This window comes from Saccostrea cucullata, unplaced genomic scaffold (genome assembly GCF_032062105.1).
Source record: "Saccostrea cucullata isolate Sc308-1 unplaced genomic scaffold, CSIRO_AGI_Scuc_v1 ctg7362, whole genome shotgun sequence".
Lineage (NCBI taxonomy): Eukaryota > Metazoa > Mollusca > Bivalvia > Ostreida > Ostreidae > Saccostrea > Saccostrea cuccullata.
The window spans coordinates 1-55,636 of record NW_026933129.1 but is presented as its reverse complement, the minus strand read 5'-3'; the positions used below and the strand labels follow the sequence as shown (position 1 = coordinate 55,636).

At 33.0% G+C, this 55,636-nt stretch overlaps 4 protein-coding genes and 1 long non-coding RNA gene across 8 annotated transcripts; 3 read left to right on the top strand and 2 right to left on the bottom strand.

Annotated features, from left to right (window-relative positions):
- Positions 1-8,034: 8,034 nt before the first annotated feature.
- On the top strand, positions 8,035-9,537 carry LOC134237307 (uncharacterized). The gene is made up of 3 exons (XM_062719403.1): positions 8,035-8,152; positions 8,406-8,469; positions 9,148-9,537. Exons 1-3 carry the CDS (start codon positions 8,072-8,074, stop codon positions 9,456-9,458), a joined length of 456 nt encoding a protein of 151 aa, XP_062575387.1. The 5' UTR covers positions 8,035-8,071; the 3' UTR covers positions 9,459-9,537.
- Positions 9,538-17,093: 7,556 nt separating this feature from the next.
- On the top strand, positions 17,094-21,487 carry LOC134237303 (uncharacterized). Of its 2 annotated transcripts, none has more exons than XM_062719400.1 (3): positions 17,094-17,244; positions 17,773-17,842; positions 20,936-21,487. In XM_062719400.1, the coding sequence occupies exons 1-3, from the start codon at positions 17,161-17,163 to the stop codon at positions 21,256-21,258; spliced, it is 477 nt and encodes a 158-aa protein (XP_062575384.1). In that variant the 5' UTR covers positions 17,094-17,160; the 3' UTR covers positions 21,259-21,487. The 2 variants fall into 2 exon arrangements, with proteins under 2 accessions (XP_062575384.1, XP_062575383.1); XM_062719399.1 differs by having other exon boundaries at positions 20,933-21,487.
- Positions 21,488-28,046: 6,559 nt separating this feature from the next.
- Positions 28,047-37,522, top strand: LOC134237302 (uncharacterized). Of its 2 annotated transcripts, none has more exons than XM_062719397.1 (3): positions 28,047-28,221; positions 28,492-28,555; positions 36,930-37,522. In XM_062719397.1, the coding sequence occupies exons 1-3, from the start codon at positions 28,141-28,143 to the stop codon at positions 37,295-37,297; spliced, it is 513 nt and encodes a 170-aa protein (XP_062575381.1). In that variant the 5' UTR covers positions 28,047-28,140; the 3' UTR covers positions 37,298-37,522. The 2 variants fall into 2 exon arrangements, with proteins under 2 accessions (XP_062575381.1, XP_062575382.1); XM_062719398.1 differs by lacking the exon at positions 36,930-37,522 and adding an exon at positions 31,715-32,897 and having other exon boundaries at positions 28,077-28,221.
- A 5,523-nt stretch (positions 37,523-43,045) lies between these two features.
- LOC134237305 (E3 ubiquitin-protein ligase TRIM36-like) lies at positions 43,046-47,520 on the bottom strand. Its single transcript, XM_062719401.1, has 4 exons — positions 47,440-47,520; positions 46,590-47,111; positions 46,323-46,435; positions 43,046-43,120 (listed from the first exon to the last, which is right to left on the bottom strand). Exons 2-4 carry the CDS (start codon positions 47,077-47,079, stop codon positions 43,046-43,048), a joined length of 678 nt encoding a protein of 225 aa, XP_062575385.1. The 5' UTR covers positions 47,080-47,111; positions 47,440-47,520.
- Positions 47,521-50,125: 2,605 nt separating this feature from the next.
- Positions 50,126-52,128, bottom strand: LOC134237306 (uncharacterized). Of its 2 annotated transcripts, XR_009985802.1 has the most exons (4): positions 52,069-52,128; positions 51,759-51,840; positions 51,113-51,184; positions 50,126-50,661 (listed from the first exon to the last, which is right to left on the bottom strand). It is a non-coding gene; the product is annotated as an uncharacterized LOC134237306 (long non-coding RNA). The 2 variants fall into 2 exon arrangements; XR_009985801.1 differs by lacking the exon at positions 52,069-52,128 and having other exon boundaries at positions 50,127-50,661; positions 51,759-52,011.
- Between the last annotated feature and the right edge of the window lie 3,508 nt (positions 52,129-55,636).

Sequence of the window (55,636 nt, the reverse complement as noted above, 5' to 3'; positions counted from 1 at the left end):
ATATAAAAAAAAAACCGAAACACTAGATAAAAAAGTTGACTTACTGTCAAATTATTAAAACAAGAGGCCCAGGGGCCACATCTCACCTGAGCTCTGGCTATGTAAAACTAAAAGCAAAAACAGTTCAGTATTGAAAAATTTCAATATTAAAGTGGGTTCAAGGGGGATCATGATTTAAACAAACTTGAATCTACACCACATGAAGATGCTTCCATATAACTATGACCAATCATGGCTTTGCTGTTCTTGAGAAGAAGAATTAAAGATTTTCCCCATGCATTCCTATGTTAAACTTTGACCCCCCTATTGTGGCCCCATTCTACCCCGAGGTCATGATTTAAACAAATTTAAATCTACACTACCAGATGATGCTTCCACATGAGTTTCAACTTTCCTGATCCAGTGGTTCTGGAGAAGAAAATTTTTAAAGATTTTCACTATGCATTCCTATGTTAAACTTTGAGCCCCCCCCCCAACATCATGGCCCCACCATACTCCCTGGGGATCATGATTTGAACAAACTTGAATCGACACTATCTGAGGATGCTTCAACATAAGTTTCATCTTTCCTGGCCCAGTGGTTCTTGAGAAGAAGAGTTTTAAAGATTTTCCCTTTGTATTCCTATGTTAAACTTTGAACCCCCCCCCATCATGGCCCCACCATACCCCTGGGGGTCATGATTTGAACAAACTTAAATCTTCACTACCTCAGGATGCTTTCACATGAGTTTTAACTTTCCTGACCCAGTGTTTCTGGAGAAGAAGATTATTAAAGATATTCCCTGTGTATTCCTATGTTAAACTTTGACCCCCCATTGTGGCCCCATCCTATCCCCAGGAGTCATGATTTGAACAAACTTGAATCTACACTACCAGATGATGCTTCCACATGAGTTTCAACTTTCCTGATCTAGTGGTTCTGGAGAAGAAGTTTTTTTTTTTAAAGATTTTCACTATGTATTCCTATGTTAAACTTTGACCCCCCATTGTGGCCCTACCTTATCCCTGGAGGTCAGGATTTGAATAAACTTGAATTTGCACTACCTGAGGATGCTTCCACACGAGTTTCATCTTTCCCAGCCTAGTGGTTCTTGAGAAGAAAATTTTAAAGATTTTCCCCATGCATTCTTTGCATCAAACTTTGACCCCACCCACATCAAGGCCCCACCATACTCCCTGGGGATCATGATTTCAACCAAGGATATTTTATGGCAAGTTTGGTTGAAATTGGCCCAATGGTTCTTGAGAAGAAGATGAAAATGTGAAAAGTTTACAATGACGCCGACGACGCCGACAACGATAACAACAACAACAACGACGACGAGAGACAACGGACAAATTTTGATCAGAATAGCTCACTTGAGTCTTCGGCTCAGGTGAGCTACAAAGTTAAAGTAATCTAAAATTATGACTTAATTGTGTTCTTTGTTCATGGTCTCGATGCCTGTTCGCACTTAACCTTTCTTTTTCTGCTTGTGTGTTTTGCTGAAAAACATTAATATATTATGTGCGAATGACACGATATAACTATCAGATATTTAAGGTGATTCTGATGAAAGAGGTGCCGACATCTCTTGGACTTATTGCCTATCCATATGTAGAACCACAAATTCCCAATTATCTTATTTAGTAATACATATTTGTCCAAAGAAGTCAAAAATGAAATGTATGCAGATAACTAACAGTATTTGTAAATTACTGTAGATCAATTAATTTCGCGGAACCTTATTTTCGCGAGGTAGTCATTGACACTTTATTAGCGAGAAATAATTTTCCCCATTGTTGTTATTTCTATATATAATCTAAACGAATACTACTATATGAGAGAATGAAATTTTCGCGAGTTCATTATCTCGCGTAATTTCGCGGATATAAAGTTCTTTCGAATAAAAAGTGATTTACAGTATACCAAAAAGTGAATTATAATAAAAAGAAAAAGAAGAAAACACAAAAAAGAATTTATTTCTAAGAAATGTAATGCCTAGATCACATTTAAGTCGATGGACGACCAAATTTCATGATCGGCCGACAAGAGTATGTGGCGACACGGAGCAGTCACACTAATTCCTAGTATTATCGATGCCTTGGATAAAAAAAATATTCTTCAGAAATCAGCATTTTTTTTTCATAGATCTATATTTTAAATAGGTTGCCTGAGTAATGATTGCAAGGTAAAGATGGATAATTATGTAAGATAGGCTCACGATGTTAAAAATGTATTGTGTAGAATTTCATGCTGCAGAACTGTTTACCAATCTCTATATTTCATTCACCTCTCAACCGTTTATAGTCGTATCTACGAGTGATGCACTCATTTGATTTGAATCGTCTGTTTTGGCCGAGGAAAAAAAGAGATTAAAAGAGATTAAAATAGACAAGACAACTGCCGATTGTCACCCGAATAATAACATTTTTTGCTTCAAAAACTGTCGGCCGTTGGTTGTTTTTGGAATTTGCGACTGGGGTTTAACACACGCTTAGACAAATAAGGTAGTTTAAAGTACACATGTTATTGAGATGATTAAAAAGATAATAAATCTTGTTTAGACCTTTATCAACTTAACCTTGATGAAAGAATGTGATGCATAGCATAAATGATTATAAGAGTTATCAGAATAAGAATTTTAGAGTCAATGTATTGGGGGATATTACCATACTGTAAATCACTTTCTATTTGCGAGATCTTTAAAATATTTTAGCGTAATTACGCGAGAGAGTTTGCTCGTGAAAATTTCATTCTCGCGTATAATAACATTCTGTAAGATTATATAGAGCAAAAACAATTCGTGGAAAAATTTTCTATCTACTTAATTTAAGAGTTGATGCTAATCTCGTGAAAATAAGGTGTCGCGAATAGGTAGTGATCTACAGTATATAAGGTTTTGATTATGAAAGACTTTATAGCACTTAATTATGACATATCTTTAAAATTGACTCTCGTACCTCTGAGTATATGTCATTTAACATAAGACAGGGCAATATTGATAAAAATATAAGAAAAATCCTTTATAAAACTTTGAACATACATGTGTTGTGCATGTCGTGGTCAAAATGACTTTACATGATGTACCTAACATCTAATAAAGAAATCATTCTTTCCAAAGTGTTTATTAAATACCAAAATGTTTTTCAATTTGGATTATACATGATCACGTAAAATTCGATCCACTGTCTCTTTATCAATTAATTTCTAATCATAATTAATAATAGAAGAACATTTTTCTATGAAAGTGACTTTATATTTAACAAAATTTGTTAGTCAGATGAAAAACAGAGCACAAGCTAGCCAAAAACCACATCTATTTTGTCATGTACTTGTATCAAACTCTCAAATAGTCGAGCTTGTGTTGTATGTTTTCCGGTGTAAAAAGTGTCTCAAATTGGACAAACTTCAACCAACTTGAAAAAATTCTGAAACAAGAGGCCCCTGGGCCTTATAGGTCACCTGAGCATTATTCAACAACTTCCCAGTGACTGAATTTGATCCATGTTTTAAGCCAGATGCTATAGCATTTACAATTTGGTCATCATAAATATACACTTAGCAGTTCCTTAGTTTGGTTACTTTATACCCATAGGCAAGGTAGGGGAACAAAAAATGCATTTCAACTAATCAGTAATATTCAGCAATAATCAGTAGTGCCGCTACCACACATGAACCCTTGACTCTTAGGCCTAGATCCACACATTGCACTATTTTTGGAAAGGCATACTTGCTTTTCAAAAATATTTGATTAATACCAAGGAGCACATTTCAAACAATTCATTCATTTTCAGTACATAAGTACAGCCTCCCCCCACTATGGTACAACTGACCCTGGGGCCTTGAAATTTACAATTCTTGAAGATTAGAGATTGCTCATAACTATATAGGTAATTCATCTGCTTAAAACCTAGGAGAAAAGAAGAAAATATTCAAAGATTTAATGTTTTTTCACTATACATGTATAATCAATACAGCTCCGCCCTAACACCAGAATCCCTGACCCTGGGGTCATAAAATTCACAATTTTGGCAGAGGCACTTTTGCTGATCATAACTATGTACTTAGTTAGTTTATTTAATACCCAGGAGTAAAGAAGAAGATTTTCAAAGAATTCATGTATTTCCTCTATATAATCAATAGAGCCCCACCCTGACACCAGAACCCCTGACCCTGGGGCCATAAAATTCACAATTTTGGTAGTGCATGGCACTCTTGCTCATCATAACTATGTACTTAGTTAGTTTATTTAATACCCAGGAGTAAAGAAGAAGATTTTCAAAGAATTCATGTATTTCCTCTATATAATCAATAGAGCCCCGCCCTGACACCAGAACCCCTGACCCTGGGGCCATAAAATTCACAATTTTGGTAGAGGCACTCTTGCTCATCATAACTATGTACTTAGTTAGTTTATTTAATACCCAGGAGCAGAGAAGAAGATTTTCAAAGAAATAATGCATTTTCACTATATACTTATTTAGCCCCGCCCTAGTACATGAACTCCTGACCCCAGGGCCATGAATTTCACAATTTTGGTAAAGGACTCAATGCTGATTACAATCATGCAAACAGTTTGACTGCTTGATGTCCAGGAGTAAAGAAGAAGATTTTTGAAGATTGCATTAATTTTAGTGGTTTTTTGCCCCACCCCCAGGCCCCAGGGGGGCAGGGATCATGAAATTCACAATTTTTGTTCCCCTTCACCCATAGATGCTTTGTGCAAAATTTGGTTGAAATTGGTTCAGTGGTTGCAGAGAAGAAGCTGAAAATGTTCAAAAGTTTACGACCGATTGACGACGTACGACGACGGACAAAAACAGATAGCAATAGGTCACCTGAGTGACTCAGGTGACCTAAAAATGTGCAATTTTGGCACCATTTCTGACATCCCTCTAAATCAATTTTTTCTGATTGTTTTAAAACATACAACATTCATCAAATAAATTCCACTAAACGTGTAATGTGCTTTAAACGACGTGCCCCAGATTTTGATCCTTGAAAGGAGCTGGCTGCCGGAGAAATAAGGGGTTTTGGTGGCACCAAAGCCTATCGTAACATTGTAACTCAGATTTTAGAGTTTCATCATTCGAAAATTTCAAAGGGCCATGATTCACTGCATTTATTAAACAGTTTAGGTTTATTTTGCATCGGAAACTTATATTGAGGTAGAAATCTCCTAATCATGAGGCTAGTAATCTACCACTTTTCAGGCTTATACGGTTCCGTGTGGGTGATTTCAAGAAAAACGAAAAGGATTTTTCATTTTTCTCTATTGAATATGAACATGCTATTCCAAAATTAAAATCATGATTACGAACAAAAAACAATGCCTGACATTCAGCGAAAATGAATGACAGTGAAAGATTCACTTTCTTCCTTTCATAGACTTTTTTGGCGATGAAGAAATTTCGTACTTTGCCTCGATGGTTTAGAAAATTGATTTCAGCTGACAAATTTAGGTAACAAAAAATTACTATATTTTGATCATACACACTGAAAATAAACAAAAACGAAAAAAGTAAACTACATCTTTCCAAACTCGAAGATACTGTATTCAAATCGGTTAATAAATACCTAATATTATCCTCGCTTGAACACAAATGTTTCGTAAAGCTCGAAATTGTTTTTGATGATTACATCAGTTTTTATGAATATTGTGTAAGAAGGATATGGAGATAACGAACAGTATTCAATCTCAAAGTTCATAAAACAATACAAAATAAGAGCAGAGCAAATACGGAACTCCGAAACATTAGAGGTGGGATCAGGTGCCATGGAGGAGTAAGCATCCCCTGCTGACCGGTCACACATATGCTCCTTGTCATGATCAAGAAATAACAGAAAAAATATGTCGTCAATTCAGTGTATAAATAATGGACTAGCAATTAGTATGAAAAACGTCAGTCAGCATTTGACTCAATGATAAATTGTATTTTCTGACAAGGTCATTGTATCGACCATAGAACTTACGAAATGATGACTTTAAACAAGACGGCTGATATTCTTGTTTCATCAACTTGGTTGTCAATTATTTACCTCGTTTTAGAAATTGTTCATACGTAGAGCAAGCTTTTGCTTATTGAATCAACTGAGATATATACACTCCGTATGCAGGTGACGAAGTTATATTGCTGCATAAGTAAGGGAAGTTGACGATAGAAAAGTTAAAGTCATCACGTTTATCATAAAAGCTTGGTTGTTAGATTACCATTAATGTCTTTTTCGAGTAAAATATCCAAGTATGAAACAGATGTGTCAGACTCTGTGGTATCTTTTATCTCAAGCTCACCAGGATATATCGTATCGACGTAGGAATGGAAATCACCATTGTTAATTGACAATACGTCGTCGATAAATCTAAATGTCGAGTTGAAGGCCACAGCAAGTGTTTTCTTCTTTTCACGCATAAGATTTTGCACAAATTCTGCTTCATATGAATATAAAAATAGGTCCGCAATTGGTACCCATGGGAATTCCAATAGATTGTTGGAATACCTGATCTCTAAAAACCACATAGATATTGTCAATCAGAAACTCAAGCATTTCTTTGATGTCAACTTCAAAGTACTTGTGTGTGCAATCAGAATCTGTTTTAACAAAATAATTTTGCAAATGACCAATGACCAGGTAATTAAATTTACGAGTTCCATTTTTATTAAAAAAGCAGCTGTCAATGATATCAAAAAGCCTGTAGCCCTTTTCACAAAAAATCTTATGATTAATTTTTATCGTAAGAGAAAACTTACGATTTTGTCCTGTTTCACGAAAAATCTTAGGAGATTCTTACGTGTAAAATTTATCGTAACTTTACGAGAGCCCTAACCCTCTCTTAAGTATCTTAAAAATGATTTTATTGTAAAAATTTAAGCACCAAAACCCAAATAGATGAAAAATTAATAATTTTCAAGCAAAATACAATAATAATATATGCGTTTTGAACGTTTGTTGTTGAAAAATCAAATGAAATACACTACAAAATATTTACGATTTAAGTTTCACTTAAGATTTTCGTACGACCTACTCTTACGTCCTACTTGTAATTGTGACGTCACATTTCAAACGTCTTGCTTTCACTCGTTATTTCTTGTCAGTAACGCTTGTTTTTGTGGATAAATGATGAAAACTGAGCTATATTTTTATTACCATCTACTAATTTAAGGATTATAAAGCATATTGTGACTGTTGCTAAGGACGAAGTCTATCGTAAGTAAAATCTTAAGTTCAATCTACTACGAATGCGTTCGTGAAAAGCACTTAAGATTTGTCGTAAGAAATTCGTAAGTTAAAATCGTAAGCAAAAACTTAAGATTTTTTGTGAAAAGTGCTACTGGACTTTAATTTATCGCGGAGAATGGTTATATATAAAGTTGAAAAGTCGTAAGTTTTTAAGCTGTTGATTTTTGTAAAATCATGTGATTTCAAATTGTCCAAAAGTTCTTTTGAATTTTTGAGTATCCACATCTGATTCACACCACTTCTTGAATATATTGTTGCACAGTACTCCTGAAGTTATTCCTTCACTACTGTCAATATCTTAGTGAGGAGTAACGAACGAGGCTTGGTTGAACATTTACCGGAACCCGCAACGTATCTTTGTTTGTAAGGATTTTTATGAAGTTTCGGAATCCAATATATATAGGGTAGTTCAAATTCCTTTTGGATCTGTGGAATATTAAAAATATTTAAAACTGACATTTGATTTTGAAGAAATTCTTCCTTAGGAAGGGAAGTATGAGTGTAAGTAGGATTATTATTATAATTTTAGTGTTGATGTTGAAAAAAAAACTAGTAAATAGAAATGCTATAACCATTTTGTTGTGTGATCCAATTTTCAGCTTTCCTTTTAAAGTCACAAGCGATGCATTTAAATTTAATATCAAGTAAAATGTGATTCCAAAGGTTGTCACAACCCGTCGTAGCGATAAAAAGTGCACACATTATGAAACAGATTTCGTCTTGAAAACTAGGAAGGATAACAAATAACAAGCTAAAAATATCAATAGAGACAATCTCAAACAGATCCTATAACATCGACATCAGGGCTTTAACACGCTGTCTGCTGGTGAACATGTGCACTTGTACACCATGCTTCGTTCAGTAATACAACGTGCAAAACGGTTATATCAACCGTTTGGCTATTTGTCCTGGAATAAAGTTTCAAATTTGGTGAGTTTTATCAAGAATATCCCACTTATTGCTGATTTATGATCAATCGATACATATCAATAGAAAGCAGATATTATTAAAATCTTTAACCAGATAATTGATACAGTTTCTTAATATCTATTTGAACAAAAATTTGTCGTTGCCCATTTATAATGTTATACTAAATTTAACTCTATAATCACAAGTAGTCACAAAGCACATACGCTTGTACAATTTCATTTATCGTGTAAGATCGAGTTTGGTTTCATTGCAGCAATGTGTGAATGGAGTAGCATGGCAAAGACTGAAGAACCAACATGTAAAATTTTATTCTACAGGTAATTATGCCAAATTTTAACATAGAAAGTATTGAAAGACTTTTCTTAATCATAAATATGAAATTATCATACCTGATACAAGTTTTGTAGAAACATTGACAATTGATATATTATTCATAGACGATATGAAAAAAAAATAAAAAAAAAAATTTAAAAAAAGACAGCTTTTCCTTAATTTAAAAATTTTCAGAAAGGTGTCATCGCTCATTTAGTGGGTAAATTTGAAATAATAGAACATGTTCTTCTGTTATATATATATATATATATATATATATATATATATATATATATATATATATATATATATATATATATATATATATATATATATATATTTAAAATTAAGAAATCTGCAAATTCTTAAACCTGATGAAAGAGAATTTCAAAACTAGCACTAATGCAAATATAGAAATCCATTTTTTGGTATGTAAATATTGTTCTTTCTGAACGACGAAAACTAAATATCATAATTATCAATAATTCCAAACATCTGAACTTAGCATATATCATACAAAAGCTTCTTAAGAAGATAACCTTGAAAATTCAATGAGATTCACTATTACCATTACATAACTCATGTAATTATTCTCGGATGATTCATATAGGCATCATATGAATTGCATTATCTCAATTGCTTTTATGTAATGTCCATGTCAGCAATTGGCTTGTTTTGAACAGATGATCCTCACTGCGTAGAAATCGATTTCTCCAAGAAAATCTACGACGATGAATCTAGCGAAGAAAAGGACGTTAAAACTATCTCACCAGTCTTAGAGGATAACCCAGAGTTCGTCTACATAGAGCGGATCCAAGAAGAACACTACTGGGGTAGGATCCGCTCCCTGATGAGGCGGCTGGGATACACGGGGTACCTCGAGGATCTGAGGCACGGAAGGGGGAGAGGGGTGTTTATCAGAGACGATGTTCTTGAAGTAATAAGACCGTATTATGGGACCGTATACAGGTCCAGGCGACCTGATCCAATCTAAAACTTACAGAATGCTAGAACTTGTATAGGCTGAACCGGTGATAGAAATAAATAATTTTGTAGGATATATGTTGATATATATTTATGTTATTCCATTAAATATTCTACCAAGCCTTTTTATCTTACCTCTTACCAAGTATTTCAACAGCAGCGAAGGAGAAACTTCATGAGCGCTGTGCAATTATATTTTCTGGAAGTAGTGTAAAGAAATATAATAATGAACAGTATTTAAGCTCAAAACTCCATAAAACAATACAAAATAGGAGCAGAGCACACACGTACCTCCAAAACATCAGACATGGGATCAGGTGCAATGGAGGAGTGAGCATCCCCTGTCGACCGGTCACAACCGCCGTGTGCTCTTTGTCATGATCGGGAAATAACGGAAAAGAATCGTCGTCAATTCAGTGTGTAAATAATGGGCTAATAATGAGTATGAAAAACTTCAGTCAGCATTTGACTCAATGATAAATTGTATTAGCTTACAAGGTCATTGTATCGACCATAGAACTTACGAAATGCTAACTGTTATCGAGACGGCTGATATTCTTGTTTCAGCAATTTGTTTGTCAATAATTTACCTCATTTAAGAAATTGAACATACTTTGAGCATGATCTTGCGTATCGAATCAACTGAGAAATATTAACCTCGTTTACAGTTGATGTAGGTTTATATTGCTGCATGAGTAAGGGAATTTAACAATTAAAAAGTCAAAGTCATCCCGTTTATCGTTGTTGTTAGATTACCGTTATCGTCTTTTTCAAATAAATAACCAAATAATTATGTAACAGATATGTCAGACTATGGTATCTTTTATCTCAAGCTCACCGGGATATATCGTATAGGCATAAGAACGGAAATAACAATTATTTATTGACAATACTTCATCGATATATCTAAATGTCGTATTGAAGGCCACAACAATGAGATATGCTAATAACTGGGTGCAGTTGGTATCCATGGGAATTCCAATAGGTTGTTGGAAGACCTGGTCTTCAAAAACCACATAGATATTGTCAATCAGAAACTCAAGCAATTTTTAAGCGGTTAGCTTCGCTAGCCGCTATATGGCATGTGTCGGCAACCGGAAACCTCCATAAGGCGCTACATATCGACAACAGAAACTTCAACAAAGCCTCTACCAATGATTTGTTTCTAACACATATAACATATGTTAAATAAAACCAAGACTATCAAAACAACATAATCTTTCGGTTTTTAATTTTTATCTGATTTTGTTTGTCAATGAAATAAATTTATTGTTGTGTTTTAAAATTTTATTTATAGGAGCATTTGGTGTCGAGATTAAATTTCCGTGACGTCAGTTGATGGCGATCGGGCCCTGTGACGAAATTTGAAGTCAGCATGACTTTTTGCTGATAACATTATCAACGCGTTGGATTTAAACTTAAGGAAGAAATAAATAGCGAGAAATATCATATTTGAACCCAAAGCTACACGAAAACCAGTAGGCATATCCGATTTATGTGTTAAATTGAAGCCTGAATTGAACAGGGGGTCAAAATGGCGTTGCACACCTGGTGTATTTAAACTACATAGAGGGGTAGAATGTTTCGATATTTGACTAATTTAGAGACTTACTGATAAAAATTTAGGTGCCTGTGATTAATTATAAGGCACCCCTCATGAACAATAAATATTTGATCGAATTATGCTACTGGCACAGAAAGGACGGGTTAATTACTGGCTTAAGGGGTTGAAGGTTATTACAGACTGCAAAACATCGGAGAATCTCTCGATCGAGTTTCATTTTCCTTGCCAAAATATTTAGCCATCCCTTTAATTAACTTAAGTAATACTAGTACATGAAGAAAGCTTTATATATGAAAAAACTGAATACATCTGCAGGGTTCTCCATCATTTGAAATTTTACTGTGTTGCAGAGTTTACGTGAAGCACTAAATTTTTGCGCTATTTTCGAGATCAAATTTGCAACTGAATTGCTTTTCATTAAACTTATATAGGAACATATGCGCACTCTTTTTAAAATAAATCACTATTTCGATGTACAAATACATATTGATAAAAGTAAAAACACGTGCTATGAAAAGCAGGGGAAATTCTGATCGATACAATCAAACTAATTACCACTTTTGAAAGTAAGTTTGTTGCACTTTTTTGTCAGTTTTTTTTTTTATCAAATTACCGAATTGCAAAGGAAAAAATAGGGAAACTTCAGGAAAGGATGATATTCTTACGAGTTCCTTAAAAATGTGTCGCATGCATAAAATTTTAATCGTTACTGTGTCGTAGAAAATTTTGCTGTGTCGGGAGCAACACAGTAAAACAGCTCATGGAGAACCCTGCATCTGTAAGCTGTACAGTTATAGATTACTTCCATAATGAAACGTTTGTTTTCTTCTCCTTTTTTCTCAATTGAAATTATTTAAAAGATGATGAAAGCTTTGTTTCCAGGGATAAATTCTGTACTCAGTCTAATCATTACAAACGATTATAAACGTCACATTTTTTAAATATTTGCCAAATACTCAGTATATGTTCGTTTATATATATCGTGCTTACAAGACTCTTTTTTGAATTATTGTCATGTACCATTTACTAATTCGAACATTTATTGCATTTATTTAGTCAATAGTGTACATTTCTTAAAACTTTATTATCTTGTTTACTTGTCTTTCTTCCTGTGAGAGAAATAGTTCATAATATTAATAAACAGATGTACTCAGTATCTGTATCAAAATACAGAATGAATAGTGATCGGTCTCAAATGAAAAACGGATCCTTGAAAGTTCCGGTGCCTAGGAGAAGTAAGCATCCCCAATAACAGGTCACACCTGCTGACCCGCAGTGAGACTACGAAATTGAAGCCCTCTGAAATTAAATTTATTTACAAATTCTCTGCTCGTCCATCCGTTTTTCTCAGACTAGCCAGCTATAAAGATCTATGTACAGAACTCCAAATAAATTAATCTTAAGAATTTGAATTATCATTACCGTCTTCCTTGGAAGACGGATTGTATAGTTGAAGTTTTTTTTACAGTCGTCGGACTATGCACTTCCTCTCTTTTGTGATTGATAGAAATTGCATGATGAGAAAATTTTCAATTATTTCATTGGTTGAAACGCTGTTCAAGGCAAGGGAGATAGCTTTCTGATGATATATTTTTCATCATACAATTCCAATCTTAAAAAAATGACAAAACGAACAACAAAATTCTTAATAACATAGCGTTTTCACTGTTTTATAGTGATAAAAGTGTTTTATAGCGATAAATAAAAAGGTCTCTTAAATTTCATTAAAATTAAAATTTGATAGTTATTGCTTGCAGGCTTTACAATTTGTTATTATTCTTTTCCCCTTTCTTGTTTGAAGAGTGAATGGGAATCAGCCGAGGTTTGCCGAAAGCTCTCGGCCAGTCAACGTTTACGGAGATGACCGAGCGACAACCGTGGTAGGGCTAATGCCCGTAAAAAGCTTATTTAGAAATACAATATCAAGAAATTCAAAAGAAGTATGGGTCAGTTTACTATTTAAAATTGTTGCTAAAGACGGTAAGCTTTTTTGAAAAGCTCTACTTGTTTTATTTTCTTTTTGAGTAGGCTTTACAGTTACCTAATTTCAGAGTCAATATAGCATAAAAGACAATTAAATTTGCAACATCAACATTTTTTTTCGTTCTGAGCACATTTGGACGCCACCAATGGAGACAATTGGGAAGAAATTTTTGAAATTGAACTTCCTGTCTTTCAAACTGAAAATCTCAGGTTGATAGCGAGCGCAGCGAGGCGGCGCGAAGCGCCGCTCGCGTAGCGAGCTCAATAGACTAACGTGTACGAACGGAGGAAATTCGGGTTGAAATCTGCACATTGATCCAAGAAATTTTTATGAGTCCACGTGAAAACATTCTTCAATCCCAATAGTCCTTTGCGGTGCATAGCAACATGGTGGCTAAAACATAGCAACAACTTACTTGAAAAAAATTACAAACAACGATTTAATGCAATTTCTATGCACAAAACTATCGTTTGCATTCTAACTCAACAGCACTTTTTATTTGACGTCATACTTTCGTCACTTAAACGGCTCAGGTATTTCCGATTTTGTCGGAAACTTCCGAAAAGTTCGGAATCTCGACCCCGATTCCTTTAGAAATAAAATAAAGCTGTGTAAAGGTAACTGCGCTCGCCCCAACGGTCGCACCGTAGAACATATTATTTTGAAACATACATTTGTGACTTCAGTTTGGGATGTTATTGGTTTTTCCATTTAGTTAAGTACTACAAAAGTCAGTGTGTCTGCTTCTTCGCTGATGACATTGGACAAAGATATGCATGCTTACTTTAATATCATCACTGAATGCATTTTTTGTTATTCTACACTGTACAGTCAAATTCCATGAAAGCATGCTAACCGCTTTTCAGTACTTTCAGTACTTTGATTTTTACAGTACTTGTGTGTACAATCGAAATGTTTTTAGCTGAATAATTTTACAAATGACCAATGACAAGGTTAGTAAATTTACGAGTTCAATTTTATTGGAAAAGCAGATGTCAATTTTTTTCAAAAAGCCTGGACTTTAATTTATTTTGGGAAATGGTTGTGTATTAAGTTGAAAAGTCGTTAGTTTCTAAGCTGTTGATTTTGGTAAAATCTTGTGATTTTAAATTATCAAAAATTTCAAAAATTTCCTTGGAATTTTTAAGTATCAAATTTACACTACTTCTCGAATATTTTTGCACAGTTCTCTAGAAGTTTCGACTTCACTGCTGTCAATATCTTAATGAGGAGTAAAGAAAGAGGCTTGGTTGAACATTTACTGGGACCCGCTATGTTTCTTTTTTTTTGTAAGTATTTTATGAAGTTTCGAAATTCAGTGTAGATATGGTAATTCATTTTGGTTGTGTAGAATATTAAAAATATTCAAAACTGACATTCACAGCAGTGAAGGAGGAACTTCTTTAGGAGGTCTTTACAGTAAATTGGACATGAATACGTAAAACATATACTGCATGCATAAAAAATCTTTAGGAATAAAAAAAAATCACAAAATAAAAATAAATAAAATTAAGAAAATCAAAACCTCTCATGATGAAATTAAGGACATATGAAACAAACTTTTGTTCAAAATTTTGAAAATAACAACTTATGTCATGTTTTCATGATTAAAATGAATACGTTTCACCGCTTAGTTTTTAACTTTTTATTGGTCCGACTTCTCATACATACCAATCGTATGCTGGAATTTACATCTCCCAGTTGTTTGAAGACTCAAGAGCATTCTCTGTAAACGAACGTCGCCCCCTGGCACAGTGGTAAGAGCGTCTGCTCTATTGATTGGCCAAGTAACGGGTTGATCCTTACGTCGCGGGTTTGAATCACACTGTGGGATTTGAAGACCGGTCCTTCGGATGAGACTGTTTAAACCGAGGCCCCGTGTCGCAGTAGGTGCTGGCATGCACGAAAATGACCCCTCACTGCTAAATGATCGTAAGTGCCGAGTCTAGAAGAAAAAATGCAGCTCTCCATCGGCACATGGTGGCGTCTCCATATGAGTGAAAATTCTCGATAGGGACGTTGATCTACATACAGTCAATCAATATACAAACAAGGAATTTCTAAAACGAGGTAATTTATTGATGAAAAATTTGAGGAAACAAGGATATCAATAGTATCGTTTGATAATTGTTGATAAACGACCATTTGAGACATTTTCAGTCATATTGAGACGTTGCCTTATGCCTAAAGAGGGCTGCTAATGTGGATCTGTACTCATCACCGAAAGATGTTAAGCAGTGTTAGTGAACCTTTTCGTGCGGGAACCTACCGACACATAGGTCCTCGGTTTATGCGGTTGCACCTGAAGGCCCAGTCTCCATGTGCGGAAGTGGAATTTGACCCCGCAACGCAAGTATCAATTCAATATTTCGTGACTCTGTAATAAACACTGTAACCACTGTGCCAACCAAACTATATTTTAAAGAGACACCGTGACGCACAGAGTAAAAAATGACAAACGTAGAATTTTTGCATGATCCGAGTAAAATTTTTTCCAGTTGCTAAAAGTATTAGGTGAAACATATGATGATAACGAACAGTATTCAAGTTTCAGAAGATTACAGGTTTCAGAACCTAAAAAAACTATTTTTATGGATAAAAATAAAAGTAAAAATATTTTCAGTATGCCCCATAACGAAAATATTGCATTAATTTCTTCCTCCCTATATTACGATAGTTCCCATGGTCTCAAGTACCCAGGGATGAATATAAGTAGACCAACAACTTTGATACAATCTTTTCAAAAAGTTTTTCTTAAAAGAAACATGTGATTTTACTCATTGTGTTACTTTAAACTCAATATTCGGTAATTCGATCAATGTCGATACAATGACTTTGTCAGCAAATATGTAATCTAGAACATATGAATTTAATTGAAATATCACTGAAAGTCTTCATAAATATTGCTAGATTAATCTGTATTGACGCACTGAATTTTGTGGAAACTCGCCCATTTCCCCTGGAATTATTATATTTCTTATCTGAAATTATTATATTTTTTATAATATCAACACTGTATTTATTTTCACCATTATTAATAATTGATATTATTTCCTTATTCATAAAACAATTGTTTTTGTTCTTCTATGTACATGTATGTATTATTGTAAAATTTTGTCTTTTAAAAATAAAAATGCTATATAGGCCTATAACAAACTATTCTGACCAAAATTTCACTATACATGAGAAATTAAGAGCAACTATATATTCTTGTATAGATACAAGAAGCATTCGGTATAAATAATTAAATCAGGACAGTTATCATGACGATTAGTTGTTAGTTTCACATCGATGATTTTCTTTTGTATAGGGCCTATCTTCTAAATATAAAAACAATTCAAAAGATGTGAGCTGACCTATTTGATGAATGTGAAAATAAAATTGATTTTTTTTTATTTATTATGAAATTGATTTAATAATAAATAGGTTAATTAATACGATTTCGTTTCAAAATAATTAGAAACATTTGATCTTCTTTTTCCTCCCTGTATGTTACCGTTCCTTTCTAATTACAGAAAGGAGCCATATTGACCACTTAGCCAAAAGAATATTTACTCGACTATCATAATTATATGCATCTCTCGATCTATTCTACGATCTACAGTTTCTCGTAAACAGCCAGTGAACCGAAATGACAGCAAATCTAAAGGAATTAAATGACATGAATTTTTATCTTAATGTTTTTTTTAATTTTTATTTTGCTTTACTTTATATTCTAATGTAAACAAACTATCTAAATATGTTATTCCCATTAATATTAATATATATTGATCGTGAGCTAGTAAGACAATGAGCATGATATATTTTCAAGAAAATTATATGAAGGTATTTAGTTCTATATATATCTATATAAATATAAACTTTACATTTTTTTCATGTAAAAAAATAATAAAACTGCATTTAATGAAAGCCAATTAAAAAGGACCATCAAATTTTTCATAACAAAATAAAAAGGAATCCTTTTGGTGCCTCAGATATAAATAATAAAGAAAAGTCTAGATCGTTTCAGCGTTTTCTGCGACGCACTGTTTTAATTTTATTCCACGACGCAGATCACAGGATTGTTTGTAAACAAACAGGCTGTGCATGTTTTCACGCTTGCGTTAAAAGAATGAAGGAAGAAGGAAATAGGTCAGTATTGTTTGGGTTAGTGATCAGATCATCATGCAAAGCTTAAAATGTATTGGGAATTATCTAATGCGGGAATTATCACTCAGTAAAGTACACCATTTCACGAATTCGTCGAAGGTAACTATTATATATGATATAAATTTTAGAACATATGAATTGACAATGTAAAAACTGCCATTAATAGATTGGTATACCGGTGGATATTATCATTTTTACCGTGGAGATAATAAAATTGACGAATTAGCAGGCGGGCTGTAAATGTAACATGCGACAAACTAAACGACAAAGATATTATACAAAGGAACTGCAAAAAATCTGCAAAACCTGCTTGATTTTGTTTTAAAAATTCGAAAAATTCTACAGTATTAAAAAAAACCCCAGTTTTTGGGTTGAAACTACTAAAAATGGCTTTATTGTTAATTACTTGCCTAAGTCTTTATATTTAATTTATTCATTTTTTTTTTTTGGAAAAAAAGGTTTCTCAAAAATCTGCAATCATTTTTAGGATGTCAAATATTCCAACTCAAGTTCCCACCAATATCCAATATTTCTCTTGTTTGGAACATTTTCATGTGTTTTTATTAATCTTCAGTTTTAGTCAGCATTAGTCTTATTTCTTCACACGTCAAAGTATTACTTTTTCAGGTTTTATTTTCGTCCTGTTCAAACTGCAGAAACAAAGGTTCCAGTGTTTCCAAAGAATTTATGCTCCCAGGTAGGTAACCTTGCCGAGTAGTTCATGATAATTGATCGTTCATCAGGTAGGAAAATATTCACTTGTTTAAAATGAGAATAGAACACATATAATAAGTCTGAAAACCACTGTACATGTTAAACTTGAATTAGTATGCATTAATTTTTAGGTCACCTGAGTAAACTCAGGTGACCTATTGCTATCTGTTTTCGTCCATCGTCGTGCGTCGTGCGTTAACATTTGAACATTTTCAGCTTCTTCTCTGCAACCACTGAACCAATTTCAACCAAATTTGGCCTAAAGCATCTATGGGTGAAGGGGAACAAAAATTATGAATTTCTTGATCCCTGCCCCCCTGGGGCCTGAGGGGTGGGGCCAAAACCACTAAAATTAATGCAATCTTTAAAAATCTTCTTCTTTACTCCTGGACATCAAGCAGTCAAACTGTTTGCATGATTGTAATCCGCAATGAGTCCTCTACCAAAATTGTGAAATTCATGGCCCTGGGGTCAGGGGTTCTAGTGCTAGGGCGGGGCTAAATAAGTAGGTAGTGAAAATGCATTATTTCCTTGAAAATCTTCTTCTCTGCTCCTGGGTATTAAATAAATCAACTAAGCACATAGTTATGACGAGCAAGAGTGCCACTACCAAAATTGTGAATTTTATGGCCCCAGGGTCAGGGGTTCTAGTGTTAGGGCGGGGCTCTATAGATTATATAGTGAAAATACATGAATTCTTTGAAAATCTTTTCTGCTCCTGGTTATCAAATAAACTAACTAAGTGCATAGTTATGATGAGCAAGAGTGCCTCTACCAAAATTGTGAATTTTATGACCCCAGGGTCAGGGATTCTGGTGTTAGGGTGGGGCTCTATTGATTATATAGTGAAAATACATGAATTCTTTGAAAATCTTCTTTTCTGCTCCTGGGTATTAAATAAACTATCTAAGTGCATAGTTATGACGAGCAAGAGTGCCTCTACCAAAATTGTGAATTTCATGGCCCCAGGGTCAGGGGTTCTGGTGTTAGGGTGGGGCTCTATTGATTATATAGTGAAAATACATGAATTCTTTGAAAATCATCTTTTCTGCTCCTGGGTATTAAATAAACTAAGTAAGTGCATAGTTATGATGAGCAAGGGTGCCTCTGCCAAAATAATGAATTTTATGGTCCCAGGGTCAGGGGTTCTGGTGTTAGGGTGGGACGTATTGATTATATAGTGAAAATACAAGAATTCTTTGAAAATCTTCTTCTCTGCTCCTAGGAATTAAATGAACTAACTAAGTACATACTGTAAAAGCACAAATATTCGTGGGGGATTAAATTTCGTTTATTTCGTTGTTAACAATTATCAACGAAATTAAATCCCACACGAAATTTTATATGACTATATATTGAATAGGGTTACTTTCAAAACAACGAAATTAAATCCACACGAAAGTATTCTAGATGACAAAACAACGAAATTTTATCCCCACGAAAATTTGTGCTTCTACAGTAGTTATAATGAGCAAGAATGCCTCTTCCAAAATTGTGAATTTTATAGCCCCAGGGTCAGGGGTTCTAGTGTTAGGGCGGGGCTCTATTGATTATATAGTGAAAATACATTGAATCTTTGAAAATTTTCTTCTCTGCTCCAGGGTATTAAGCAGATGAACTACCTGTATAGTTATGCTGGACAAGGGCCCATATCTTCCAGAATTGTGAATTTCAAGGCCCCAGGGTCAGGGGTACCATAGAAGGGGGGGGGCTGTACTTATATACTGAAAATGAATGAATGGTTTGAAATCTGCTCCTTGGTATTAATCAAATATCAAGGCCTAAGGGTCAGGGGTTCATGTGTGGTAGGGGCACCACTGATTATTGCTGAATATTATTGATTAGTTAAAATGCATTTTTTGTTCCCTTACCCTTCATATGGGTATTCAGTAAACAAACTAAGCAACTGCTAAGTGTACATGTATTGTTATGATGATCAATGGTGCCTCTTTCAAAATTGTGAATGCCATAGCATCTGGTTTAAAACATGAATCAAATTCAATCACTGGAAAGTTGATGCATAATGCTCAGGTGACCTATAAGGCCCATGGGCCTCTTGTTATTTTTATATTTTTGCATATTCCCAAATCATTAAGAAGTTCTCGAATATTTAAAGTGTAAATTGTTTAAATTTGCATCCTATATAAGGACAATCTACACATTCTTTAAAAAAAACATTTTTAACAAATTCATTTAAGCGAAGTTTATTGCAATGCTAAGTTGCAAGAAATTCATTTGGAAGTAATTTTTGATTTGCTCTTTCACATGGTATTTACATTTCAATTTATAAAGAATCTATTCTAAATTAAAATTGTTCTTTATATACATAAGTAACAATATTTTTTTTTTGAATGTCTGAAAACCTATTAGTATATTATGATATAAAAATGTAAATTGTTCATTGAAAATTTCATAGTTGGTGCATTTATTTAAATTCATTAAATTTTTGACAATGAACATAATCTATTATAATTTTTTCCAATATGATAAGATTTTAAATTATAATACTTAAAGAAACTAGCAAGCAAGTATATTTTTAAAATTAATCATTCAAGGTGTATAGAATAAGTGGAGATAACGATCAATATTTAAACTCAAAAGTCAATTTGACATGAGAAAATAGGACCGTAGAAAACATATACCTCCAAAACATGAAAATTGGAATCAGGTGCCCTGGAGGAGCGAGCATTCCCCTGCCGATGGGTTACAATCGTCGTGTGCTCCTTGTCATATTCAGAGGGGGAAATTCTTCCAATATTCAATATGTAAATAATGGCTTAACAAAAAGTATGAAAAATGTCAGTCAGCATTTAATTAACCCAATGATAAATTGTAATCGCTGACATTGTGATTGCATCGACCATATAACTTACAAAATGAAGACTTTAAACGAGAAGATTGATATTCTTGTTTCGGTATATATATTTTAAAGATTTTTTTTTTGTACAAAACTGGTGGGTTTTAGAATCTGATAGGTTATTTTTATGAAAACACATCCTTACGTTTAAAGCACAAATTTTCAAAGTTGTCCTTTTATCAAGTCGTATAATGGTAAATAAATCTTTATCATTAGCAGAGGATCTAGACTGCCTCAGCGTAGACTTTTCCTTCCAGGATTACGACTCAGACCGATATTCACCAACTATAAGGAACCAGAACGAAGAATTCCTACGCGAGATTTCCGCAATTAAACCGGAAGTGATCTTCGTCGACCACATCCAGGAGAGTCAATATTTGATGCAGACTAAAGGCACGTTAAGAACCTTAGGATATACAGGGCATCTCAGTGGACTTAAAAAAGGAAGGGGACGAGGCATTTTTGTTAGAAAGGACATTGCTGAAAGCATGCATGATGCACATGTGTCTGATAACATTGCCAAAATGTTTAATCCTAGATAGCGTTTATGGAGTGTGAAATGGACATTGCAATAACATTTCAATAAAAATGTGATATGCATTACATGTACATATACTTATGAATATAATTATTTGATATAAAGAGGAATATTTATATCAATTTAGATTTTTTAATCTATGCACGACGATTTTTTTTGTAAAAACATTTTAATGAAATATTTCACTTGTTCTTTCATGGTTTTTAATTTTTAAATAAAATCATGAAAACATTTCTTTGCGTTTTTTGAGTTAAAATGGGGAACACATTACTTGATACCACATATAGTTCTAAGGTGAAAATTTCATGAGGTAAAGGCCGGAATCCTCATACCTGTATTGTTTTGATTACTTTCACTGGGAACTATTTAAGGGGATCATTATAAGCAAGTCTGAGCAGCGTATGTGTTATTTTTTTTAAAGTTCGGATCAAACAAAAAATGTTTGCATCCCCCCCCCAAAAAAACTAGAATTGTTCACACATTTTGAGACGCTACTATGCTAATCGGGGGCCAATCTCTCACCAGAGGGCGTATACGCTTTCGCTACAACAGTGTAAGTGGGAGCGTAGCGGGAACGATAACTCTGGATAGAGATTGATCGGGGGCTTCAAATTAACCCTTGTAATAACCCATGTTGGATTTGAGCAGTGAAGGACTTTTTTAGCCAGCGTTACACGTAACTGCGATGCTGTACCTCAGTTTATACGCCTTCTCCGAGGGAAAGGTTTCCAAGTTTTGTGGAGGAATTTAAACGAGCAATGTAAGGATAGTCTTCTAGCTTACTCAGTGATACGAAATGAGATGCTTTTATCACTGTACAAAGCAGACATCATTTTTGTGACTCTGACATCATTGATAGTTGTAGCCGACATTTAGATTTATGATTGAAAAAAGTATTATCAATCAATAATACTTTTTATATTCATATGTCGACACGATATATCCCAGTACGCATAAATTTAAAAATACCACTGTTCTGTGTTATGCAGAGATACTTTACTAGAAAAAATGCTAATGCTAACAACACAGCTTGGTGATAAACGTGATGACTTTTCAATCGTCAACTTTCTTTTCTTATGCAGCAATATACCAGAATCAAAGCATACGAGGCTTAATGCAGTTGATTCATATGCAAGATCATTGTCTTCGTATAAAAAATTCAAAGATGTATGTTGATGAAACAAGAATATATAACAGTCTCGTTTAAGGTCATTATTCTGAAAGTTCTTTGGTATAAACAATGTCCTTGTCAACAAATACACATACACGAGGGTTGATTCAACAGGCATAATCATGATAAAAAGTAATAATGCAACAATATTGGAAAATTACACCACTTTCAAATTACCAATAAGGCCACACAAGTTTTCTGAAAATGGATAGTTGTGAAACCCAGGGGAAGACTTCGACCTAACGTCAAGTTAGATAAGTCACGTCACATTATAGAAGCATCTCATCCTAATGTCCAACTTGAGTACGTAATTCTACAAAATTACACTAAGTTTTTTGCTTTTTATTTTAGTATTGTATTACTTGTTATTTTTAATGCAAACTCTAAAGAAATGCATTGTATGTTTAATGTGTATTGTACATAGATAAAGATAGCCATATTTATTTCAAATATAAAAAAAAACATTTTCTGTCTTTATGTGCAGGAGAATGCTTTACGTATGTACAATTTCTAAAACGAGATAAAGTGTAGACAAATAAAAAGATGAAACAAGAATAATGGTTTTTTCAGCAAAAACAATTCATTAAGTTAAACGCTGATTGACGTATTTCATACTAATTGTTTCATTATTGTTTACACACTGATGACAGATTCTCCAACTATTTCCTGATCATATGACGATGAGAACACAGCTGGTGAAGTAGTCCGTCAGAGGATGATCTCTCCTCCATGCATGGCACCTGATCACATTTCTCCTGCTATGGAGGTCCGTGTTTGCTCTGCTCCCATTTTGTATTGTTTTATGGAATATATATCTATATATTTCATCTCTATTATATTCTTTTTACATCAAGTGAAGTAAACTTATAAATCCTAGATAAACATTTCACTGAATTTTGTTTTCAACTTTAGAGAGTTAATAAAAACAATTATGCAGAATTTTGAGTTTGAAGCGTTGGGTAAGATAGAATAATTATACTATAAAAGTAAATCTGTTCAGTTTGTTAATGTATATCACTTAAATACACTTTATATTTTGAATTAAAATCAGGCAAAATTGCTCTGTCTGAAAAGAACACTGCAAATTCAAAAATATTTGTAGATGACCTAGAGCTTAAATTCTTATTTGTTTTCTTTTATCATATAATGAAATAAGGTATTTTTGTGTAGCTTTATAACAGTGTTAATTAGTATTACTACGGGATTTAGGCGGAAATGGTATGCCATTCATTGCAAGTTATTACATCCTCTCTCTCTCTCTCTCTGATTCTTGAAAGAAATCTGCATTGTTCCAAACATAATCTAATTACCCTAACCCTAAATCGAGAAAGAAAAAAGTCGCTTTATATTATATTAAAAGCTTATAGATTCTTTTTACATAAAAATATCCCTTCCTCTTTCGATTTGAAATCCCACTGATCAAATTGATAAATAATCGCTACCATTTCTTGGTAATTATTTTTTCTATAAAAACGTAAACAAGAATGTATAAAATTTGAACAGGATATCTAGTCAAAAAAGAACTCATTGATATTTCCTTATTTTAAGAATAATTTGAGAAGACAGAACTAAGATTAAAATGTTTTGAACAGTGTATAAAAATATAAACTGATAACAGTGCATAAATGCTGTTGGTAAGTGTCGATAAGTTGGGCAATGCCCCGGTTACAGCTCATCATAATGTCCCGTAACTGTCCAAGTCGTTCCGTATGCGCCATTTGTCTCAATACTTTGTATTATAATGATAGTGAAGAGGAAAGTAGTATTAAGTTGTGTACAATTAAATTAGAAAGGTGTAAGCATGAATTTCATATGCAATGCATGATGAGGTGGATTGATACAATTAATATTCATAGATATGATGATAGTTGTCTTTGTCCGTATTGTAGGACCGTTCTGACGATTAAAGAGGCGATGTCCTTAAATCAGCATAGGTATAAGATAAGCTGATCGGGTGTTGTCTACTATTTTTCCATCTAATTCACATTCTGTGTTTTATCAATAATTGCTAGATATACGAAATCCCACTGAGAAAATTCTAAATCCTTAAATGTTTTATCATAACATGCATAAGTAAATATTTTTTTTCAAGACGAGCGGTTTATAAGGATTACACTTCTTTTCATTTTTCGCTTCGTGATCGGGAGGCCCGAGTTCGATTCTCATTCGCTGCACCGGGTCATACCTAAGAAGTAAACATAAGTAGTGATTGTTTCTTTGCCAAGCGCTCGGCACTAGAAGTGAAAGTCACGAGTATTTCGGATATGACGGTAAAAACCTAGGTCTCATGTCACGGTAGGCGCTGGCATGATAAAGAACCCTCACTGCTCAATGGCTCTGAGTGCCAAGTATAGGTCTCAATTTCATGCCCTTCACCGGACTACGGTGTCGTCTCCATATGAGTAAAAAATCCTCGAGTGGGACTTTAATCAATATACAATCAATCAATCAATCAATCATTCCATTTAGTGTTTTCTGTAGGTAAACAAATCGAATTTGGATACCGCTCTTGTAGGGCCTATTGCGCCGGCTCTGTCACGGCATTCTCCATTTTTCGACAACACATATTTAAAGCCGGTTTATAATTTACAATTTTGGAAGCTCTTGATTTTAAATATATTCACCAGAAAAGTATAAAAATTGAGAAAAGTGAATCATATACATTATAAATATCTTTTACATACTAGTATTTATTAATTTAATTAATTTTAATTTTTGTGTGAAAAATTACAATGCTATGCATATTATATGCCGATTTTTATTTGCAATATTTCTTATACCAGCCAATAAAATAAGCTATTTAAAGGTGGTTATCTATAAGTCAATATTTGTCAATTATTTATTATCATTGATTTAATTTTTTTATTATACACCTATTTACTGGCTATGAGGACAATAGCAAGTTTATCGTTCCCCAAGACAGCAAACTATTTCCCGAGGCGCAGCCGAGGGAAATAGTTTGCTGTCGAGGGGGACGATAAACTTGCTATTGTCCGAATAGTCAGTAAATAGGTGTTTTATTATACCGATGCTGACTTAACTTTTGTTAACCTTTGGGAGTCCAGGGTACACACAATTATGATATTCCATATTATACCGATGCTGACTTAACTTTTGTTACGTCATAATATATACGCGTCACAATCCGTATAAATCCAGAAGTTTTCCGAGATGAAAAGCGAGGGAAACAGAATGCTGCCGGTGAATAGTTTGATGACTTTTTCACCATGGGCAAATAGCACAAAAACTATTTCACAGTAGGGACTGTTTGAAAAAGATAGCATGTTTATTCGTCATGTTTTTATATTGAACAAATTCACAGAGGTATAATAAAAAGTGTTATTATACCTCTGTTTATTTTTTTCTATATAAAAATAAGACGAATAGACATGCTATTTTTTCTAAACAGTCTCTACCGTGAAATAGTTTTTGTGCTATTTGCCCATGGTGAATAGTCCTCAAACTATTCAACGGCAGCATTCGATTTCCCTCGCTTTTCATCTCTGAAAAACTTCTGATTTTACATGGATTGTGACGCGTATATATTATGACGTAACAAAAGTTAAGTCAGCACCGGTATAATATGGAATATCATAATTGTGTGTACCCTGGACTCCCAAAATTTAACAAAAGTTAAGTCAGCATCGGTATAATAAAACACCTATTTACTGACTATTCGGACAATAGCAAGTTTATCGTCCCCCTCGACAGCAAACTATTTCCCTCGGCTGCGCCTCGGGAAATAGTTTGCTGTCTTGGGGAACGATAAACTTGCTATTGTCCTCATAGCCAGTAAATAGGTGTATATTATTTATTTATTACACCAAATTCCCACAAACTATTTTGAATGAAATTGGACAGTGATCGTGTGCATATTGAATTTGAACCCACTATTATACATTGCTTGAAAATTGAAATCGTGAAAAAAGTTTTCTAATTAGTAAAACGTACGACGTTTTCAGCAAATACAATGTCTACAGATATTTTTTAACGTTTTACCGATCATGACAAGGTAAACACAACGAGTAAGAATAATAGAATCATTCATTACTACGAGTGTAGGATAGTGAAATTCCACCAAAAGGACAAGATTCACGGTCTAGGACGAGGCTTTGCCGAGTCCTAGACCGTGAATCTTGTCCTTTTGGTGGAATTTCACTATTCCCACATGAAACTAAGTTTATATTAATACATTAAATAAGTTTATATTAATACATTAAATGACCGCATTTTAAGTATATGTAATATTTTTTAACATTATTACAATTTCTTTATATAAAGACGGAATGTTATCGTTATCGTTCACGGCGTAGTAATACACAGTGTGAGACAGAAAAATCTCACACTGCTGTCTCACACCGGACAAGTCAATCTTACACTGGTGATTATGCGAAAGAAAGTCATCCTTGCAAGCCAGAGATCCTGGGTCAACACGTTGCCCTTAGAAGGCAATGTATTGACTCATTACCCAAGGCTTGCGAGGATGAAGAATGGTCGGCAGGGGACTAGAATATTCAATCTCAATTAAAGTCCTACAAGTAGCCTTATCCATTCTTGTATATATTTGGATCCTGAGTGTTCCTTCTTCTTCTAATTTGTATAATTTAAACGGACTTCTGAGATTGACTACTGTTCGTTATCTCCATATTCCCGCACTGCATGTGCATGTTTACACCTTTCGATTGTTAGAAAATGAGGAATGCTAGGCACATCTAAAAGATTCAGAATGGCGAAAACTATACTCCATGGCAAAGAAATGGCGCTGACTGTGAAAAAACAAAACAAAAAAAAACATCAAGGTTAAACCAGGTATCGGCCAGAGGACGGGAAAAACAACACATTCTTGTTCGTTGCTGGCTGAGGAATGGGTTGCATATAATACAGGGAAACAGTGTAATTTCAGATTGTGTCCGATAACAATCATTAATGACAGGTTTATGATCAACACGTATGAGAGGTGTTATTGACAAGATATTCTAGAGAGAAAACATAAAAAATAAATACAAACACTAAACAGTTCAAGATGTGCATGTTGAACATAATATTTTTGAAATATGTAATCTTTTCCAGAAACATTATACAGAACAGAACTGTTTTTATTTACTAGTATGTCATTTTTATGTATGAGTATCAAGAACATATATATACAAACCAACTTATTATAACATAGTGAAAAAGATACCGTCGCATTTCATGCAAAACAGATGTAATCTGTTCTGTAAAACTTTTATGTAAAATATGTTTCTGACTGTAAGGAATGCTATTAATCAATAATTATTTATTACAGGAGCATTAATTCTGTTTCATAACGATATTATCAATATACTTTGCTGTTATTTAGTTTTAGTAAAGGAGACGTTTATGATTATCAGCAGCAAAATTATGAAAAAAAAACTATAATTTTTTTTATAAAAATGCTTTATTTCATTGATTGAAAATATCTTTTGAATAGGTGATAGGTGTAATTTAAATGTGTAATTTAGAATCTTGTTTTCATTAATAAAATAATTTTTTTGGGGGGTAAAGATAAATAAGCAAGTTTTCTTTAGAAATAAAAATTAAACCAACAAGGATATTTTAGTAAAGTTTACCCATCATTGCTCTAAAATAATCGATGAATATCCCCACGGTTTCTTGCTTGGATTGTGACGTCACAGTAAGCCGTGCTTAAAAATATCAATGCTTTGGGAGATAGTAGACGAACACACGTAAACAATGTTTCGGTGGATGGTGTGTGGTGTTAGAAGGCTTTATCAACCTTTCTGTGTATTATCCGGGAAGACACATTCAAACCTGGTGAGTTTTGTGTTAGAATTATTTGTTGTAATACACACATGACAAATAAACATTGACAATAAGTGTAATGGATTATATATAATATATTTCAATTCATTTTTTAAAATCATGTGTAATGAAGGATTAAACATTTGTTATAGGTAGAGTGCCCTGACATTCTTTCTCCTAGTAAACAAACATTGTTATCTAGTAAATCTATGTTAAGAGAGACTTATAAATGTAAATATATAGTTCATTAACCATGATAATCGATCGACCTCTTTCTTACAGAGAGGTGTTAACTGGGTCATTTGTCAGGGCATTAAACTCCAAAGAGTCAACGTGGATTATACAGGTAAATGACTAACTAGTTTTTGGTTTTTGGACTTTGTTATACTTAAGTCTTAAATGTCCAAAATTACCTTGTGCTTGTATCAGTGCTAGAATTCGTGTAAAATTACAGATAGTTTTTAGAATGCTGCTCTATATTTTCCCTTGCCAGCTGTCATATTATGTTTAATTTCTTTCTGACTATAAACCGCACCACTTCACATACATGTAAACAAATATGACCTATATGAACTGTGAAAAATGAACGATCATCTGATGTTTCTATGCTGCGGGTCGTGTATTTGAACGCAATTATCCTTTTATTATTATCACACATGTGCAACATAATTTACATTTATTAAATCAAGGTAGGAGTCTTCTCTGGTTTCTGACTAGATGAAACATTCAAAGTATATTTGCTTATATGTCTTATGTATTGCGGTGTAAGGAATTTAAAAGACCATATTTTTCTTTCCTCATCACAATTGTACAACTTTAAATAGAAATGGTAAACTGCGTCTGAAAACTAGCAGGGACTATATTTTTGGAGGAATGGTGGCGTATGAAAATATCTTCTTTTCTGCCTCTCAAAATTATAATAGAACAATGAATTTAGGTACAATTTTTACACAATCAAAGACTTGGAGAAATTTTCAAATGTAAGTTAAATTAATAATGAGGGACTAAACTTTCAAAATATATTAAATAAATATGATATTTCAAACAAACTAGAACTTTGTTAGCTTTTAAACGCTTCCTATCAAAGTGCAGATTTGAGCCAAAAATCCATAAAAAGTATTTTTCTTTCTTAGTAAACGATCCAAACTTTTTGTTTTTGTGTCATTTTGTACATTTATAAGACTACTTTATTATATGTGGATATAAGAAAAAGTTAAATATAGGAGGCATATGAAAATAACTAATACATCCTAAAAAATTAAGAAAAACAGAGAAAATTCGGATTAGCCACTATCCAGTTAAGTTAAATTATTTATGTAAATTTGGTAATATCATGCTATAGACCTGATATAGTAATATGTTTTTATGCAAAAAGAAAAAAAGCATTAAACTTTTGAAATAGAAGTTGTATCACATGATTGGCAACATTTATTTTTATTCTTAATGTCAAGGAAAAAGATAATGACCTTGACCTGACCTTGCCTCTAATATAAAACGGTCAAATTTAATTTCACTGATACTATCACTTACTGATGTTGTCTTCTTGATTCTGTGAAAATTTCATTAATTTTTAAATATTAGAAATATGAGAAGAATCCTACCTTAATCACAACCAGTTTGTTTTTATAAAATTACCTTTTTATATTGTTTTTAAGTTGGTTAATGTTTAATCGAAGTGTTGAATTAATTAAGAAAATATAATTAAGGGATGATCTTATATTATTTATTACTGAAAGTTTCTATTTGATCATAGTTAATATGTTAAAATAAATTTCATTTCAGATTATTATGCGGATAGAAAACTCAATGATGAATCATAGAATTACAAATTACAAAAAATATGAATACAAACAATTAGGTTCGTTCAGGTACAGCAAATTTCTTTTTAAATCTGGGGAAGATATTATTTATAGAATGTAAAACCCAAAATATTCAGAAAAGGTTATCAGATTAATATTTTTAAACTTAATTTATTTCTTTATTTGGATTAAAGCCCATTAATTATTTTAAAAATTGTCATACATTGTTACATTATTAAATGTTAAACCGTGTAAACGTAATAAAAATTCATCTTTCAAACTTTATATTGGATATGGTCTGATCATCAATCAGTATCCATATAAATGTTTTGAAATGGTACCTTAAAAAGATCGACACTCAAGATTAATAATTTACGGTTGTTTACCCATGTATAAAGTAAAGAAATAATGAACAGTAAACAAACTCAAAAATCCAGTATTTTGAAGCAATACGTATCTAAGGCATAGCAAACAGGTACAATACCCCCTAAAACATCAGAGGTGGGACCAGGTGCCATAAAGGAGTGAGCATCCCCTGCCGAACGGTCACATCCGTAATTTGCTCATTTATTATTGTTTCTTACTGAAAATATAGTGTATTCAAGGGAGCATATAAATTTTATTTTATCAGTAAAAAAGAACATAAAATTTCTTGCATATGATGAACACTCTATTGTGTTATAAGGCAATATTTAAAATTGTCACTGTTGTTTGTATTTATTCAACTGTAACACGTACTTTTTGGAGTATTTTTTAGATTTGGAAAAGAGACATATGTAGCGAAATTTTGTTCAACCCGGTAAATAAACAAGGAAAATATTTTTATATTGATTCCAATTCTTTAAAAAGAAAAATATTTCGATATCTTAGGCAGACATATTTTTTTCTTTCTCCAATGATAAAAGATACATCTAAGTTTATTATTATACAAGGGAATTTATCACTGCAACGGTAAACGCATTAACTTCACATCTGGAATTTGAATTGCCTCTAATACGTCATCATCTGCAATAATAAATCTGTAATTTTTTTTTTCAAAAGTCAAATTAAACAGACGTATACCTTTGGTAAGCCATCAGATAGGTTAGATTTGTTCAGCTAGATTATACCAAAGATTTGCAAAAAAATATTGGTCCAATGAAACGTGTTTCCAACAAAAAAGCAACACTTAGGAATATTTTTCTGTAAATTATTTATGATGCTTTCAGAGCGATACTTAAAATATTCGTGCCAAAGAGCAGAAGCATGTAGACACATAAATGTGTATCATTTTAGTAGGCAATTGAAACAAAAAGCTCGAAAAAGCATAAACACATGATGTTAAGCTTCTGAAAACAAACAGAAAGCCTCTGATATAAAGACATAAGAGAAGATTTAAGTGTCAATTTACACATCTGCATAACATGCACCTCTCTTTTACTACCAGTGCTTTCTACTTGTATGACTGCTTTCATCAGTTGAAGCACATATCAGTTTTATCTGGTCAGTTTTAAAAGGGAGAATGAAGCATTGTTCTAATGCACCTGTTAGCAACTCTGGATGTCTTACAGCTACAGCTTGTCACATTAGTAACATATAAGAAATATGAACAAATATGTGTTTTGGTACTCATATATTTGTTTGCCTATACTGAATAATTAAGCAATTTATGTCCAAATACATTTGGATATTTATACAAAAATAACCATGATTTTTTTCTTGTTCAGATGAGACAGATTTTATGGAGATCGATTTTTCCGACAGAGACTTTGACGAGAAGTCAAATGAAGCCGACATCGATACGATCTCCCTCATCAGTAGAAACAACCCGGAGTTTGTCTGCCTGAGGCGGATCACAGAGCGCCATTACTGGGGGAGCGTGCACTCTCTCATGCGACAGCTAGGATACACAGGTTACCTGGAAGACCTGCGGCGGGGTCGATGTAAGGGGGTCTTCATTAGGGATGACGTGGCGGAATTAGTGAAGCCATACTATGGCACTGTGTACAGGAATAGGAGGCATTTTCCGTTTAAGGACTTACAAGGGACTAAACCCGATACGACCTGACTATGTTAATTCCTATGGAATATGATATTGATTTGTAACCATGGTATTAATTTTCAGTGTATTAGAGATATGTAAATATCTATCTACCTCAAGGACATAATATATATTTATGTGTTCCTAGAGAGGTCAGCATAATAATATGTAGAATGTTATTGACCCAAGAAGGTCTTTGATTCCTGTATAATGTCAAAACAGCTGTGGAAAAGTCCTACATTGTACTTGAGAGTTTTAATTCAACATGAAAATTGATTCTGAAAAAAAAAATGAACGATCAACTTTTGTTTCAAAATTGTATTAAAAAATTTCCATAATGAATTCGAATAATGTTTAGACTTAACGAAAAGTTGTATTTAACTTATGTTACGACACTGCATAGAGTATCGATTCAAACAAGGTTTTTATGCGTGGAACAAAAAAAATTGTTTTACTGTATTCAACGCCAGTAGCATTGTTAAAATCATATGAATATCTTTACAAACATGTCACTGTCTGTATAAAATGTACATGTAGTTAATTTATGCCAATCTTTTAATATATAATTTTGCAAGATTTAATCCCAAGTTACAAGATACTTAACACTGAATAAGCAGGATCTTAACAAATAATTCATAAAGATGACATGTATTTTTTGCAATTATTGTTCAAATTTTAATTCATTATATTTTATATTAAAAGTTTTTTATTGAACCCGGTAAACCTGATAATACTACATAGTATACCGTGTTTTTATATTGATTATAAAATTAAATTTTATAGCAGCTTGCTTAGTAAATTAGTGTTATGCGTCGGAGATATTCTCCGTCATATGTATAAACAATTGAATAAAATACATTGAATGTGAATATTAAGTTTTAATTGAGAAATATTTTTAAGGAAAACGTTATATTTATCACAAGGAGGTGAATTATGATTTCGGAGCAATGTATTAGGGCAGAAAAAAATATGTTTCCATTCATTTTGAAAATTTTGTAGACAAATGCACAATGAACTTTGAGTCCCTTTGAAAACAGTAATGTCTAATTGTGCTACTTTATTAGCCGATGTTTTTAAAGACTTGGCTACAGAATGGTCCTTCGAGCTGATCAATACATAGGGTTCGTGTGTAACCGGTCAACAGGGGATGTTTCCTTCTCCTGACACCTGATCCTACGTCTGTAATTTCCGGGTATTTATGTCCCGTTCGTAGAATTGTATAGTAAATTTTCATTGTTCGTTTTCTTCACCTTTTTCATTATAAAAACAAGAAAATATCTTTGTTACCTGTTTGAACTAATTATTTTCCTGACACAACTGCAATTTCGAACATTAAAAACCAAAGACAGTTTTTGATTAAAAATCTTTTTTATTCCCTCAATACATTTGCTTAAATATGCGTATTTTTTTTAATTGGCGAGGATGTACCGATATACTTGGAACTTCGTCAATAAGACATGTGTCTTATTGTAAAGAAGTAAAGTTAAAGTTTAAAAAAAGCATAGTTATCAACATTTTTCTCAGAGTTAATTAATAATACATAAAGCGTTTAGATAAGGCCTGTCTATTTAAATGAAAATTCATAGTTTCACAGCGCTTGATGAGGAAAACAATTTTCTGCCAGTTTGCAGTTAATTTTGTCAGAATGAACTTTTAAAGATTTTGTAATAGAAGAATTATAAAGAGCTCAGGGCTACATCTGATTTTCGTGACATTTCACTTTCGTAAATTAATTTACTCATTTACCCAGTATATGCTCTAGAAAAGAAGAAACTTAATTATGTTAATTGTTTTTATACCTGACCGTAAAAGTCACAATTTTGGATATAAAATGTTTGACCAAGTAGGCGAATGAAGTATTTTTATATGGGCAGTGTAATCTGCCATTTCTTTCAGCTTTATGACCCTTTGTAAAATAAAAATAATCATAGCTATATATAAAGCCTATATTCCAAAATATTTGACTAAGGGCATAGAATTCACTGTTGTCATCTACTACATGCTCATGAAAAAGAATATGATTTTCAAAGACAAAATGAATTTTCAATATACACGTATAACAATATTTTACTTATGTAAATCCATCACTTCACAAAGGTGTTATCAATTTGAGAAAACGGCTTCGACTTCATTGGTTATTATTATACTTTCAAGAGTTTGACCCTAAGATTATGTAGATGTCAGGAGTAATAAATTTAGTGGGCAATCTGTTGAAGATATGTGCTTTGGAAAATTTGTCCTGCATTACCCCCTGTTATTTTATGTTTATCTGTTTAATTTATGGCCGGTAAGAATTGTGACGTAATCAGATGCTAGGGGCACAGATGCTGTGCATGGTATTTGTTTATTAAAAGATCTTATATATGGTGCAACCTGTTTCATTTAAGTCAATTTCTTTTTACATTCGGTTAACTTGTCTAAATACTTTCGTATAAAAAATCACCGAGTTCCAGGTGTATGCAAAACCAAAAAGTTAAAAAAAATGGTTCTCAAGGGATTCGCATTTAATAATAAATGTCGGCCTCTAATATATTGCTGAATGTTGCCATGATCGAGGATTCGGTGTCTGTCTACAAAAACATAAACCTTTTCCATAACTCTTGCATGGAAGATGAAGTCTTCTTTCACACTTAGCCTGTTTTCCTGTCCCTCGTAAACTCTGCTTCACTAGTACTAAGCAAGGATGAGACAGTAGACCAGGCTACCTTCTTCTGCTTGTTTATTCCCATTAGCAAGGCCTTTCTTTGGGCACAGGTATATTTGACCTTGACATTTGACCTTTTGCAAAAAAAAAATTCAAACTAAAACCTTGCGTATAACTTTTGAAAAGTCGTGATTCGGGCTTTTATTTTTTTCATATGTATATTCCATTTGTAGAGTCCTTTCCTCGGCTTTTTAAAAAATTTTTTTTGTTCATTTCGACCATAAGAATTTGAGGTAGTTTTGAAATGGTTAAATTTTATTAATACCTTTTAAACGGCGGATGTCAGTACTGTCATATAAAACAGATGTAAACCTGGTGAAAAGCTCTTTCTTTAATACCATTTAGACCTCATGACCTGTTAGTCTGATCTACATGTGGAAAACATCTTTGAACTTGTCTATTCACCTTTAAATTTCTGCTGTTGGGATTATCATTTTTCACTTTTACCTTCCTTGTATCTTATCCTTTAAAAAAATACTTCATGACATTGACCTTGGAGTGTGACCTTTTTAAAAGATAAGAAATATTAATGTTAACTATGTTTAATAGAGAATAGGTATATTTATCATATTTTACATTTATATTGCTTGTGACAAAACTTTGACTCGGTTTCAATATTTTTTGAAATCTTGATTTTGACGTTCAGTTGAAATACATGTACTTCAGCCATGGCCGTGAACTGTCATTGATTTCATTAGTGTTTCTCATCTTGCTTTTTAATAAACAAGATTTGTGATTGTTTTGATAGAAATTTCTTTTTAGTACTAACAGGTCAAAATATACCTGGAGATGGTTACACTAAGACTTCACAGACGCTTTTAAACAGTCATACAAAGATTCAGAACTTGATTGTATTCTTGTCGCTCTTGAACCTGAAAATATACATTATTGACTTGTTTTGTTTCATACAAGTTATATACTGAAGGAACAAATTAGCAGAAAGTGCTAGCAAGCTTCATGCATAGAAAATGTTCGTGGGATTTACATATCATTAATGTATAAAATTATAAAACTTCAAAAAAAAATGTGATGCCCCCAAAGAGAAGAAAATAGATTAAAAACAAATATACAAATAAGAAATATTTGTCAAACACTTTTGCATACCACCTTCCCCGAATAATTGGATTTTTTTCTAATTAATTCCACGGAACATAGCTCAATCTAAAATGGCCCGATTGTACCCAAAAAGAAACTACCTATATATTTTTATGATAATACTATTTGATAAATTTTCTTTCAATGTATGCAAACTTTGCAAAGAAAATGAACGTAAATTTTAAAAAAGTGGAATTTTCTGAAACCAAGGGTCATCACTCTGTCCAGAATGGCTTGATCGTACGCAAAGCAGCACTTGACCTAGATATTCTTATAATGAAACTGTTAACTAAATTCCATCTTTTGTCTATCTCCAATGATAAAAGATAGCTCTACGTTTTTTTTTTTTTGATACAAAGGAATTTATCACTGCAACAGTAAATGTATTGACTACACATCTGGTATCTGAAGGGCCTCTAATGTGGCATCATTTGCCATAATAAATCTGTCAAATGTTTCAAAAGTCAAATTAAACAGCTATTATGTTGGTAAGCCATCGAATAGGCTACATTTATAAAGCTAGATTATAACGAGGATTTGAAACAAAGCATTGGCCCAGAGAATGATTGCTTCTTCCAAAACAACCTTTGGAAATATTTCGCTGTGAATTATTTATGATGCTTCCAGTGTGATGCTATAAATATTTGTGCCAAAGTGCAGAGGCATATAGACATATAGACATAAATGTGTGTTGAAACAATTGAAGCTTGAAACAAAAAGCTCGAAAAAGCATAACATATGATGTTAAGCTTCTGGTAACAAACAGAAAGCTTCTGAGAGAAAGACATAAGAGTAAAGATTTATAAGTGTCACTTTACACATCTGTATAACATGCATCTCTCTTTTACTACCGCTGCTTTCTACATGTATGACTGCTGATGTTTTATCTGTTTAGTTATAAAAGGGAGAATGGAGCATTGTTCTAATGCACCTGTTAGCAACTCTAGATCTGTCTTATTTACTCTTTGAACTACAGCTGACCTCATTATAGGCAAACAGGGAAAATGAATGTGTTTTGGTACTCTTGTATATATTTTAGATTCTTGTGAATAATAAGGTAAATTTTGTCCATATACTAAACCATGCATTTTTTCTTGTTCAGATGAGACAGATTTTATGGAGATCGATTTTTCCGACAGAGACTTTGACGAGAAGTCAAATGAGGCCGACATCGATACGATCTCCCTCATCAGTAGAAACAATCCCGAGTTTGTCTGCCTGAGGCGGATCACAGAGCGTCATTACTGGGGGAGCGTGCACTCTCCCATGCGACAGTTAGGATACACAGGATACTTAGAGGATTTGCGGCGGGGTAGATGTAAGGGGGTCTTCATTAGGGAAGACGTGGCTGAATTAGTGAAGCCATACTATGGTACTGTGTACAGAAATAGGAGACACTTTCCCTTTAAGGACTTAAAAGGGACTAAAAACCCGATACTACCTGACTATGGCAATTCCTATGGAATATAATATTGATTTGTGACCATGGTATTAATTTTCAGTGTATAGTAGAGATATGTATATATCTATCTACCTCAAGGACATAATATATATATACATATATCTTTGTGTTCCTAGAGAGGCGTGCATAATAACATGTAGAATTTTAGGTCCCCAAGAAGGTTGTTTTTAATACATGTATAATGTCAAAACAGCTGTGTGAAAGCCCTGTTGTAAAGTTTTAATTCAACATGAATATTATAATTCGTAGAAGATATATTGTTTTACTGTATTCAATTGCCAGCAGTAAAACAAACTTCATGATTTTTTTTTTTTACAAACATGTCACTGCCTGTATAACATGTACATATAGTAAATTTACACACATCTTTAAATTGTATGTAATTGTGCTAGTTTTACATCTCAGGATATTACAATAGATTTAACATCAAATAAGCAAATCTAAACAAATACATGTAATTCATAAAGATACGAGATGCAATTTTATGCATTTAGTGTTCAAATTCTAATTTTTAATCAATAGTTGATTTTATTTGGTTATATTTCATATTTATAGTTTTTTATTGAGACCGGTAAACCTGATAATACTTGAACACAATGTTTTGATATTTATTTTAAAATGAAAATATTTTTTCTATTGAAGCATGAAAATTAGTCAATCAGTCTTATGCGTCGGAGATAATCCTCCGTCATTTGTACAAACAATGGAATAAAAAAAGTGAATATTAATACTTTGTTATGACTTTTTTAATTTAGTAGACGGCGTATATAATGAGGGTCGCGCCCCTTTGTATACTTTTATGTTTCGGCAGCAATTGTGCTACTTTGTCATCCAACCTGTCTCTATGAGGCATAATATATTAAAAAGTCTATATGTGAAGAAAACACTTTCCTTGGCCTACAGAGCGACATCATTAAGATATATCGATGGCGTTTATCAGTTACCAATAGCTATTTCCATTTATACGTCGACTCAATTAATTCCAGTGCACGATGACTGCCACTTCTGTTTCACATTAGGGATGCTTTATTGATTATAGACGACAGAGGCCAACTAACAGATAATTTTTTTTAAATTACTTTAGGTTTTCTATTATCAACATTCGTAATATATATAGTAATATTTCACTATCACCTGCAAATATGGTGTTACATTTCCTAAATACTCAAAAGGTTGATCAGAACATGATCAATTTTTAATCTGAAGCAGATTACTCACACAAAAGTTGGCGTTACATAGATTTATACATTCTCAATTAAAATCAGTATTTCGTAAATTCTAAGGTTGATATACTTTTAATTATCATTGGGTCGATGTTTGGCAGTCTTGCGAGATACCAATTTTAGTTTTTTTTTTTATATACTAAATTTAAAAAACTTGATGTCCCGTCTCCTTAATCAATACAGTGGCTCAAGTGATCAGTCAACTGGGGATACTTACTCCTCCTGGCAACTGATCCTACCTCCGGAATTTACGGTTTTGAATTTTTTCTCAGTATATGCTCTAGAAAAGAAGAATTTCTCTAATGTTCTGTGGTTTTATACGTGACCGGAAAAGTCCCATTTTTGGGTGTAAAATATTTTGTTGGACCAAGGGGAAAATTATGTATCTCAATATGGGCAGGGCTATCTGCTAATTGTTTCATATTTATGAGCATTTGTAAAATTTTAGAATATTAAAATTTTGTAATATAAACTAACATAGCTATAAAGCCTACATTCCAAAATATTTGACAAAGGGCAAATGCATTGTAGCTCACTGTTATCCTCTACATCATGTCAATGAAGCAAAAAAATATGATTTCCAAAGACAAAATGCATTTTCAATATACACGAATAAACAATATTCTAGTTATACAAATTTAACCCTTAACTTTGACCTTTTGCAAACATGGTTTACCAAACTTTAACCTTGCTTAAGTAATTACTTTTGAACGTTTAGGATTAGGGTTCTTATTTTCATATGAACATGTATATTCCTTGCGTTCACATCTTTTCTCAGCCGCCTATATTTTTGGTATTTCGAACTATAGAGTTTGACGTACGTTCGAAAAGCTTAAAATTTAAGGCCGGTATACACGGTAAGATTTGTATTATAAGAATTGTATTATAATACAAAATCTTACTGTGTATACACTCTTAATACAGTGTATCATAAGATTTTTCGAATCTTATAAAACTGTATTAAGAATAGAGCAATGCTCTATTTTCTAATACAAGTCTCAGCTTACCTATCACTTTCAACCAATGAAATGTAATGACACTAGGGGTCATCCTATTTTTATCATTACTAAAAAAAAAAACACATGGTAAATAATTATGATAGACTTTACAAGTAAAGACATCGAAAAATTCGTGGCTTAATGGGAAGGGGAAAAGAACTTGTGGAATACATAAAGCAGTGCATAGTACGATAGACACTGCTATCCAAGCATCATCCTTCGTTTTTATTACTTTGACAGAGAGAGAAATATGGCGGGGAAAACACGTTGGAATACGTAGTTTATTTACAATCTTATAAGATATGTATTAGCGTGAGTACAGGAAAATATTATAATACAAAAGTATTATAATACTTGCATTATACTACAAATCTCATCGTGTATACCGGCCTTAAGTGATAACTTTTGACCAGTTGATGCCAGAACTGTCAAATATCACACAGGTACATATTATTTAAAGGACTTTCGTTGGTATCCACGTTTTAACCTCAAGACCATAGAGTCAGATCTACATTTTGAAAACAATTAATCATGTCTATGTCTTCCAACTTTTGAATGGCTGCTGCTAGGACGTACATTTTTACTTATACCTTTCTTGTACAATACCATTTTTTAAAATACTTCATGACATTGACCTTGGAGTTTGACCTCTTCCAAAGAAGAGAAGTATTAACCTTGACTGTATTTTTTATAGAGATAACCATAAATGTATTATACTTTAAATTCATATTGTTTGTAACGAAACCTTTTACTTGGTTTCAATGTTTTTGAACCCTTGCCCTTGACCTACATTTGAAATACTTTAACCTTGACTTTGAGCTGCCATGCCTTTTTACTAAGCAAAATGTGTGATTGATTTGATAGACATTTCTTGTATTTACTCACAAGTAGAAATGTACCTTGAGATTGTTTAAGTCTACACAGACGTTTATACACATACAAAAGGGTCAAACCTTTATTATTAATATGCCGTTTTTGAAAATGTAATTAATACGAAATGGGGTTTGTTTTGTACAAGAAATATATTGGAGGCACATACTTGCATGAAGTGCTAACGAGATTCATGCTTACAAAATGCCTGTGGGATTTATACATCAGATTTATGAAAACAATATAGACGTAATATGGTTCCACACTCATGCCCCCAAATGGGAGAAAAGAGATAGACAGACCAAGACAAAAACACTATATGTCCCGAATATTTTATTTCAGGAGCATATAGATTTTCTACAAATACTTTATAACATATACATAACATATATATAACAAAAAATGGCTCTAATTAGTGCTTTAGTCATTATGATTACAAAATATTTCCATCCTGGAAAAGAAAATTTCAAAAAAATTATGTTTTTTGAATGTTTTATTTTTAAAAATGCTTCAATCCTTAATATCTACTGTACACAATTTTTCCTGGTATCCAAGGATCGTGTGATTATGCGTACACAATGTACCCAGTCTCTACCTCTGTCTCTATATCACTAAACCCAGGATCTACTAATCAAGTGTACACAATGTACCCAGCCTCTATCTCTGTCTCTATATCACTTATCCCTGGATCTACTGATCAAGTGTACACAATGTAGAAAGTCTCTATCTATGTCACTACATCAATGTACACAATATACCCAGTCTCTACCTATGTCTCTTTATCACTGTACACAATGTACAAAGTCTCTACCTATGTCACTACATCACTGTACACAATATACCCAGTCTCTACCTATGTCTCTATATCACTGTACACAATGTACAAAGTCTCTATCTATGTCACTACATCACTGTACACAATATACCAAGTCTCTACCTATGTCTCTTTATCACTGTACACAATGTACAAAGTCTCTATCTATGTCACTACATCACTGTACACAATATACCAAGTCTCTACCTATGTCTCTTTATCACTGTACACAATGTACAAAGTCTCTACCTATGTCTCTATATTGCTGTACACAATGTACCAAGTCTCTACCTATGTCTCTATATCACTGTACACAATGTACAAAGTCTCTATTTCTGTCTCTATATCACTTATCCCAGGATCTACTGATCAAGTGTACACAACGTACCCAGTCTCTACCACTGTCTCTATATCACTGTTAACAGTATAACCAGTCTCTACCTATGTCTATATATCACTGTACACAATGTACAAAGTCTCTATCTATGTCACTACATCACTGTACACAATATACCAAGTCTCTACCTATGTCTCTATATCACTGTACACAATGTACAAAGTCTCTACCTATGTCTCTATATTGCTGTACACAATGTACAAAGTCTCTACCTATGTCTTTTTATCACTGTACACAATGTACAAAGTCTCTATCTATGTCTCTATATCACTGTATACAATGTACAAAGTCTCTACCTATGTCACTACATCACTGTACACAATGTATCCAGTCTCTACCTATGTCTCTATATCACTGTACACAATGTACAAAGTCTCTATCTATGTCTCTATATCACTGTACACAATGTACAAAGTCTCTACCTATGTCTCTATATCACTGTACACAATGTACAAAGTCTCTACCTATGTCACTACATCACTGTACACAATGTACCCAGTCTCTACCTATGTCTCTATATCACTGTACACAATGTACAAAGTCTTTATTTCTGTCTCTATATCACTTATCCCAGGATCTACTGATCAAGTGTACACAACGTACGCAGTCTCTACCTCTGTCTCTATATCACTGTAAACAGTGTAACCAATCTCTACCTATGTCTATATATCACTGTACACAATGTACAAAGTCTCTATCTATGTCACTACATCACTGTACACAATATACCAAGTCTCTACCTATGTCTCTATATCACTGTACACAATGTACAAAGTCTCTACCTATGTCTCTATATCATTGTACACAATATACACAGTCTCTACCTATGTCACTACATCACTGTACACAATATACCAAGTCTCTACCTATGTCTCTTTATCACTGTACACAATGTACAAAGTCTCTATCTATGTCACTACATCACTGTACACAATATACCAAGTCTCAACCTATGTCTCTATATCACTGTACACAATGTACAAAGTCTCTATCTTTGTCACTACATCACTGTACACAATATATCAAGTCTCTACCTATGTCACTACATCACTGTAAACAATATACCAAGTCTCTACCTATGTCTCTTTATCACTGTACACAATGTACAAAGTCTCTATCTATGTCACTACATCACTGTACACAATATACCCAGTCTCTACCTATGTCTCTATATCACTGTACACAATGTACAAAGTCTCTATCTATGTCACTACATCACTGTACACAATATACCCAGTCTCTATCTATGTCACTACATCACTGTACACAATATACCCAGTCTCTACCTATGTCTCTTTATCACTGTACACAATGTACAAAGTCTCTATCTATGTCACTACATCACTGTACACAATATACCCAGTCTCTACCTATGTCTCTATATCACTGTACACAATGTACAAAGTCTCTATCTATGTCTCTATATCACTGTACACAATATACCCAGTCTCTACCTATGTCTCTACATAATCTTTCCCAGCATCTTCTGACATTCCTCCAGCTTCTGACTCAAGTTTTCCTGTACCATCCTGAATATAGAATAATTCTTATTAATTTTCAAAAGAAAAAAAATTATACGCTGTAACAATAACAAGTTGATTCGGAAAAATCTGTGTCTCTCGCTAAAGGAAACCAGAAGTCTAAGATGAGACTGTAGCTCTAATGGTCTGTAGTATACGCATAAAAAAGTGGCACTTGGATTTTAAACTTTGTAACAGGCAGCGATAGATTCTTGTGTCTTAATGTAATCTACTCATGTGTCAAGTTACTGAGTATATTGAAATCATGCCAAAACTATGTGTAGGAAGAGTAGCATTTCATAAGTATTTCTAATAATTGTCCAATAAATCTACCATACCAACAACATTCACTAAAACGAAAATCTACCGTATAAGTGGATTTTATTTTTAGCTAGAAGTAATTTTAGCGATTATAAAATGCTCACGTCTGTAGCTATGATAACTACAATGCAATCAATTTTGGCGATTTTAATTTTAGCGATCTTAGCACCGTTGCTAATAATGCCAAAATTAAATCCTCGCTAAAATTCTCCTTATACGGTATACGGTATATACTCTATTTTGCATCATAGATTAGTCTAATTGTGTGCCAAGTTATACTGGAATAAAATCAAAACTTTTCGAGGATTAGCGTATTAATTGAATACACAGAAATTACTTTTTTAGCAACCATGGCAACACTGTTTATTCAAATCAAAAACTTATGCACTAAATCATGTACCTTAGTGTATTAAACGTGTGTCAAGTTATATTGATTGATTAATTGATTGTTTACTGTTTAACGTCCCTCTTCAGAATATTTCACTGATATGGAGACGTCACCATTGCCGGTGAAGGGCTGCAAATTTTGGCCTATGCTCGGCACTTAAGGCCTTTGAGCAGGGAGGGATCTTTATCGTGCCACACCTGCTGTGACACGGGGCCTCGGTTTATACGGTCTCATCCGAAGGACCGCCCCATTTAGTCGCCTTTTACGACAAGCAAGGGGTACTGAGGACCTATTCTAACCCGGATCCCCACGGGGCCAAGTTATATTGAAATCAAAACAAACTGTAGGAGGAGAAGTGTTTTGAAAAATTGCCCAGAAACGGACGGATGATGAACACCTTACTATCGCATATATACAAAGTTCTTCTGGTCTCCGCCCGGTAGGGTTAAAAAGAAGAAAGAAGAGACAATAAGGGGGGGGGGGGGGGGGTAGGGAAGGTGTGACAGGCGGGACAATTGGGAGCTATAGTATAAAATTTAATTACAACTGCAAATCAAGTCTTCTTGAGATATCCCCGAAAATTGAAGTTTTACATAAAAACAAATTTTTCTTTGAATTGATGACCTTGACCTTTGACCTCAAAATAAAATAGGATCTTTCTTAGGCTAGGGACTTATTCTATACCATTTTATTGAAAATGTTTACAGGGTTTTCGAGAGAGATGCCTTTAGGAAAGTCTTACATACGGGCAGCTGACAGATGGAAAGACATACAGACTGAAATTAATAATACCCCCCCCCCCCCGGGACATAAAAACGATACAAGTCACCTGGTCCAATGGAGACATATTTTGTTTTACAAAATCAATTTGAATGTGCATAATATGTATATAAAATAAATCAGGCAACTGATTTTTATTTTGTGTAAAACAGGATTTACAAAAATAATCTCACTCAGGTGTTAAAGTCAGTATGATTGAATTTACATTGTCTAACGCCCTTCTCGAGAATTTTTCACTCATATGGAAACGCCGCCACTTGCAGTGAAGAGCTGCAAATCTCATTTGTCCTATACTCGGCACTCAGGGTCATTGATCAGGGAGGGAAATTTTTCGTGCCAGCACCTACTGCGGCACTGGACCTCTGTTTATACGATCTCATCCTAAAGACTGGCCTCAACGTCGCACAGTGGGATTCAAACCTGTTATGTTAGGATCAACTCCTTACTTCGCGATTCTAGAGCAGACACTCTTACCAATGCCCCATACACGCATCTAGCCTCAATGTGACAACTTCAAGAGAAAAATCAATTAATGCAGCAGTTATCAGTTTGTCTATTTATTTTTATAAAAAACAAATTATTATGTTCTCATCTACCCAGCTTCAAATCAAATGACATACATGTAGCAAAACAAAGAACTATCTGCGGTATGTTGCATATATTTGCCCCCACAGAAGTCAAATTTTGAAAACTTCCTGAAATGTGCTGATTTCAATAAATTGTATGAGAAATATAAATAAACAGAAAATACTATAGTTTCAAAGTAGTACATTCACAATTTTTGATTTTATGACGTCACAAACTAGTCCGATTTTATATTCTTTTTCAGAAAGAAGACAAAATGGACAAAATTTCAACAATTTTAGCTTTGAAATTTATAGAGCGCATGTGTGTTCAGGAACAATATTGACTCATTTCATTGATATTATCATTCTACACATTATATCAAAATATTCATCCTGAACACGCATGCGCTCGGTGACTTTTACTCAAAATGTCGACGAAAAATGTACATTTTTCTGTAAAATTCATAAAAAGATGAAATTTACGTCATGTTTGTGACGTCATTACGTACATATGACGTCATTACTTATGAAAATATTCAGTGCTTCGAAGCTAGCATATACTCCCCTGTTTAAGAACTTAATTAAATATATTTCCATCAAAGTTTGATTTGGGGGGCAAATATTGGTTAATACCGCATAAAGTTCTTTAGCATCAAAATTTGTACACACACCTGTTGCTGGAGATTTGCGGTTTTTTTCTCCTATTTTTAAAGATATATTAAGCTTGAAAACTTATCTCCATTATATTTCATTCAAAGAACAATTACCACATTTGAACTAAAATGGAAACCCATAACACTAAAAAAAAAGTTATTAATATTGGAAACAACAGAAAAATTGTGCACAGAAGAATGACAGTCAGATTACTTATGGCACTGGCAAATTCTTCTTAGGCCTTAATTAAACATTGCATTCTGTTTCATTTTATTATTGCAACAGATAATAATATACACATCACCATTCATATACTTACTTAGTATTCTACTCTAATATGTTTATATAAACCAACTTGTTTTTTTTTTTAGATCATATGAAATTAGTTCTTATTTTCAATTTTTATCATCACATTACAAATCTTGAATTTCATTTCCCTCAACTGTTGATCTCAGTTACAAACAGTTTATGTCCTTTTTTTTATGTATTTGATTTTCTTCACTTGCCCACTTTCCCGCTCAGCTACAAAGAGGTTGTCTCTAGTGTCTACAAATAAATCCAATGGATGCTGTAGATCACAGTTATCAATGTAACATAGGAACTGTCCATCCTGATCTAGGATGTGGATACAGTGGTTGTAAGAGTCTACTGTCAGGATCTGACTCCGGTTGTCGGTTGTGATGCCAAATGGATCAAATAATCCCTTGTTAGTTGAGGGATGCCCAGTGTATCTAAATCGGAGTTTTCCTGTCTGATTAACAACCACTACTGCGCCAGTCTTCTCCATGTTTGGTGACAGCTGTTGTCAGTTTCACATAATGTCTTTCCAAGTTTTCTTTTTCAGAGTTCAAATCTAATGGCAGTTTTTCATATGTAGGAGAGATTCTTTTCTTTAGTTCTTGTAGGTAATTTTCACAATCTTTTGTTTTTGAACTAAGTTTCTGCAGAGCATCAGATAAATGGTGTCCTTTATGCTTACCAGAGGAGATGCAGGTAGAACAGACAGGAATACCACATTTCTCACAGTAAAGTTCACAATGGTTCTGGGCGTGGTTTGGACATTTTGGGTTGTTAATGTTGGGAGCAGAAGTTCTGTGTTTGTATAGTACAACATTGTGGCTTTTAGATGAATCAGAGAGATGTTTTACAAAACAGACTATACAGAGATTTATATTACAAAGTTCACAGTGACTCTGTAATGCAGCTGTTTGACACAGGTCACAGAGGAGGATGTCTTGGGCACTGTATCGGGGGTCCATCAATAGCGTTTGGGTCAAACAATTAGTGGACCCTGTAATTAAAATCAAAAGGAAATTTAGATCACGTGAATAAAGAAACTTACATGCAAGGCATATTTAAACCAAAACAATAGTAGTTTTTTCTAAAATTCCAACACGATTTAACAGTCGTCACAGTTTGGAAATGACAGTTAGGAATTATTGATCGGTGTTTACAGTTAAACAAATGCTCTGTCCACCTTAATTAATAAATATTGATATTAAAGAACAGAATGTTTGCAATTTTTTGTAATTACATGTGTTTACATTAATGTCATGAAAAACAACAGCTAGGATATTGCCTTGTAACGTTAAAATTTACTAAATATAATCTTGTCTCACCTCTAATTTCAAATTGGCCTTCCTGATATTCACGTACATCACAATTTACTTCTTTGTCTTCGTTTGGTTCTAGATTTTTACCTTCACGAAGTCATGTGATTTAAATACCTGAGATATGTATATCTGACGGTGTACAGGGGCTCGTTTCTCAAAAAGGCCTACGACCAGCCAGGCGTAAGCTTAGTCCGGACTAAACAATGACTAAACCCGAAAGTCAGACTAAGTTGTGTTTCACAAAAAGGAAGAAACTTACTCGAGACTAAATTTCGGTTTAAATCTAGGCATGCTAATGAGTAGGCGTAAGTTCTTAGTCTGTACACAACTTGGGAAAAGGGCAAGTGTTTTGATCATAAGTAGTTTTAAAGAACATTATTTTATATGTATACCATATAATTATTGCTATTCATATATATATGCACATAATTATATCATATGCAAAAAATCATGAAAATTAATTGACAACATATGATATTATGCTGAAAGGTTGTAGAGGATGCAGACTTTTTCCACCAAAGGTGGGATGAACTAAAAATTTGGTAATTAAGAATTTTGAATTCTAGTTTGGTAGGATTTTTTAAAAATTGAATGGGGATGAGGGGGTTGTTTTGAAATGGATAATGTGTCAATATATCCTCAAACAATATTCATTTTAAGAAATAGATTGAAGATATTGAGAAATATTCGGTAACAATGCTTTACACCAAGTAAATGCTTCTTTCATTTTCCCCTTTAATTGCATGTATCTAAATATAATATTAATAAAACATAAAATGCTCGAGAATTCTGTTCATCAAACTGTTCACTCATTGTCGAGAGGTGAGAAGTGCAGATGGAATAATCATTTTTAATTCTAATGGCTTGCAAAAGCTTAATAGTTTTAAATCGAAGTGAGGGAGACATGACGATTTCTTCACCCATGAAAAATCATATTCCCCGAGGGTAACGTCAATTATCATGCAATAATTATTTTATATACCGAATCAAGCACAATGCAGAAAATATAAGGAAAATCCAATAAATAAAGTAAACATATGATGAACACAATATGAAATACCAATAAATGTAAGTCACACCACTTGTGTTTCATAAAAAAATCCCTTCGTGACAAGTCATTCTGATTTACACACTGCAGTGTAGTAACATTCATTCCCCACTCAAGGAAACACTTTTCTAACTATTAATATTTTAAAGATTTTATATCGACATAATTAATCTAAGATTTAAACAATCGAATTCAGTATTAATCATCGCATTCGCCGCATTGAAACGTCACAATCGGGGAACACGACGTGAAACACGTTCTGTACACCTTGGCTGATTACATCTAGATGTAGGATAGCGTAGTCAGGTGAACCGAATGCGGGAAACACGAAGTTTTGTTGCAGGGCGAACACGACGGTCGCGTGACTGACTCAGCCAATCAGATTCCTCTTTACTTGTGTTTGTGTTTCTGGAATAGAAATCAAGATAACTTGATGCACTATCTTGTCATAGTACTATTCCAGAACATGAATAATTTAACGTATTTTTGAACCGTTTATTTAATTGTTTTTTATTATTATTATTATTATTTTATTATAAGTTTTGCAAAATATCAAGCTTGATGACTTCATAGAAAATTTATTATTATTTAAAGAAACAAATGAAATGATCACATATGCTCTGTTTAAGTTTCAACATGATGATGTGTTTTTTTCCTTCGCTGTAGTGATAGTTATGTATCTAATTATTTATATCAATATTTATTTCAAGTTGTTGTCCAGTTAATACAAATGAAATTAAAAATGTGTAAGATATTGGTTTATCACATTGTATATAGTTAATATAAATTATTCAGGATCAAAATAAAATATCATTCATACCATATTTGTTGTTGTGATACTAGAAAATTAATGAGATTTGTAATTTTCATAAAAGCCAAATTAACTGCTGTTTATTTGAAAAAAAAATGGAAGGATAGTTTAGGGAAAACTATTCCTCACTGAAATAGTCTCAAAAGTGTATGATGCACTCAGATAAAGCCACATGTCATTCAATAAATCAGAATTTTCGGTTAAATGTTGCTTAAATTTGGCTTTGAAACCAGTTGATGGCTCTAAAAAAGTTTAAGGAGGAAAAAAACCTGAGTTGTCTCTATACGGAACGCCCATTACTGAGGACTGTATACAGGCAACTTAGCCACATATGATTCTCATATGAGTATCATATGATTCTCATATGATTGGTTTCATATGAGAATCATAGAAAAAGGGCATCATATGTGAATCATATGAAGCAAATCATATGATTTACATATGATCCACTAATGTGAATCATATGAATATAACTACATATGACTTTCATATGAATGAATTAAGTGTGTTTCAAGCCATTTACATATGAGAATCATATGAAAAGGGTGTCATATGTAAATCATATGAAACACTTATGTGTGTTTCAAGCCATTTACATATGAGAATCATATGAAAAGGACATCATATGTAAATCATATGAAACACTTGTGTGTTCTTTTTCAATATTTTTCACATTCTTGTACACATTTAAAAATCAGATATTTCTGCTTTAGATGAAAATTCATTACATTACAATGATCTATCTTCATTGGTTAAATATTTTAAAATATCTTAAAATGCTTACACAATTTTTTTGATAAAAATATTTTCATCAAGAGAAATAACTTATTTTTCACGGTGTACATTCTAAACAAGAAAATTTACAAACAAGTCAGTAGCATTTGTCGATACATGTATTTAACATATTCTAACATGAGTACAAATTATAAGATTTCAGCAAAATGATTTAGTAGTTAAACATGTATACTGTACATGTACAAATGAATAACATATTTAGTTCATGTATAAAAATACCATATGACATGAAAGTGTCCAAAGCAAAATTGAAATATCAGCAATAACATGTGTCATGTATTCTCTATTGTAAATTTATGAAAAATCAAGTTATTGATTATTCCAGCATACAATAAGAATATGGGAAATTTTCACAGCTCAAATTCAGAAAAGATTGTGTACATCCTCCCCATTTCATAATTATTCCATATATTTCCTTGTTCTTTTTCCTTCTGTATCTTTCAATTTTTTCAGTTGTCCTCCCTTTGATCTTCCATGACCATTTTGAAAATCTCTTTGAACTGTACCGTACCAAAAATGAATATCCACCTCTTCTCCTCTTCCTGAACAATTTCTTTGTGGAACAGAATGGTCTCTACAAAAATTTCAGAAGTAAAAATAAAATAATTCTTAAATTCTATGAGTTATAAAAGTTACTTAGGTATAATAAGCAAACAAATGTATGCCCAATTCACTGACACAGATATGATACGGGATAAAACTAACGTTATATATGTTATACTAGGTGTTTTGAGGAATCCTATGATGTAATTTGCAAAACAATTACACTATTGAAAGATATGCTTCATAATAAAATCATAAAAAGCAATTAGTATGACAATTAAATTTGGAATGTTCAAACAGTATATATATTAATTCAGATTGTCAAAAAATTAAGAAGATTCTGATACAAATACATGTATATTATTTTTGGACAAAAAATACTACAAACAAGTAGACAGGCAGAAAAACAGACATTGTGATTCCAAGATATCCCAAACTTTTGGGAAGACTATAACAAAGTTTATTTAACAGTGTGTAGTTACCTTAACTTTGAAGCAAGCCTTGGATCTTGGGATTTGCTCTTTATCTTATGAGAGGCTGACTGTATATTGAACCTGTAAGACAAATACTCACAGTCTCACACAGTAGATATTTTCTAAGAATACATTTAATTAAAACTTAAACTATTAAAAAGAGAGATTAAGTTTGTAGGTTCTCTATAGTCTTAAATATATCTAACATTTAACCCGAAACTATAGGCATGCGCACCATTCACTAGTGTTTGGGGGAAAAAATAATTGTCAGTCTATGAATACAAAGATGTAAATATTCAATGGATAAGCTAGCTGATGTTCTTTCAACACACATGCACATGCATTTATAACGTCACTGTTATAAATTTTTAGTTGAAATTCAAAAATCCAATTTATCCCCCCTCTCCCCAAAAAGTTATTGTATACTATATAGTTTTATAGCAAAATCATACTTTGCATATTTTAAGTGCACTGGATTAAAATTATAATGTAGAATAAAATTTCTAGAGTATTGAGTTGAGTTGAATTTATTTTTGATGAAGCCATGCAAACAATGTAGAATTATAAAAGAACAAAAAAATCTAATAAAGAAATATTTTGTCATAAAGAGACATTACAGATACTTTGATTTTTTATTGCAAGTATTTATTTTTACCTTCAATATTGTGATGATGCAATCATCTGTCAAATCAGCTTCAGGATCAATCGCCAGTCTTATCAGCTTCGGGCTCTTTGGACTGAAAAAAACAGCACTGTGACACTGAACTCAAGTTTCCGAATGCATCTATAGGCCATAAAAACAAACATTTGTCATTAAGTTGAAGAAGGAATCCGGACTTGATAACGATCTTAAAATACATAACGCCAACTGACATACAAGGTTTCTACTTTCACTTTCATATCAGTACGTAACAAAACGTAAAAAGTAGTAATGCCTTTAGCCTAACATGTCCAAACTTACTTACAGATCACGAACGTTAGGTTTACGAAATGCATGCAAGTATTGAAGTAATAAGAATATTATGTAGAAAGTTCCATAATGAAATGATATTGAAACAATATGAATCAAAAGTCTTTAAAATAATATTAGGAGATCCGGAGATCACTTGCCTTTTCCAAACACCCAACAAGTCTGCTGCAGCAGTGACGTCAAAAATGACGTATATTTTATCAGATAAAAGACAAAACCGGCCCGGAGAAAAATACGGATTTATTTTAATTGTACTTAGCCAAACCCAAAAGATTTAAAATGAAAAGCAAATTAATTTATTCTTTATCTATTTTGTCTGGGAAATGCATTATAACAGAAAAAAAATTGTGAAAGGTTTTTTTTAGAAGGAAAGGAGGGGGGGGGGGGGGGGGTAGGGTAAACAGAGTAGAACTTTACATACAACTAACAAATTCTTTTGAATTAATGTACATTTAAATTTATCTTTTGATATATATTATTGATATTGCAATTTTACTTCAGTATAACAAGGACAGATAAGTGAACACTGTTTCATATGATTCTCATATGATCACTGTTTCATATGATTCCCATATGATCAGTCAAAACATTCGTATGAATTTTACCTGAGTATAACAAGGACAAATTAATGTTCATATGATTCTCATATAACCAGTTTCATATGATTCTCATATGATTATTGTCAGAATATTCATATGATTCTCATATGCAGGATCTTTCATATGAGAATCATATGTATATTACTTCATATGATTTACATATGTGCAATCATATGATTCTCATATGATTTGCCACATATGATTCTCATATGATTGTATATACATATGATTCTCATATGATCCACATATGATCCTCATATGAAAGGCAATGCATATGTGGATCATATGTGGCTAAATTGCCTATGTAATATTCGAAAAGTTTTAGACCGCATGACCAAAAATTACGAAACCTGGTCAGGTGAGAAATTTAGTTACTTTGTACCAAAATCAGTGTTCAGAATTACTCAACCGTAAAATGTATGACGTCACGTAGGGAAAACAGGAAAAAGCCCAAAACACGTGCAATTTGATATCGATGAGTTTGTCAACAAATATTGTTGTACCATTTGATGCACCTGAGTAATTATACACATTGTTTTTCAATATTTAGAGACGATATGAATTTCTTGCAGTCTTGGTACAGTTTACGGAAGTACAGTTGGGTCTGATTTTCGAATTGCCTAATTAATGAAAAAGGCAACAACGGGTAACTAGGCAGTTTCTTGTAAATTTCCCCCATAAAACGTGTTACCCGTTGTTAGAGAGGGCCTGGAATGGTTTTCAATCAACCGTGATGATGACGTTGACGCGAAACAGAGCCATGTTACATGCGGGTTATTCGTCCTGCCATCTCTGAAATCGCAACCCTACTACCACAAAAACCGCCTTTTATACAGTAGATTATTCTAGTCATTACATTCACACAAAAAATAATAGAAAACAATTTTGTAATTTTTTTTTCTTTTTTTTTGAGCATGTCAACTTACTGTTGTGTTCCTCTCAATCGCTCATGCGCGCGCTACATGACTAATTTTTTGGCGTGGTTACCAATGCCTAATATAGCCATGGTTTAAAAGATAATCACTCTGATGAATTCCATGCAAAAGAGAAATAACGCTCATGACATGCAGATGTGCAGGAGGGACATTATAATGAGTGTTTTCGATTTTAATTTTTTGGGGACATCGTCTATGAGCTTCAATAACTCAAGAATTATTAGACAAAATCAAATGAAATTTTTGTTATATCTTTTTGAGAGATGGTTTTAAAAGTTAGATGGAATACTAAAAAAATTGAAAGAAAAATGAATTTAATTCACCTCAAAAGTTTACCCTGCGTTTCTTTTTCCTTTCAGTATATATACCTGGAGATTGTTACAGTTAGTCTATACAGGCATTTATGAACATCCAAAGGATCAGACTTCAATTGTAATTCTGCCGCTTTTGAAAAATTAATGTAATAAATAGGAGATGGGGTTTGTTTTGTATAAGGTATATATTGGAGTCACAGTCTTGCATGCAGTTCTAGCGAGCTTCATGCAGAGAAATCGTCTGTGAGATTTACACATACTTAATGTGTAAAACTGAAAATAAATTCAAATGTAATTTGGTTACACATGCCCCGAATAGGAGGAAACAGATTAAGAGACAAACAGACAAAAAAAACTGTATGCCCCCGAACATTTCATTACAGGAGCACAAGGAAAAAAAAAATTAAAGCCTTTCTGTGTGCTAATACTTTGTAGCATATATTGTATATCTTCATCATTTTGAATACAAACAAACGTAACACTAATTAATGCTTTAGTCATTGTGTTTACTGAGGATTCAAATCCTAAAAAGATATTGAAGAAAAGTTCATGTTTTACAAATGTTTCATTAAAAAAGTCATTCCTTAATTTCGGAGTCTACTGTACACAATGTATCAAATGTCACACAATCTATGTATCATTTATCTTAGTGTCCCATTCTCTATTTATCCCAGGATCTTCTGACACTCCTCCAGCTTCTGACTCAGGCTTTCCTGTACAATCCTAAAAAAAAATTCTCATTAATATTCTGAAGAAATAATTACAAGTTGATTCAGAAAATCTCTCGCTAAAGGATATATGTATTACAAAAAGTGGCACTTGGATTTTTAACTTTGCAGCAGGCAGCCATCTATTTTTGTGTCTTAATGTAATCTACTTGTTTGCCAAGTTACTGAGTATATTGAAATCATGCCAAAACTTGTGTACTTTATTTCTAATAATTTTTCTATTGAAACTACCAAAGCAACAGCATTCACTAAAATCGAAAATCTTTTGTGCATAAGTGTAGTCTAATAGTGTGCCAAGTTATACTGAAATGAAATCAAAACTGTAGGAGGAGGAGTGTTTTAAAAAAACCAGAAGTCTCTGTCGAGACTGAAGCTCTACTGGTTTGAACTAGGAAGAGAAAAGTACTTAAGCAGCTGGGATTTGAAACTTCAACAGCAATAAATAGAATAATGATCGTTGATAAAGTCTCTTTATGTTCTTAGTGTAGTCTACTTGTGTGCCAAGTTATATTGAAATCAGATCAAAACTGTAGGAGGAGTAGCATTTTGAAGCAATCTTACAGACATTTCTATTTTTAGTAACCACGGCAACACAGTTCATCAAAATTAAAATTCGATACATAGAATTATGTATCTTAGTGTATTCTACTTGTGTGCCAAGTAATACTGAAATCAGACTAAAACTGTAGGAGGAGTAGCATTTTGAAAGAATTTTACAGAAATTTCTATTTTTAGTAACCACGGCAACACCGTTCATCGAAATCAAAAACCGATACACAAATTTATGTATCTTAGTGTATTTTACTTGTATGCCATGTTATACTGAAATCAGACCAAAACTAGGAGGAGTAGCATTTTGAAAGAATTTCACAGAAATTTCTATTTTTAGTAACCACGGCAACACCGTTCATCGAAATCAAAACCCGATATATAGAATTATGTATCTTAGTGTATTCTACTTGTGTGCCAAGTTATACTGAAATCAGA

Bases quoted from the DNA above. Each gene is read 5' to 3' on its own strand.
- LOC134237303 (XM_062719399.1), top strand. From the start codon at position 17,161: ATGCAAAGCTTAAAATGTATTGGGAATTATCTAATGCGGGAATTATCA. The intron at 17,245-17,772 runs GTAACTATTATA...TTACTTTTTCAG, and splicing joins ATTTCACGAATTCGTCGAAG to GTTTTATTTTCGTCCTGTTC. The intron at 17,843-20,932 runs GTAGGTAACCTT...CTTTATCATTAG, and splicing joins CAAAGAATTTATGCTCCCAG to CAGAGGATCTAGACTGCCTC.
- LOC134237302 (XM_062719397.1), top strand. From the start codon at position 28,141: ATGTTTCGGTGGATGGTGTGTGGTGTTAGAAGGCTTTATCAACCTTTC. The intron at 28,222-28,491 runs GTGAGTTTTGTG...TCTTTCTTACAG, and splicing joins GGAAGACACATTCAAACCTG to AGAGGTGTTAACTGGGTCAT. The intron at 28,556-36,929 runs GTAAATGACTAA...TTTCTTGTTCAG, and splicing joins AGTCAACGTGGATTATACAG to ATGAGACAGATTTTATGGAG.
- LOC134237307 (XM_062719403.1), top strand. From the start codon at position 8,072: ATGCTTCGTTCAGTAATACAACGTGCAAAACGGTTATATCAACCGTTT. The intron at 8,153-8,405 runs GTGAGTTTTATC...GTTTCATTGCAG, and splicing joins GGAATAAAGTTTCAAATTTG to CAATGTGTGAATGGAGTAGC. The intron at 8,470-9,147 runs GTAATTATGCCA...TGTTTTGAACAG, and splicing joins TGTAAAATTTTATTCTACAG to ATGATCCTCACTGCGTAGAA.
- LOC134237305 (XM_062719401.1), bottom strand. From the start codon at position 47,079: ATGGACCCCCGATACAGTGCCCAAGACATCCTCCTCTGTGACCTGTGT. The intron at 46,436-46,589 runs GTAGTGGTTGTT...TCCACATCCTAG, and splicing joins ACATGGAGAAGACTGGCGCA to ATCAGGATGGACAGTTCCTA. The intron at 43,121-46,322 runs GTGAAGAAAATC...TTCTATATTCAG, and splicing joins CTGAGCGGGAAAGTGGGCAA to GATGGTACAGGAAAACTTGA.